The 71,313-nt window shown below is 42.5% G+C and overlaps 7 protein-coding genes across 9 annotated transcripts; 4 read left to right on the forward strand and 3 right to left on the reverse strand.

Annotated features, from left to right (window-relative positions):
- Positions 1-5,146: 5,146 nt before the first annotated feature.
- LOC147868807 (pyridoxal reductase, chloroplastic-like) lies at positions 5,147-6,778 on the forward strand. The gene has a single exon (XM_087323598.1). It carries the CDS (start codon positions 5,202-5,204, stop codon positions 6,384-6,386), a length of 1,185 nt encoding a protein of 394 aa, XP_087179724.1. The 5' UTR covers positions 5,147-5,201; the 3' UTR covers positions 6,387-6,778.
- Positions 6,779-8,866: 2,088 nt separating this feature from the next.
- LPPBETA (Phosphatidic acid phosphatase (PAP2) family protein) lies at positions 8,867-10,706 on the reverse strand. Its single transcript, XM_087323587.1, has one exon. The coding sequence runs from the start codon at positions 9,696-9,698 to the stop codon at positions 9,015-9,017; it is 684 nt and encodes a 227-aa protein (XP_087179713.1). The 5' UTR covers positions 9,699-10,706; the 3' UTR covers positions 8,867-9,014.
- Positions 10,707-14,713: 4,007 nt separating this feature from the next.
- On the forward strand, positions 14,714-17,279 carry LOC147868809 (cysteine proteinase COT44-like). Of its 2 annotated transcripts, none has more exons than XM_087323617.1 (5): positions 14,714-15,227; positions 16,117-16,364; positions 16,471-16,614; positions 16,730-16,942; positions 17,053-17,279. In XM_087323617.1, the coding sequence occupies exons 1-5, from the start codon at positions 14,729-14,731 to the stop codon at positions 17,086-17,088; spliced, it is 1,140 nt and encodes a 379-aa protein (XP_087179743.1). In that variant the 5' UTR covers positions 14,714-14,728; the 3' UTR covers positions 17,089-17,279. The 2 variants fall into 2 exon arrangements, with proteins under 2 accessions (XP_087179743.1, XP_087179736.1); XM_087323610.1 differs by having other exon boundaries at positions 16,730-16,929; positions 17,037-17,279.
- Positions 17,280-19,542: 2,263 nt separating this feature from the next.
- On the forward strand, positions 19,543-30,929 carry LOC147868810 (vesicle docking protein). 2 transcript variants are annotated; one of them, XM_087323630.1, is made up of 9 exons: positions 19,543-19,645; positions 19,815-19,967; positions 20,825-20,977; positions 21,098-21,556; positions 22,157-23,668; positions 23,736-23,804; positions 24,281-24,549; positions 30,165-30,329; positions 30,499-30,929. In XM_087323630.1, exons 1-7 carry the CDS (start codon positions 19,598-19,600, stop codon positions 24,410-24,412), a joined length of 2,526 nt encoding a protein of 841 aa, XP_087179756.1. In that variant the 5' UTR covers positions 19,543-19,597; the 3' UTR covers positions 24,413-24,549; positions 30,165-30,329; positions 30,499-30,929. The 2 variants fall into 2 exon arrangements, with proteins under 2 accessions (XP_087179756.1, XP_087179763.1); XM_087323637.1 differs by lacking the exon at positions 30,165-30,329.
- A 1,615-nt stretch (positions 30,930-32,544) lies between these two features.
- Positions 32,545-33,953, reverse strand: LOC147868811 (uncharacterized). Its single transcript, XM_087323646.1, has one exon. The coding sequence runs from the start codon at positions 33,847-33,849 to the stop codon at positions 33,076-33,078; it is 774 nt and encodes a 257-aa protein (XP_087179772.1). The 5' UTR covers positions 33,850-33,953; the 3' UTR covers positions 32,545-33,075.
- Positions 33,954-36,346: 2,393 nt separating this feature from the next.
- Positions 36,347-38,453, forward strand: LOC147868812 (pentatricopeptide repeat-containing protein At4g33990-like). The gene is made up of 2 exons (XM_087339572.1): positions 36,347-38,217; positions 38,297-38,453. Exons 1-2 carry the CDS (start codon positions 36,347-36,349, stop codon positions 38,451-38,453), a joined length of 2,028 nt encoding a protein of 675 aa, XP_087195698.1.
- Positions 38,454-39,540: 1,087 nt separating this feature from the next.
- LOC147868813 (two-pore potassium channel 5-like) lies at positions 39,541-44,776 on the reverse strand. Its single transcript, XM_087323654.1, has 4 exons — positions 44,655-44,776; positions 43,038-44,479; positions 40,246-40,404; positions 39,541-40,135 (listed from the first exon to the last, which is right to left on the reverse strand). The coding sequence occupies exons 2-4, from the start codon at positions 44,477-44,479 to the stop codon at positions 40,123-40,125; spliced, it is 1,614 nt and encodes a 537-aa protein (XP_087179780.1). The 5' UTR covers positions 44,655-44,776; the 3' UTR covers positions 39,541-40,122.
- Between the last annotated feature and the right edge of the window lie 26,537 nt (positions 44,777-71,313).

Raw genomic sequence — 71,313 nt, forward strand, 5'->3', positions numbered from 1 at the left:
TAACGCGTAGATTCCGCAACCACGCAACAAAGCCACGAAGAAAGACGCAAGCCGAAGCACAAACTTCGCAACTACGCACACAAGCTGAAGCACAGACTTCGCAACTACGCACGCAAGCCGAAGCACAGACTTCGTAACTACGCACAACGCAAGCTGGAGCACGGATTCTGCAACTTCGCATGCATGCGAGTCGACACGAGTCGACGTGGACTCCAGAACGCGAGTTGAAGCGGATTTCGGATACCGTCTGAAACCGACCCGACTTGAGCTTGAGGGGGCGTGTTGAGAATCAAGCTCAACTTGGTCTAGTGTGTGAACTCACCTTGAGAGGGAAGAGACACTCCAACAGTCAAGAGTCACCATTATGTCACCACTTTGTATTCTAGCATTTAGTATGAGTCATAGAATCATATTCTATGACACATAACTTATGAGCTTTCACATTCCCCATGCTCCATGAGTCTTGTAGGTAATGAAGAGAGAGGGTGACTACATAAAGCACCCTCCTCCCACCTTGTAAAACGTTGGGTCTTTCTCCTTTGTGAATATACTTTAACCTTGCATATACTCTATCTATCTCTCTCTCTCTCTCTCTCTCTCTCTTACACACACACATAACTCACATCTCTTCCGCTGTCGTGCCTTTCGGCTCCGGATCGTTGCGTGAGTCGGGTGGGAACCACAGAGGTCTTGGACTAGGAGAAAGAAGTTCGTGAGATAGAGATTAATTATGAGTAAATAGCAAAGACAAAGATAAGAAACTCGTGAATCACACGAGCATACTATATTAATTGGTACTTAGGGTGTTAAAAGAGAAGTAGATGTATAAATCGTGAATCCCACGAATAATTTTTGTATTGGTTAATACTTAATCCAAATAATCAACAACCATATACATATTTCTCTCCTCCTTATATAAGGAAGGAAGAGCTAAGCATGGCTTCATGCTTCTTTTTTTTTACAAAAAGTGTTCATGTCCACTAAATGTGCATGTGATGCTTTTTTTATTTCCTAAGTATAGGGCTCATGCACGCTAGATGTGCATGAGTTATTTTTAGTGTCTCGTGTTTTTCTTTTCTTTTCTTTTTTCATATATTAAAAAATACACGATTTACCTTTTAATAAAGGTATGCATAAATAAAGGTCTTATACCTATGAAATCTATATTTAAAACACTTAAGATAAGTTAATGTAATGGTAAGGTTGGGGTTTGTCAACGTGGAGGTGCAGAGTTCGAATCACGCCCTGCGCAGTATTGAGTATTTCCTTTTTTTTTTTTTTACGTTTATGTCTCTTTATCCGGCTCTTCCTTGCCGGTATGCCGTTTTCTTCCTTGCCGGTATACCGTTTTTCCTCCTTGCCGGTATGCCGTTTTTTCCTCCGGTTCTCACCGAGCACTCCATTCTCTATCCGGAGGGACAAAAATATAATTTCCACATAGTGTGCAACCTACACTACGACACCGCTTCACAAGAATCCATCTCTTGATTCTTTACAGTTAGTTAAGAGGAAGTGATTTGCATGTCAAAGGAGATATTATATATGACCTTCAAAGACTAGAAAAAGCAAAGAATATTGTTTGCAAGTTTAATGCACATCGCTACGTATGGCACACTTGTGCATCTAACGAATATTGTTCATGGATGACCGTTTGAAACTAATGGATGAGTGATCATGTACCAAATGTCATCAGATAGTTGATATTGTCTAAAGAATACAAGACGCATTTGTTGTTCAAATGTTACCTAGTTTTATGTGTTGGTTATCAAAAACACATTGATTTTTTATTTCCCAAAACAAATACTACATTAGTATTAGAAAACACCATAAGGCTAAACATACAATATATACCACTGATCCCCTATGTTTTTCTAAATCCTAACCATCGGCTTAAATAAATATTTTGGTGTTGAGTGGAACCATTCCACCTTATCAAAACGCCATCTATAAAATATACCTATGTCCCAAATGGCATGAAACTCCAAACGCTTAAGCTCTGCTTGATACGTATTACCTTTTATACTATCCAAAAACCCTTTGAGATTATGCACAATCTCTATCCAAATTCCTGAATTTATTTGGGCAGGTCTTTAAGTCACATTTTGAAATACCTTCAAACATCGAGCCTTCCAAATATACCAAATTGTAATACTACATACCAATTGCCATATTTGAGGTTTATTGGTTTGTATTTGTGGATTCAGAGGGATCAAAAATTTTCCCATCAAACCATGTCTCATCACAATAGCATCTACAACCTCCTCATGTTCATATACCATAGGTTTATCATGTACCACCGCTCATAATACTGCACCCCAATGTATACATTGCTCTAGGATATATATACTAGAGTTAATAATTTTATGATTCGTTTCCATATGTCCAAAGCAAAACCACAACTCCACAAACAATGTTTAGCAGTCTCTATTACATATGTACAGAAAGGGCACATCTTGTCTACATTTCCTTTTCGCCACCCATTAGTTGGTATAACATTATGAACCAACAACCATCAAAAACAAATAATTTTCCTACTCATCTTTATACCCCATAGCCATTTCCCAATTTGTTTGAGATGTTGTGGAGAAAGTCCATTTTGTCTCCAAACAACATTTGCATTTGGTTCTTTCCATGATCTAGCACCTAATATTTTCCTACCAATCTTCACAAAATACTGAAAGAACGGTACGTATTTGATGTGATCTTGCACCCACACCTTCCAATACAGTTCTCTAGGATCCCAAGTTAATCTAGATATTGGTCTCATTTCCATAATCCAAATCCTCCAAAAATAATTCACCTTTTGAGGATCCGGGTCTAAGACCCAATTTGATCCATCATTTGCAATCACCCTCGCTTCTTTACGCAAACAAAACCTAAACAAATCATTTTCCTTAGGTGTAAAGATGAACCTAAACACATTGAATATTTTAAACCACAGAATGAATGCAACATGACATCCTTGGCATGATAGAAATCACAAGGGACCTGGCGCATACAATTATTTCATTTAAAATGATTTGTGCATTGCAATTGCAAAGAGAAAGTAACATTATTTGGTGACTAGGATTGGTAGGGAACTTGGTGACCCAAATAGGTAGATTATTTGCTAAACTTGGGGCACAAAAAATTCTTATTCTCTTTTAAAAAATAAATTCTCGTTACAAAGAGTTATAAAGCAACTCTCTTTTTTTTCTTATAATTAGCTTACTCTAGTGGTAAGTTGTTAACACTACAAGCATTGCGTCTTGGGTTCAAAACCCAACTTTTTCACTTCTCTCTATTATATACTTCATATATATCTCTTAATTCACTAGATGCCAATGTAGAATGTAGGGGTTGAACCCATGACCACTTGGTTTCCATTGGGCAACCTTACTAACTGAGTTACAAAGCAACTCTCTCTTATATAAAGCCAAGATTATATTTCCAAATAATAGAATAATTCTGTTGACTATATCTGCAATGAGAGTTACAAACCAACTCTCTTATAGAAGGCCAAGATTATGTTTCCAAATTGAAATAATAGAGCAGTTCTACAAGTACTATCTCCTCAATGAGAGCATCAATATAAGGATTTTATACACTACAAGTACAAAAAATAATAAAAAAATATAGACGGCTCTTCTTAGTTTATTAGTTTATCTCCTAGAAGAGGAAGATGAAACAAAATGGAGAAGTCTTTAGCAAAGCCCGTGATGGAAAAAAATCTATAGCACTGAAAATTTGAAAGAGAAGTGGAAGGGGAACAAGGAAGTCAAAAGAGAAGTTATCAAAAGGAGAAGACAACAACATTGAACCCTAAAACCCTAAACCGTATGCTAGGGTTCAATTTGCGAAGTTTGTCTTCTTTGTTTTCCCGCCCTCACTCACCACAAAAAAAAAAATTCAAAATTCTCCTCTCACACCACACTTTATATATATGTGTATGAAGGGTGTGAGTAGGGCGACTTCCGTGGTGCAGGGTGTCTAAAGGGTGTGAGTAGGGCATCTTTCGCAGAACTGGGTGTTTGGAAGGGTGTCAGTAAGGCATCCTCCGCGGATCAAGGTGTCTGGAAATTTGTGAGTAGGGCGCCTTCTTAATGTGAGTAGGGAGTCTAGATATTGAATGATAAGGTCAAAGTAGGGCGCTTTTTTTATTGGAGCACTTTTCTTTATCTAGATTAGCCAGTGCAGATCGCACGCGCCCTCAGCTAAGTGTCGTGCACCGTCTGTGACCGCTATTCCATCGCGAACCCTCTTTATGATTTGGTAGCAATTAGACATGTTCATTTGATTCCCCTTAATGCGGACCCAAGGAAACCACCAGGGCAACATTGAGAAATGCATTTTAGGATAATTTGACATAGGATATAGTTGATAAATGGCAAGAAGTTCCAAATGATGAAGGGATGTGTGGAAGAACTAACTACATGGTAGATGAGTTTCTGGGTAAATGGTCCTAATGATGAAGCAGGTGTGGAAGAAGTGACTACATAGTTGATAGGTTTATGGGTAAATGCAAAAAAAACACATTTGGTGTGACTAAATGCTTAGGTATGCACAAAAGACTCCACATTTTAGCATTCGAATAGATTGAAGTAGGCTATGAATTTGTATATTGTCTAGGCTTAAAATCGGAGTTGGCACAAAAGACTCCACATTGTAAGCATTCGAATAGATTGAAGTAGACTATGAATTTGTATATAGTCTAGGCTTAAAATTGGAGTTGGCATACGATTGTGAAGTTTTGTCACTTCTACTTAATTTGGGTGGGATTTCGAACCCGCTAATTAGTATATGGAATATAGCAACAACACACGTATACATTGTGAACCATGACAAAACGTCAATGAGGGTTGGTTTCTTTGTAATCGAGATAATGCGAGCAATCTAATAATCGCTATAACGATATAAACCTGAGAGAAATTCCGAATCTTATATCAATTGAACTCATGTATCCACTATTGCTGAATTACAACCTTTCAATGTTCATGTTGAGGTCTTAATTAAGCCTTAATCTCATGTGGTTTGTAAGCCTAATCCAATGCTAAGTAGAGCTTAAGCTAATATTAATGAAGGCCTACTTAATCATATATCCTCTAATGGCAAGAAACCCAAGCTTCTCCAAGGAAGGGGGTTTAAGCTAGCAGAGAAACCTTATCTCTGTTTCCGTCCAAAAAACTCTCTCCCCCCTTCATCTGTTCATCTCCTTGCCAACCATGGTTGCATCTTCTTCTGTAATGGCTTGCTTCCCCTTCCCTTTCAGCACAATCACCATATCTCAAAACCCCTCTCCTCCCTTGTGCACATCACCTGCAAGAAAAGTCTCAATTAGGGTATCTTCTTCTTATATTTCTTCTTCTTGGGCACCGCCGAGAGTTGAACCCATCCGCTTCAATGATTCTTCAGCGACAGAGTTCTCTCCTTTGATATGTGGTTGTTATTCTCTCGCAGGAGGACATGGCTATATCTATGAGAGAGATTTTCTCGATGCTATGGAGCTTTATGCCCGGGCCGGATTCTCGACCTTTGACACAGCAGACATCTATGGACCCAGTGAAGCCACATGTGGTAAGTTCCTCCTAAATTGGTCCAAAATCAGAGCAGAATGTGGTAATGGCAATATCAACAACAATAATAGCTATCTTCCTGATGTGAAGATCTTTACAAAATTTGTGCCTAATTTATTCAGTAACAAGCCCACCTTTTCATTTGTTGAGCAAAGCATACAAAAGTCTATGAAGGCCATCGGAGTCCCTAAACTTGACCTTGTCCAACTCCATTGGTGGGATTATTCTATGAAAGGCATGGTTGATGTGGCTCTGTCCATGGCTGAACTTAGAGAAAAAGGCTTAATAAGTAGCATTGGAACGACTAATATGAGCACAGAAGCCCTTGCTAAGATTATTGATGCAGGTGTTCCCGTGGTTTCAAATCAAGTCCAATGTTCGTTACTTGACAGAAGACCACTTGGGTCCATGCTGGATTATTGCAAAGAGAGAGATATCAAGATATTTGCCTATGGGTCTCTCACCGGAGGTGTTCTCACAAATCGATACCTTGGTGATCGGAAACTTGTGCTTAAGACGTCAAGCTTGAGAATGTATTCTCGAATTCTCAAGGAGGCTGGAGGTGAGAAGTATTGGAGGAAATTGCTCACTGTTTTATTAGAGATTTCCACTCGGAAATCCGTCGGCATTGCCACTATAGCTCTCCGATGGGTTATGCAACAAGGACCCATTTACCCTATCGTTGGAATGACCAGTGGTGATCACTTCGAGGAGAATCTGAAGGCTTTTTGTATCTCATTGGATGACAATGATCTGGCTCAAATCGACGAGATCCTTCGAGAAAGCTCTGGCCCTCGGGGTGATTGCTATGAATTGGAAAGAAATATCTTCTGAATCAGAAATGGTTATGTGACAAAATTGCTATGTAGTGGAAAGAAATGTCTTCTGAATAAACGGTGGCAGCAATAGTCTGGTACGAATCGGAAAGAAAGACCATCTGAATCAGAAGTGGTGAGAGTGGCCATGTACGATGCTCGTCTTTTCAGGTGCTATGGAGATGTTAACACAGAACACTTATGGTTATAGTAATAGCATGTATGATCGGTCGATATGTGAATGGCATTTTTGGGTCAATGTTCCAATGTGGCATTCACCTCTTTGGTATGCTATGGAGATGTGTGCATATAACAGACTAATAGTTCTTGTAATAGAATGGTGATTAATTCTTCTCTGCATCCATGTTCCAAATGTTGTGGTCAGCCTGGTTCTATGTGATGGAGATGTTTAACATTCATCTGTCAACTCGTAGTGATATTACCGAAGAGAACCAACCACCTCTATTTTTAATAATTCTCATTTTTAAGAAGAGGAAGTAGAAGAGGAAGGAGACAAGATCCAGACCATCTTTCTATCGTTCACTCACACTATAATCTCCCTCTCCCTCTCTCGCTCATGACTCATTGCCAATAGCCATGTTTGAATTTTAGTCTCCGTTCTAATGAATTCAAGCTTTCAGCATAAATTTGCCGAAATCCCTAGTGCAATATAATGTGCCATCTATATGTGAGTATTTGGAGCATCTCAATTATTGAATGTCGCTCGAAGTTCCTTCGTATGCTATGGAGACAATTCCTTGTGATGCTATGGAGATTTGTATGTGAAGCACTGAACCCATTGATCATTCTTGGAGAATAACATATATGGTTTGGTTGATATGCAAACGATTATTTACACTAGTAATGCACAAGTATGGCTTTTAGTTGTTTTTTATTCTTTGGAGATGCATGTAGGTATCACTTAAAACACATTGGTGGTGTTTGCGTAGCATTTATGATTAATCTATATACGGATGGCCCTTCTTTATCTATGCCGTCCCTAACAATGCTGATTATTGTAGGTGGAAATAGCGGCTCTGGCATATATGCATCTATTTGAAACTGAGTAGATGTGGAGGTTGAAGAATCAGGGATGATGCATTGATAGGAATGATGCTCATAACTATGTTGTGTCATCTTGTGATGCACTTGAACTAGGTTTTAAGAAACGAGCCTTGTTTTTGTAACGTGCGTGTTTTGGTCCTTGCAACATAATGTGATTTAATATATTAAAAGTTTTTTATATAAATTCAAACAGCTCTCATGTATACATACATGATACTACTTTTCAAATACTTATTTCTAACAAATTGTGGAATACCTTGTTTGAAGCACCCTTCTATGCACCAACGGAAGAACAAGAAATAATAAGATAAATAAATAATAATGCTTATATCTAGAATGAGGGTACCAATTTCCCAACTATTTAACTCCCCATTCCAAATTCCAACACCATATAAAGCATTAATTCCATACTATATTGACAAACCAAAGCTCAAATCTCCTAACATTTTCTCAATAACACCTCCATTGACCAACTTTACAAGGTTAAGCCAAGACAACAATTCCTGCCCACATCACCTCCAAGATGAAAAGAATGCTAAAGGGAACGAGTATTGATAAGAAGATACAAGAGGAGATGTTCAATGTCTTTATAACCAAGTGATTCACAAAAAGTAGGAAGGAAGCAATAAACTATGAGGAAATTGGAGATTGAAGGGTAGGCAATACAATCAACGAATCTATGAGAAGGACGAACTTCCTCAAATTTGACATAAGAATTTTATGTGGTAACCCCATGGTTTCTTTGGTTTATAAACAAAAATTGACCTTTTGGCTAATCCCGAACTCCATCGAGTTTGTCCGTTTGGTGCTTCAAATTCGGCTAGTTCCAACCAAATTACTCTAGAGTTATAAAGAAACCAAAAAGCTTGATAAAGACACATTTGAGAGTGAGCATGAATAATAGATAGAACTAAACTGGAGATATTGTTGGTGAATGAAGACATTTACTCACCAACAATAAGCTGTTTTCAGCAATGACAAGACAAAGAGGCATTCTAGATATCCCATGTCTATCTCACTGCAATCAGGAATATTTTACCTTCAAAGGGAACTCCATTAGTAGGAACCTTATAGGAATTGGATCATCTGCTGACATTAGGTATAGTCACAAGTTCCTCCTTTCCACTGTTCCCACAAACAAACCACCAATTTTTTCTCTATTGATGGTGCAGCAAGCAGTATGACCTCTCCAAAGCTTACCCTAAAAGTTTCGTTCATCTCCAAATATAATTGATACTTACACTAAAACAATAAGACTATTTGCAGAATTTATCAGGCCGAAGCTAAGTTGCATCACCCAACATAGCACAATCACATAGTGGTGGAATACGAGACCCCGCTAGTAACTCATAAACAAAATGTATACATATTGTCATGTGTATGCATGTGTAGAGACAAATAAGAAAGGATCACATTCAATTGTGTTCCTTATAATTGCGAAATAAATCGTGTTCTTTATAAAAATAGGAATCATTTTCAATAATGTTACAGTAAAATTGGCATAAAAAATGAGTACTTTTCAAGAGGCATTGCATTATATTCATGCAGATAAGATTTGAAGGTTCTCGTCACAACTCAAAATTCATTGAATTATCCTCGAAAGGGTTTCCTCCCAGAGGGAAAGGACATATTCAAATAACCAATTTTTCTGTGTGCCATTAATGATTGGAAGGTGGAGAACTCTGATAACAAAAAGAGCCTCCAACACACCTACAAGTGATCCCACCACCACATCCAGCACATAATGCCTGCCAAGAAGAACCCGTGAGCTTGCAGTTGCCATCACCCACACCACCACCAAGCATCCAAGAGCCCAATAGAGAAGCCTCTCATCAACATTAGGGTTGACATATGAGCTTATTTCTGACAGAATATCATCTTTCCATTGATAGGCATATTCAAATACAAAAACGAGGATAAGAAAGGCTCGTGAAGAGTGACCACTTGGAAAGGAATAGTGATCCACTGACACTACCAGATACATTCCTTTATTGTAGATTGGACGAGGTCTACGTACTATAAATTTCATCATGCCTATCAAACATAGATCAAATATAAATCCTACAAAGAGGCACCTGAAGAATGAGTGGACCAAAACAGTTGATGACCAACATAAGGCTGCAGTTACAGAAATCCAAAAAAGACCATCACCAGACCATTCCAGTGACCGCAAAATTACGTTGGGAATTCTTCGCCCCTTCTCATAAATCCAAAGAGACTGTTCGACATCCCAATTTTGTAAAGTCTCCAACGTAGAAGCAAACATTTTCTTTATCTAATCATCCTGCAAGATCAATCTCTCTCTTTCTCTCTCTCTCCGGGTTTATCCTAATGGCAAGTCAATTTTTTTACTAACCCATGCACTCAGGTTCATATCTTGCTATAAACTACTTTATTTGATGCCACAATAGAATGCATGGGTTAAATGCATGGCCCTTTCATTTCTGCCAGAAAACCTTACCAACTGAGCTACAACCATCTGGGCTCTTTATCTCTGACTTGGAATTTTTCAACACATTATTGTTGCATAACAGCATGCAGCCACTGCTTAATCCATGAGATCAAGGGAATTCAAAGCAGTGAAGAACAATACCTCTTTCATGAAAAGAACACATTACAAACTGAGCTACAACCATCTGAGCTCTTTGTCTCTGACAAGGAAATTTTAAACACATAATTTTTGCATAACGACATGCAGCCACTGCTTAATCTATGAGATCAAGGGAAGTCAAAGCAGTGAAGAACAATACCTCTTTCATGAAAAGAAGCAAAGAACTTCAAAACTTTCTTGGTCTCCACATTCATATCAAAAGCATCCTCTTTATCATGTTATAATAATGCAGTTGCATATCAAAGAAAGAATGAATGCATTAACTTCATTTGGACCTAAGTAAAACCACTTACGAAAAATATATGGATATTTATATTGTAAGTTTGAGATTTTGAATATGGATAAAATGCTTAAACTATGTGTTTCTTTTGTATTGTATTGCTGGAGAATAGTGAAGCTTTGGTGACAAAAAAAGACACATGCTGTAATGTGAATGAGTAGAGTATTAATGAATTTGTGAGATTGGTGTCTACTTCCCAGGTCTATAAATCTTGTTCAATAGTATTGTAACAATGCAATTCATTAACATAGGGTTAATACACAAAATAACAATGGGACATTAAGTTCAATATAATGCAACTTAATACATGTAAATTGTGTTATAAGGATACCAATAAAAGGGAATGACAGTTCCATGCTCATGAGCACAAGCAATAATGATTCAGAATATGTGCTGCCTATTAATATCCTTCAGTATAGATTTCACAACCGCTTCTCGTCAAGGCCAGATAAGAGATGACTATCAACATTGCTACCTTTTGGACAGCAAATTCTCCTTTATCGTTGTCTTTTATCATCTTTGGATTTATAGAATCATAAGAATGTTCATTGCCTGATTAAAAATTTTGTATTTGTTCAAACTCATCCTACTCGTTTAATGGTACATGGGTTATATCACACTATTGAGAGGAAACTGTTCAAATATCATTGCATGGTAGTCTCAACAAGTTAAATCCCTTCCTATAAGCACTACAGGTGAGTGTATTTGGTTTTGATGATAGACATATACACTAAATTACTCATATAATAACAATTTCCTGAAGTAGTCTATAAAAGCCAAATAGAACAGGAGACAAGGGGTGTCCTTGCTTTACCCCGAGATTGCTTCCAAACTTGTCGGCATTGTTTTTTTTACCGGCATCATACTTGTTTATAAAGTTGTGCTACTGTAGTATCGCGTTTATTGGGTATACCAAGTGCATGCCAAAAAAGTATTGAAAGCTGCAGTAGTAAGCATGGATAGCATTACATGACTGCCTCAACAAATCGAATCCCAAGTACTAGGCACCTTATCCTTCACGTATTGAATGCCTCATGTAATACTTTTTTCACCTAATTTCATCTTTGATAGACATCACACAATCGTCTCCCCTATTGGGGATCAATTTATATTGCAATTTCAATATAAAGCCCCTACTAGCAGTATTTACGTGACTTTCCATAAAAAGTTTTCCTAATTTTGGTGAAAAGATTGGGATCTAACAATAAGATAGGCGAGAATTTACTGAAAGTTAGATGTTGATTTATTTGTCATGATCTAGCTTATCAAAACAATATTTCAGAAAGTATATCTATGAATTTTGTTGTTAGTCTACCTCAAACACAAAGAAGCCATGAAGTTATACAAAGGGTGTTGATCACAAACAAAATTGGCCACATTTAAACCAATTAGGCTAGAAACTACTTTGAGCATAAGTTTCTCAGCTAATCCTTAATGTGATTGTCAAATTGAACAAGTCATTGAGGATATACAAGTCTATTTGGCGAAAAAGCCTACAAAATGGTACCAATATTTCTTCTTATGAGAATTTGCTTATAATAGGTTTCAACATACATCAATTGGATATGGTCCTTTTATGTTGATGGTAGGCTTTCAGCCATCAGCCCCTATCGATGCTAATTTTCAAAGAGATAAATTAGAGAGCACACTAAATTTTCTAAGGTGCATGCAATAAATGTTGCATATTGCTCAAAATAATAGTAGGATTGCTCAAGATAAAGCACATTCTTATGCCAATCATAATTGGCATTGTTGTGTTCTTACCCTGCTAAAATCGTCTTTTTGCGTGTACCTCAAAATTTCAAAACTTTATCTACAAGTAACTGTGCTAAATTAGCTCCCCGCTATTGTGGTAGGATAAAATTCATTTCTTTTATTTTAAATTTTACATTGGACTCAAATTCAAGGAAAGGAGTATTAACCATTCGAGATGTTTTTTTGGAAAAAAGTCTTGAAACAAGAAACATCAATAGAAATATTTCTGTTGAGGTTAGATCTCATGCATCATTTAGATCGTTGCAAGTGAGGAATAAGGAATGCGAACAAACAAGGCAGGCATTTTCAATAAGGGTTTCATTTGAAAGAACAATATGGAAAAATGTCTCACATTCGGAAAGGAAAGGAGAGTGAATAGGAGGATAAAGTGGTAGGGAAAATACCTTGATTTCTTGCCGGTGCAGGAGAGTAAGCCGAACAGAAGTCGCGGTACGCAAAGAAGAAGAAAGACTGTTTTTCTTTGTTGTTGTTAATAAATCCTTCGATGTCTTAAGGAGACATATTTTATTTTGGTCTTTCTCTGTTTGTGTCCTGTCGATGAGCCCCTCTCCTTTTTCTTTCATTCATTTTTTCTCTTTTATTTTCCGGAGAGAAGTCTAGAGTGGTGATGGTTGTGTTGGTGGTCACCGGTGAGTGTATTCAATATGTATGTATGTAATTCCTCCTCGCGATGGATGAATAGGAGGCGCGACCAATCCCGTCTACCGAGTCGGGTATCATAACTTCCTCGCCACGACTTCCAACCATGAACCCACTTTCATTTTGTTGGGAAATTATTTGTCAGTTTTACTAGCTCTCCTCTAGCTTTCTGATTATAGATAGATAGGTAGGTAAATAGATAGACCTTAGCATTACCACGTTTTAACTTTACACGTTGTGTTCTATTGTGGTGAGACATGGCCATTGGAGTAGCTAATTTTGCCCTTGGACACCCCCCTTCGATCATTGTTAGCAACGTCACCTTTTCCCAATTCATTGGATAATTATTTGAAGATGGAAGGAAAACATTCAATTTTTATGACTCAATTGTGAGCTAGTATAACTTCGACAACTTGCTTTTTTGGTTATACTTTACGCTATTTGTGAGAACCCCCGATTCACAATGAATAAAGAGAAACGTATGAAATGCTAATAACATGTTGAGGTTATAGCACATCAATATCTAGCCTTAAGGAGTAACCTAACCAATGCATTAACTTCTCAACCACACTCCCCACTATATGTGGTCAAAGGTTTGGTTGATAGTTGTACACGCATGAAGAGATGTCATTTGTTGTTTGATCGAGCACTCCGATTTCTTATTTAATCATCGTTGCCTTGTTTTGAACTAGCTCCCCGAAAGTTGTGTCAACACAAGTGCAAATTTGATGCACCTCCTCGCAAATTTGTGGAAAATATAGAGGTTCAAGACAATTGACATTGAAAGATACAATGGACCGAGATTGCATATCATGATCTAACAAAGTTGTACGTGCTTATGTGATCCCAAGCAAGCTATTTCAAATACTACTCAATGGCTTTACCAATCAACCTTAGCCCTCCTAAGTTTGCTTTAGTTCATGAAGCCATCCAAACTTGTTTGCTATCTCGCATTAACTTCAAAATCTCGAGACAATATGCAAAGTGTTAGGGTCTCAAACCAAATTTAGAAAAACATTTTTTATTTTATGTATTGAGCCCAATGTCAACGGCTCAATATTTGAACTCGCAACTACAATGCCGCAAAACGCAAAGCCTTTAACATTAAGTGAATCATATCTATATTTACAGAGCACACATAAGTAATGCCTATCACAACGACTTTGTTTTATCTAATGGCATATAGTAAAAGTTCTAGAGGGAAGATAAGGTTCTGGGCGCACCACAAGCAATTATTATTGACGAGTATGCCAAAAGGGGAGGTTGGAGGTTCTCATTGAGAGCACGTAACATGAGGATACGTGTGTTGTGGGGGGGAGTGGTGATGGGGTTTTCATTGAAGGTGGTGTTGGACACGGAACAAGAATGCATAACACTCTCTCTCTCTCTCTACACCTTTGTAATTTTGTGGGGGTTTTTGTTTTGTTCTTTTGTTAAGTAAGAAGAGGCAAATGTATAATGCATCTTTGAAGAAGGGGGGGGGGGGGGACAATGGGCTAGGTGGGTGGTTATAGCCAGCCATATAGTGATAAGGGTATCCAATTGGAGGAGGAAGATCAAGAGAGAGAGAGAGAGAGAGAGAGGGCCAAAAGAAAGAAGAAGACAAAAAAGAAAAAAAGTGCCCGTCCAAAAAGCAAGAAAGACAAAAGAAAAAGTGAAAAAGAGAAAAGAAGAAAAAGTATAAGGAGAAAAAGAGGAGATGCCCGCCCGGCCATAAAGGTAAGGGGGGTGGGGGGAGGGGGGCCTACCCAATTATAAATAAATAAATAAAAATTAATTAAAACGAATTAAAATTTAATAGATAATAAGAAAAAAGAAGCACCAGAGAGTCTTTTTTTTTTTTCTCAATAAAAAGCCGAGCAAAAAGCAGGGGCCTCTCCTCCAATCCCTTATCTCTTCTTTCTTTCTTCTTCTTCTTCTTCTTCTTCTTCTTCTTCTTTCTTCTTCTTTCTTCTTTCTTCTGTTCCTGCTTCTTGCTTCCCCTCCGGCTATGGCGTCCTTCACCCCTCTGCCTGCCTTCTTCTTGTTCGCCCTCTCCCTCGCCTTCCTTCTCTTCTTCTCCTCCTCCTCCTCCTCTTCCTCCGCCATCGCTACTCCGCACCTTGATCATCACCCCTCCCACCCCTTGGGCCTCCTCAGCCTCTTCGACTCCTGGAACGCTAAACATGGCAAGCACTACTCCCCATCCCAGAGCGCAGAGAAGCTCAAGCGCTTCCATATCTTCAGGGAGAACCTCGTCCGCATCCAGTCTCACAACTCCAAGCCTTCCACCCTTTTCAAGGTTGGACTCAATCGATTCGCAGACCTGACCAATGCGGAGTTCGTTGAAAGCCGCCGCCTTGGACTCAAGAGAAGACCTCTCACCAGGAAACCATTATCATCATCATCATCATCTGATCAGGCCAAGGAGATTAAGATTTCTCTTCCAGCTTCGGTCGATTGGAGAAGCCTTGGTGCTGTCACCTCTGTTAAAGACCAGGGAATGTGCGGTATGTGCAATTAATTCTGATTCGATTACTCTTTTGGCTTGCTTTTTATTACGTTTTTCCTGCAGCAAGTCTATGCTTCCCATCTCCCCCCCTGTCCTTGAAATATCGAGTCTTTCTGTTTTTCAATTCACGAATTTCAAGCTCAAATCTATGGAAAGAAGCCCATATAATTAGGATAGGGAAAAAAGAAGCTTCTGATTTATTTGCTGTTGGGGTAGGGAAAAAGAAGCCCAAATAATTAGGGGAAATGAGAGATTAATTACCGAAAGTCATAGAATTTGATAACCTCTGTTGCTATTAGCCTTATATGCAGAAGTTCAGGCTTGTACTATCGTGCTTTCTGTTGTTATTCTTGTATCCGAACTAAAAGAAGACCAGATCTAAGAATTTGAAACAAGGGGAAGCCTCCTTCATCTATTGTATGGGTCGCCTGTTGCACCAAAGCAACAGGGTAGCCATAGATAAGGCTAGGGCTTGAAGTTTTTCGCACTTTTTTTGGCCTGTGAAACCCTAGATTTTTCTATATATCATAGCGCAGGTATGTATGTTTTCGGCTGAAACCTGCAAATCTAACCTTACTGGCCTTGTTCCGACAAAAAAAAAGTGCATGAGTAATTCTTTCTGATTGCAGATTTTAGAGGAAGAGATAGATAGGTAGGCAATGAATGGCATCTTCCTCTGAGATGCTAATCTTCTGCCAATGTTGTGTTATGTGTCTGAGAGCCATTGCCTTTTTATCTTTGTGTGAAAAGCTACTTGTACCTACATATAATACAGCAGCTCTTTACTTTAAAATTTCCATTGCATTTTCTTGCCCAACAATGCTAGTCATGAACGAGTCTTTGGTGCTTTCCTTTAATGTGGTACCTTGGGCATGGTGTGTTTGAAGGGAGCTGCTGGGCTTTCTCGGCCACGGGAGCCATCGAGGGGGCCAATGCGGTGGCCACAGGAAACTTGGTGAGCGTCTCGGAGCAAGAACTCGTGACATGTGATATCGGAGGTGAAAGCGAAGGATGCAACGGAGGTCTCATGGATGATGCCTTCTCATGGGTCATTGCCAATGGCGGAATCGCATCGGAAGAGACCTACCCCTATGAGAGCTACTTTGGAAATGCTGGAGTATGCGACACCAAGCTTGTAAATCTCTCTCATTATCCTACCCTCGCTAATTATTGTGTACTTTATGTTCATTATCCTACCATCGCTTGGTTTTATATGGCTTAATTATGTTTCTACAAAACAGGAACTAGAAGAAAAGGCGGTGACCATAGATGGATATGCAGATGTTGAGCCATACAATGAAGAGGCTCTCATGGAAGCTGTAGCAAAACAACCCATCAGTGTCGCCATTGAGGCTTCGGCATGGGATTTCCAGCTCTATGAAGGGGTAAGTAAAAAAAAAAACTTCCTACTTCTTACAGGAAAACGTTGAATTATGGTATAATAATCATAGCAATCCAGGATTATTAGAGTTATTAACAATGGCTAATATATATTTGCAGGGAGTGTACGACGGTAGTTGCTCAAGTGACCCCCAGGATGTCAACCACGGAGTTCTTGTTGTTGGTTATGGCTCGGAGAATGGTGTGGACTATTGGATTGTGAAGAACTCTTGGGGAGAATCGTGGGGAGATGGTGGATTTATCAAAATGATACGCAACGGGAGCCAATCGGGAATCTGTGCCATTTACGCAATGTCATCCTATCCTATCAAGGTAAACACAGTAGTTGTAGAGATAAATCTATGTTGCTTGAAATGTGTAGTAGTAGTAGAATATAATTTTGATTGTAATCTTTCTTGATGGTCACTTTTGGTTTTGTGCAGAATGCATCGGATAGTGCTTTGATTGCTGAATCTTAGAGTGGAAAACAAAATATCCTCCTCTGATTTGTATATAAAGGACAATATTGATTTGCTTCCATCTCATCTTAGTTTTTGTACATATATTTATGTTCCTATAGCTGCTATCTCCCCATGCAACGATCAATTCACAAAGATATTTTATGTATGGTTATTTTGATTAATGAATGGATGGAAATTGTATGTAGAAATAGCATTGTGTGATAGTAGAGTAGCCATGCATTGATATTTACCATCAGTTACAAGTTTCCAAATAATTCCTGCATTTCTTCTTCAGATAAAACGATGCACCCCTAGTTGGGCCCCCCACATTAGTCAATCATGAACATTGATAAACTATCCACACCCTGCCAAAATATCGTGCTTAATTGTTAATTGAACCACTATTTATGCTTTTTCCTTTAATGGCTGTCATCTTGAAGACGCCTAAATTTGGATAATTACCACTTTTGTTAGATAATCATGTATTGAGCCAATTTGTTAGACTTTTGCTCTATTATGAAGCCCAAATTGGAACGAGTATCGAGTAGAATATGCAAGCTCACACCTTTTATTGAATGAATCCATAGATGATGGAGCTGATTTGCAAACTCACATCTTTTGTTCGATCATCAAAATGCAAAACAATTGTTTTGAGTGTGACTTACATTGTTGAACCAATGATTGTTGTTTCTTGTAGCAAGTAGAGCCCACAATATGGTTTCATGGGATTATTTGATAATCACATTGTGTAAAATTGTCACAATATGCTTTTAAGTGTTCTATCAAAGATGATTGTTTCTTATGCTAAGCAAAGTCCTACTTTGTATAAACGGGATTGGTAAGTTCAATGATTTGATGAACAAGCAAGAAGTTTAAAAAGCTCACATTTTTACAGACATTATTGGTTGGAGTGATTTTATGACTAAAAAACATAGCATAGAAGGCAATGATGCATATCATGTTTGAAAAACATGTTGCATACTTAATATAAATATCATATATATGATTGTATTTTGATAACCATAAATTTGATTATTATGCTAGTTTTTGTTAACAATTAAGTGGATAAAAGAGTATCTCACAAACAATCAATAATATAGAGTTACAATGGAAAAACATAATATTATGTATTAAGTAGAGCATCTAGGTAGCTACAACACATGGATGATATAATGAAGCTATATGCTTGACATGTGAACCTAAGAAACTATAAGGTTGACTCAATGGCTTGAATTGATGAACCAAAACTTAGCTCTCTTAGCAAGGTTACTACACTATATTATGTTGCTAACCTCAGCAAGTAACCCGTCTGTTGCACTAATTTCTCAGTCACTCTTGGGTACTAACAAAATTGTATGTCCTCAAACTTCTCATATTTTAACTTGTGGTTGATCCTCCACTTTATCCAACCAAAATTAACTTAAGAATTATCTCTATCTCCTCATCTTTTGTTTTGATGTAGAAGGCAACATCCGCAAGCATATCTTTAAACCACTTTTCATGTTGAATGCATTCACTCATTGAGGGTAGATCCTTAGTGCATATTGTATGCCAAGCAAAGCTTTTTGCAAACTCAAGATCCTTCGATCAAATTATTGTCTCTCAATGAATAGGAAAATGACTAACTACGTTAAAGAACTCCTAGAGTTTTGTTTGAGAGAAAAAGGTCACACTTACAAGTCCAATCAAGAGCTATCCTCTACGCTAAAGTCTTTCCAATGATAGGCATATGATATAGATTTGGCACCTTTTCTTTTATGGCACATCACTAGGCCACTTGTTGGTTCATCTCTTCTCATATACCGAAGCCCTACATTGTTCGGTTACACAAATTCTAATGTTAAGATTAAATAATGTAACCATGAGGGCACTTGTGGCACAACTTCAGAGTTTTTTGTAATAACAAGGACGAATGATCGTCGAACCATGCAACATGATTGAACCAACCAATCTTTTTCTCTCCAAGCTCAACATAAACAAGACAATAAATATCGATTATGTATATGGAGCACCCATGAGGACGGGGTCTTGTTTCTTGCCCTTCTCTCTTAGATGGTGAATATCAAATGAACCGTTACGATTCTCGAAAGGGAAGGTCATCGGGCATCTCGTTGAATTCTAAAACAATACTATGGGACGAATACAAAACAAGGGTTTTTTGATGATGAGTAATAGTTCTGGCGTGTATATGGTTATGGCTCAATTGCGGTGCTTGACAGAACGGACATAATTGATGAAGAACACACACACACACACACACACACACACACACACACACACACACATATATGTATATAAGTGTGTTGAGTTGAGTAGCTCGTGGGTAGCCAGCCAATAAATAAATAAGGTTGGTGATTCAATGCCCAGGCCAGGCCCACGGGACACGGGAGAGGGGTATTTCTGGAATTTCGAAAACCTACCTTTGCTTCTTGGGAGAAAGGGGGGGTATCTCGCGAAATTTCAGTTCTTCACTGTAGATCTCCCTCCTCCTCCTTCCATCGCCTCTACCAGCAGCCAGGCAGCAGCGATGGCGAGCATCGACCTGCGCAGATCCTGTGCGGATTGCCTTTTACAGGTCTGTCGCGTATATCCTCCGTACCCCCATCCAATTCGTGTGTATTTGCGTATCGTATCCTCTTACATGGAGATAGAGAGGTTGTCGATTTGTTCCATGAGTTGTTGGATACTGATTTTAGATTTGGATTTGGATTTGGATTTTTGGATGGTTGGCATTCCATACTTAGTTGGCCGGAGATTCGCTGAAGGATGCACTGCTGTACCTGGACGAGGGAGCTGGGGAAGCATTCCACTTCATGGGGGCTCTTGAGTCTCTTATCATGGCCGGTATGGTGCCCCGAGCTGTCTGCAGCCTCGAGAATGCGTCTTCCTTGGATGGGGTGGGTGGGTGGAATTCCAACTTGCATACAACATGCGTGTCTGTTATTTCGGTTGTGATTTTTTTCATATGCTTTGGGCTGTATCATCATCACCATTGTTCTCTTCTCTCTCTTAAAATTGTTGGATGCACATGCATGTGATAATAGGATTGGCATTTTAATCTACCTATCTAAAGGAGGGAGATTTCAACATGCTTACCCATTCTTAATTTTTTGCGCCCTCCAAATTTCAATATTTTACCCCTGTTTCAATTTAACCTGATTTAGGAATTTTTGGATATGATCTACTGCAATTTTTGGATAATTGGTCTTTGTAAAATAACCTGTTCCACTGGCTTTGCATTTCACATTATGCATACTTGATAGAGAATCAAGAAATGCTGTCACTTTGTACATTGATATCTCTCGTTGTACCTTGCATACTTGATAGAGAATTAAGAAACGAAGTGGAATATAATGGATAGTTGATATATCAGTTTTGTTACACAGATTAAGATATTAATATAAATTTGTTTATGTTTCTTTCTCACAAACCAACCTCAGAAACGAAGTCCAATCACCACTACTCAACTCGTACATATTAGTTATGCATTTCATGCTCATAAATCATCGCCAAAATCATTTCACTGTCAGCATTAATATCACAATCCTGGAGAATTAGGAAACCTAGAGATATTGTTTTTGTTTCAGCATGGATAACATGAATTCATCTATATTTCTAATCATGATTTGTCTCATAGCCAGATTTTGTGCCTCTAATAGATATTAATCTCTCTGTCTCTCCCCCCCCCCCCCAAAAGTCATCACCGTTGTTTGTTTTTTCTACACCTCTGAATGTGTTCTCTTGATGGTTTCAGGCAGTACCATTGAATGTGGCAAAAATCGAGCCCATTCAGAAGGTTGTCATAATAACAACTCGTCTCTTAAGTGATGCACATCGCTATGTATTAAGATGTTTACGAGTTCACAGCTTTGTGACCTCATGCACAGTCTTAACATCAATTTCAGAGGTACATTTTCTTAAATTGAGTTTCCATTTATAGGTCCTTGCAGGCACATTTTCTAAACTTCATTATACATATTCATGCCCTAATAAATAAGTTGTTGATTTATGAGTCAACTGATTTCAGGAGGCTCATTCGGCACATCCAGATACTCCATTAGGGTCTGATGCCTTCATGGAGTATACACGATTACTGTTAGAGGATATCCAAGACCTGGTGCAGCAGCCAAGGTCAGGAACAATGGGATGTGATGATGAGGCAGCATCCTTAAAACATATTTCTGAAGTGCATGGGCAGATAGAGTCAAAATTTCGAAACTCAAGCGACCATGCAGTTGCAACAACAGAAGAGTTTAAAGCTAATGTATTTGTAAACGTGAAGCACTTTCCTATGGTCATGTGTCCTCTTACATCGAGCATTTTTATATTCCCTGCAAAAGCTACATTGGCTAGGGCACCTTTGTCAAATAAGGAAGACCAAGCTCTAGGTAATGGTCTTCCACGTATTGATGACGGAAGCAGTGGTGATAATGTGCCAATTGGTGGAACCCTCCTTGCACATTTTCTGTACAGTCTTTCTGGGCAGGTAAGATTTTTCTTCTATTTTAATTGTCTTTAGGAGAGAGGTGCATCAGCATGGGTGTAGGCCAAGTTAATTATGGGTACAAAATTTGCTGGACCAACGAATAATGTATGGTGGAAAAGGTAATTAGTACTGGAAATGAATATTCTTTCATAAATGATTGCCTGAAGGGGTGGTGAGACTGAGTTTGCATGCCTACAAATGCATATCTATGGTGGTTTTTTGTGAGTTGTAGCCAGCTCTATTCAAGTTGTAGATTACCCTGTGTAGCAACAATAGCCGTTATTTGCTGGTGAGAAGGGTGATGAGGCAGTAGTCCAGATGGTTGTGGCCTATGTGCATAACACATTGCTATTGCCTGATATTTTTCACGTCCACAAGATACTGATTGTGATCTATGAGATGGGGCCTAGCATATGGTGACTTCAATGCTATGGTGTAAACCACCCACCGAGAGAGAAAGAAAGAAAGATATATTAACGTCTTTTAAGAGGCCAAAATGGCCTATAAGACCAAACAAGAGATTGCATCTTAAGTGTTGTCTCGTCTTTGAGAGAGAGAGAGAGAGAGAGAGAGAGCATATATATATTTTTGTAAAGACAGCTTGGATTAAAGTTCGATGTTTTCACATTGGGTCCTTTATCCCATGAAGTTGGAAAACTGTTCACTGAGCTTTCTGGCATAGCTGATGTCTCTGGGAGGGCAAGAAAACCTGCAGGGCTTTTGCTTATTGATCGTACTCTGGATCTTATCACACCATGTTGTCATGGTGATTCATTCATGGACAGATTTTTTGCTTCAATATCCAGACATAGTGATAACGAGTTGCGGAATGATGGGCTGAATGTACAGCGGAAGTCCCTTGATATCCGAATGATAGACAGAAAGGAAAGCAAGCAAGATGAGAGTGTACCTATTTTTCCAAGTAAAGATTTTTGTTCCCTGATGTCCAATTTTGAGGATAAACTTCAGGCCCAAAGTATGACAGAAGCTGGTAAAACAAGGGCTAAAGCTGATTTTGAACTTTCAAATGAAACAGATTCCAAGATTTGTACAAGTGGAATCACAATATTTGACTCAGCCAAAAATCATGAAAGTGGCCGAATAAGTTTGCTTTTTGAGAAACGACTTAAAGAGAGCATACTCAACATTAAGAGGTGGATTCAGGAAGCTCTGCATCGTGAAAAAATGAATCCTTCTGGACGAAGTAGATTGGGTACAATATCTGTCCAAGAGATTCATTCGTTGGCATCGCAATTATCCCAGAATTTAATTACTGCAGTTAGACATGCAGATCTTATCCAGATCTCAAAAGCAATGGAGTTGGCCCTAAGTTCTGATTTTGGTTCTAAATGGGAAGCCCTTGCTAGTGCTGAGAAAATATTATCATTAAGTGTTGGAGATTCAAGCCAGAGTGTTGCTTTTCAAATTCGTGATCTTGTGCATCAGAGCATTCAAACTGAAGATACTAAGGATGGACATAACTTGATTTCTCTCCGGGATGCACTGACTCTATCAATTGTTGGATATGCATTAGCTGGGGAAAGTTTCATGAACTCTGTTTCTGGTGGCCCTTTCTCTTGGGAAGAAGAAAGGGAGCTTAAACAAGCCTTCATGGATGCAATCCTTCAAGGGCCCAATTCAAGCCTTGGATTTCTTAGTGATTTAGGCAGGTCTCTTTTAACTGGGAAAGAACCCGGAGTCGCGGGTAATTCAGATGGGCACCAACCAGATGATGAACAAGATGCAGAAGTTGACTTAGATGAGGGATGGGGTACATGGGGTGATGAGAATTTAGTAGATAATCTCGATAATGATGGAAATGATATTGCTGGAAAGGAGTATGGGGAGATGCAACTTCAATTGGAAGTACGTGATAGAGTTGAAGAGATATTTAAACGGCTGCATCGAGTTTCTGTGGCAAGACAATGTCTAGTATTGAAAGACAAGGCGGATGAACACATCAGTTTGAACAGTCCATTAATGCAAAGAAGTCTTCTTTATAGAGTGCTGTCTTTGGTATTTGCAAAGGTTGATTTTCCAGGAATGCAGCACCATTCTTCTGCTGTTGGTCGTTTTTTCAAGAGTGGGCTGGGCAGATTTGGACTACGACAGGTGTGCTTTGAGTTTATGATGATGTCTGTTATGTTGTGTGTACTATTGCTGACATATTCCTTGACAGGCCAAAACTAAATTAGCTGACAACAAAGTGATATTGATATTCATCATTGGAGGTCTTAATGGTGTAGAGGTTTGTTTCTTATGTCCTCATATTTGTTTTGTGTATTTTTTATCATTCCTTTAAGGAAATTCATATCCATTTATTTTCTCTAATCCTGAGTCTGTGTTGTATCCTAAGGACTGATTTCAAAATTTTTAAGGTCAGTGCATGGCAACAAAATCACATATATCAAATGAGATCCAAAGTCCACATGTTACGATTTGTGTGCATGTGAGATGTGAATGCATGAGTGTGCAGATTTGTGAATGCTTTAGATTTTACAATAGTTAGATTTTACTGCATTGGTGCAATGCTTTAATAAAAGATGAACCATCATAATTTTCATAAGGTCTAATATGGAGGTTGTTGTCTTTTTCATATTTCCTTAGATAAGGCAGCGTGTGTTCAGGATTGCAGTTGTAGTTCGTTTTGATTTTATACCACTGTTAATATAGCAGAATAAAAATTAGTTCATAAAATCCTAATGTTTATCAAAATGATCACAGGTGATTGAAGCTAGGGAAGCACAAGCAGCCTACAAGATGACAGATGGGACTGATGTCCTAATTGGAGGAACAACATTTTTGACGCCAGATGATGTTTTCGATCTCGTATTTGGATCGCTGACCTGCTCCTGAATCTCTGTGTATTACCCTGGAAAGTTATTGCATTACTTACTAACATTGAGTACACTAGAACTTTGTTACTTCTGAGGTTCTATACGAAACTACTAAACCATGCACCCAAGCCACATCCAATCAAATTCATCCTTAAAGTGAGTAGTTATCACAAATTTTCTGATTGTTTTTAACTGCATTGTATGTGAAAGGGTCAGAAATTATGTCAATAGGTCTGAGGAACACTGAGGAGTCACTCAAGTATGGGCGCTTTAGGTGCAACAATAGAGCGATGGCTGAAAGATAGAGCGAGAGAGAGAGGCAGGTGGAGGAGCTCACCTTTGGTGTGAGATCCAAATATTTTAAACTTATGTTTTATATGAGCCATTTAGGGTCGGCCAAGTTCACATTGAACTTGGCCCAAAAATACCGAAAAAGTGATAAGTGACTTTTGGCCTTTATAAATAGGCGTATACACATATACACACTATAAGGGGGTTTTTTAGGGCCTTTACCCCAACAACCTCCCACTTAAAGGCATAAATGACGCCTTTAAGCTACGTAACTCTCACTATCTCCATCTGTATACATATCTGATGTTGTGCTTTGGGTAAGCACTTGGTGAATACATCTGTAGGGTTCTGTGATGTGTGGACCTTTATCAATGTGATAAGGCCATCCTCAAGCAGTTCTCGAATGAAGTGATATCGCACATCAATATGTTTTGTGCGTGCATGAAACATAGCATTCTTTGCCAATCAGATGGCACTCTGACTATCACAACCAAGCATAGGCGCATTTTCAGGCAAAGCAAACTCACTGCAAAGATGTGCTAACCATATCGCTTCTTTGGAAGCCTCAGTGGCTGAAATATATTCAGCCTCGGTAGTGGACAAAGCAACAACCTTTTGATACAGCACCACTTGCAAGTGTGAATACATAGGTGTGGATTTCTGTGTATCCACATCACCTGCCATGTCAGAGTCACAGAAACCTGTCAACTCTAATGGTTCTTTTCCATAACAAAGGCATTTGTTTTTAGTTCCTTTTAAGTACCTCATAATGGACTTTACTGCAGTCCAATGTGCCTTTCCCGGATTAGCCATGAATCGGCTTACAATTCCCACTGCATAGGCAATATCAGGTCGAGTAGCAACCATAACATACATAAGTGAACCACAAGCTGAAGCATAAGGTACACCTTGCATGTCATTGATTGCTTCTTGTGTCTTAGGACAATCTTCCTTAGAGATTCTATCATATGGCTGTAATGGCACTCCAAGAGGCTTTGCATCAGCCAGACAAAATCTATCCAGCACCTTTTCAATGTATTTTTCCTGAGATAAATACAATGTGTGCTGCCCCCTTTGTCTCCTAATTCTTATTCCAAGTACATGTTCAGCTCCCCCAAGGTCTTTCATTGAAAATGCAGATTTCAGCTGCCTTTTAAGGACATCAACAGTGCATCTTTTCTTGGCAGCAATGAGCATATCATCTACATATAGTACAAAAATGATTGGGCTGCTGTTTTCATCTCTTTTAGAGTACAAACAATGATTAGCATGGCTTCTTTTGTACCCATGTTTGAGCATAAAAACATCAAACTTTTTGTACCATTATCTAGAAGCTTGTTTCAGCCCATACAAGCTTCTTCTATTCAGCTTACATACAAATGTTCCTTTCCAAGAATAACAAAGCCCTCGGGCTGTTTCATGTAAAACTCTTCATCAATGTCACCATGCAAAAAGGCTGTATGTACATCCATTTGGTCTAATTCCAAATCAAGTGCAGCCAATATAGCAAATAGCACTCGCAAAGTGGTCATTTTTTCCACAGGAGAAAACACATCTTGAAAATCTATGCCCTTAGTTTGAGCACATCCTTTATACTTGGGTTTGTCATCAACAGTCTTGATTTTATATACCCATTTTTTAGGAATAGCTTTCCTTTCTTTGGGCAGTTCAACCAAGTCCCAAGTATTATTTGAATGCAAAGCCTTAATCTCTTCCTGCATAGCAAGCTCCCACTTATTGCTGTGCTTACATGCCTTTTGCCTCTTTATATATGTACTAATACGAGGGGTCAAATCTGCTCACATTTCATCTAATACGAGTAGAACGTCTCATCCAATGATCCACATTGTTAGGAAATCATCATTATTAGGCTGCTGTTGATTATTTTCAGCACCATTTTCAGCATTATTATTTGGCTGCATATTCCCCTCAGGATCCTCATCTTGGTGTCCAACATCTTCCAGCTCCAAAACCACTAGATCATCAATATTTTCGGTCATCAATATTTCTGGTGCATTCTGAGGGGCAAAACTGGCTCTAATAGGTGGCTGATCATGCTGAAATCTAACCCTTTTATGGTCATCTTTTGAGGCACAATTGTTTTGAAGCAGCCTTGCCTCATTGAAAACAACATCCCGGCTGTTTATAACCTTCTTGAGCTGGGGTATCCAAATCTTGTAACCCATTTCGCCTTCTTCACTATATCCCATGAAGAGGCCCTTAATGGACTTGGCATCAAGTTTGTTTCTCAGCTCAGGCCTTATATGTACAAAAGACTTGCCAAAGACATGTAAGTGATCATATGAAGCAGGTTTGCCAAACCAAACCTCTTCAGGTATGTCACCTTTTAAAGACGTGTGAGGGGATCTATTGCATACATGTACCGCAGTTTTGAGTGCCTCTCCCCAAAATCCATGAGGGAGATCAGCAGTGGACAGCATGCATCTCACCCTCTCACAAAGTTTCCTATTATATTGTTCAACCACATCATTAGAAGAGGGGCTCTATGGAACAGTAAACTGCCTCTTAATACCCAAAATTTCACAAAATTTCTTGAATTTAGTAGTTGTATATTCACCACCATTATCTGTACGCAAACACAAATGCAACAAAGGCTTCATCCTTGGATTTAAGCAATTGAACCCAAATTTTCTAGAGAAATCATCAACAAATAAAATAGAATACATAGCACCACCCCATAGATTTGGTGGGCATGCTACACACATCAGAATGGACAAGATCAAGTACACAAGACTTACGAGACACACCAGAGTAAAAGGAACGCTTCACTTGCTTTCCATATTGGCATTCATTACAAAAGTCAACCTTTCGACCTTTAGCATCAAGCTTCTTTAGATTACAAAGCCTAGTGAGACCCTTTTGGCTCATATGGCCAAGTCTCTTATGCCATAACTCCATATGGGATATAACATTTCCATGTAAGCAATTAAGAGTTCCCTTCTTTGTGCCTTTCACAATCAGCATTGAACCTTTTGTCATTTTCCATGATCCTCTCTGAAAGAGAATGCTATAACCATGCATATCCATTTGGCCCACAGAAAGCATGGTATTCTTGATCCGTGGTACATAATTTACATTATGCAAAACCAACTCATTAGTGCCATTTGTAGAAAAATGCACTGTGCCAATACCCTCAGTGGAACATGCATGATTGTTTCCAAGGTATACATGGCCATGGTTGCCTGCAGTAAAAGTAGAAAAACACTCCTAGATAGGAGTCACATGAAATGAAGCACGAATGTCAACTATCCATGTTTGGGCCAATGAATCATTGATAGTCAGCAAAGCATCAATAAGATCATTCTTAATGATGCACATGTCTTGTGAACGAACATTTAGAGAGGCGTCATATGCATAAGTATCATCAGCTGAAAAAAGTAGCACATAAAATATCCTCAACATCCGACAACTCCTCTATGACTACATTAGAAGCCAAATTGGCCTTCTCTTTGTCCTTTTGGCTGTCTTGTGCATCAGTCTTGTCCTTTTTCTTATCTCCAGAATTCTTCTTTCTTTCAAGTTTTTCTTTGTAATAGCGGCAATTAGGTTTCTTGTGGCCTTTCTTGCCACACTGATGTCATTGCTTTTACCTTGGCTGCTCTTTCCCCTTTCCATGCTTTTACTTTTGTTCATATGTGCATAGTTACTTCTTATAGCTGTCCTACTGCTAACCATGTTGGCTGAGCTGGCACCTTCCCCACTTGCTTTTCTCTTGATCTCTTCATTGAGTGTGGAACCCCTAACACCATCAAAGGTCAAGTTGGGGTTACTAGATAATGAGACTACCAATGTCTCCCATGAGTTAGGCACTGTCCTAAGCAAGAAAATGTCTTTGAGCTTGTCATCAAAAGGAGCCATTCCTTGCATTCTCTCCCTCCACAAGTTGAAACCTGTTCCCTCAAAATGTCGAATCTCAAAAAGATACTTCACATCTGAGGAGGAAGACGCCATAGCTGCACAATGAAGAGGTCCAAACACCTTTTCTTTGTTGTACAGCACTTGCACAAAAGTAAGTTCAGAAACCCTAAATCTCATCTGATACCAGTTGGAAGGGTCAGAAATGATGTCAATAGGGCTGAGGAACACTCTAGAGTCAACCAACTATGGGCACTTTAGGTGCAACAATAGAGAGATGGTTGAAAGATAGAGAGAGAGAGGCAGTTGGAGGAGCTCACCTTTGATGTGAGATCCAAAAGTTTTAAACTTATGTTTTATATGAGCCATTTAGGGTCGGCCAAGTTCACATTGAATTTGGCCCAAAAGTAACGAAAAATTGATAAGTGACTTTTGGCCTTTATAAATAGGCCTATTAAGGGGGTCATTTAGGGCCTTTACCCCAACACTACGCTTATACAGATAGTATACAATGGAAATTGAAGATTTATTTAACCAATGACTCAGAAAATAGAAGTGTTTATGCATAACATGATTAAGCCATGTAGAAAACCTTGCATTTAGGGAACGGATCTGACATAGAATGCTCGATATATCAGTATGAACGATATTGATGAAGGCACAGGACTTGTGGGTATATGTAGGGTTCCTTTTGGTTACTCACTGATAATTCTAAAGTTAGGGTGTCACTCTCCTTGTATGTGTGTAAAAAAATGCATACACAGCTTGATTCTGTGGAAGTCTCACTCTCCTTGTATTTGTGTGTAAGAAAATTCATGCACGACTTGATTCTGTGGAATAATGGTAAAACAAAAACCCTGGGGTGTGGGATCAGTTGGTATACACATTACTATGTTAAATTCTCTCAACAAACTATGGGTTTGTATATGGTTTCACTGCTTTTCAAAATGATCAATTTTAATTATGGAGCTATAGAATCAGGTTCATTCCAAATCACAAGCGGAAAACCTTCAAGCTGTAGGATAATACCATGAATAAGATGGACATGGAAGGAACAATAGGACATAAAAATATTAAAGAAATTAGAATGCAATAAACTAACTAGATGATGAATAAGATGTAAAATATCAGGAAACAACTTGCACCATGAATGAGGTGTAGATAGAAACAGAGGGTAGGCTCCTAGATGAGGTTGTTGATTACTAGCTCATTTCATGTGCGGATTACTTTTAATCACGCGAAACTTAACAAGACAGTGTGGAGCAGAGAAATTTACAGATGGTTTCCATTGTCATTATTCATTGGATAGCCTTATGTCGAATGTTACTTACCCAAGGCATTAGCAAATTGAATAATGATCTTTAATTAAACCAAATTCACTCATTGTCTCTATATATATCTATTAGCGAATTTTTGTGGGTCCTTTATAAATATTTATATTTAAATATGTAAATTGCATAAATAAATGGGAAAATAAATACAGATATTTATGAACGAATATGCAATGATATACATTGCTTATGCTATCCATATAATTTACGTTTCAAGTGCATTTGCAATTGAAGTCTTTCCTATATTCTTAACATATTCATATTTGTATGCAGGTACAATGTAGCATATTTGCATGAATAGGTATGTCCCTGTGAAAATCCATATAATGAGCTTGAAAACAAGGGAATCAACTTTGGAAATAGAAAACCAATAATGGACAATGATTTATGTTATGATGCTGTTGTCAGACCATAAAACTTATAAAGATGGAATGAGAGGTACTTTTGCTCATGTCCCTATCTCTATCATGAATATAAATAAGTGCTTTATCTATATGTACATAATACTCATGGCATACACATGATGGAGGTAGGGAGAGTTCTATTAATGTCCAGAGGAGGCCAAACTCGACCTATGGGACTCATTGAGTACAATGTTTGTTTGCAGTCCACTTCGAGTATCTGCCATTGCTGTTAACATGGGGAAAAGAAAAGAAAAGAAAAAGCTCTTAACATACTAGAGGAAAAATGGATTTGAGTTGTAGATACATAGAATATGATGTCCTGGGAGACCAAATATCTACAGAACTGAAAGAGGGGCATGGCAATCCATGGCATCATGTATATGAAGATGAGTGTTTCTTATTCCAAGAGAACTAGTAGTATACAATGAAAGTAGGGCTGAATATACAGCATGCATCGATGTCCAGTGAAATAAATGTTCAGAGTGGCTGAATTGTGTTTCATGGCGAATCTGGATCTGTGCAGACATTATTCAATGGAAATATGCTGAAGTATTTGCACATTCATGTGAATGATATATGTTGCATGATGTATCTCCCCATTTATCTTGCTGGAGGGGATGAGCACATTCTTATATACATTCTTATATTTTGGCGATAGTAGAGTTGTTTGCTTTTCTGGTTCTTTCTCTTGTTTTTAATGCCTCTGATGGTGGCGTTTTTCCATAGATATAGCAGAGTTTCTACTGCATTTACCATTCCACTCTTTCTTTTGAACCTCCCCGATGGCCCACTCTACATTGTAAGAGAGCTAGGATTGCATGTCTTTAAAAACCATTTTGTAATGGCTTTTCATTCCTTTGTAGACAGAGAGCAGAGACCAGCTGTTTTGCTACTGATTTCTTTGTTTTTGTTTATTAGGTGTTGTGTGACCTAGTGCTTTAGAGCGTTATGATGTGAAATCAAGATGAAAATACACTCACGGTCTGGAGAACATGACTGAAAAGACTGCCTGTCATATGCGTTAGTATCATTCTGGAATTGCCATTTTTTTGAGAGTATGGCGTTGGGATGGTTCATTATCCTGGAGTAATAGAATCTGCCTCTTTTAGCAAAACCAAGTTACTGTTTTAGAAATGGGTCATTTTCTTGGTATGCTATATAGACCACTTTGCCAAAAGGTTTCTTGTAATCGCTAGTGTAAATTCCGGTATCACTAGTTCAGTCCATTCTCTTAACTTAGGCCACGAATGAGCCAAAAGGTCCACTTCAGTATGGAAAGATCTTAATCTGGATATATTGTCCTTGATTACTATATTCTTCTATATTTATTCAGGTTGTCGAAACACTGTGCACAGTATGAGCGATCTAATAAATTGCACACCTATAATAATTTAATAAATATCTAGCTGTACTCTAGGTATTTGTTGTAATCTAAACAACCTTGTTATTTGAAGGGCACCAAAAACTACACCAACATTGTAATCCTACCGAATGATGAGGTTTAAATGTGTTCTGTTAAACACCCTTTACATAGATTGTTTGTTGACTGCATTTGAAATGATTGCTATACTCCTCATGTTCTAAGTTAATATGGATGTTAATTTGGAAAAAGGTTTGTGGATGTTAATGTGCTTATTAAGCAATCTATTAATAATGGGAAGTTCAAGACATTTTTTACAAGCCATGATTGCAATTGGTCCTCTATTCATCAATGTTTTACATATTCATGTTTGCAATTAGAATGTTTTACCTTGAACATGGAGTACCACAACGTAAACATAGAATAAATGGTCCTATGTGTTAGATAAAAGGTAGTCAGTGGTCACCTTTATATCTTAGGGTATAAGCTCAATGTATTGGAATGGGGTTGATAAGAGGTTTTTGTATTGCCATGCACCAACTTGAGCAATTGGTATATCATCTCTGTATACATTGGTATCTGAACGTACACCATAATGCACAGTTTACTCATTGAAAAGACACTACATATATGAGCCAAAGGGTAAACAGTTGTATGCCAGCCACGTTATCAGACAAAGCAATACTAATCCTATGATTTTCATTTAGCATCATTATTCATAACACAAACCATACAACAAACTCTGGATCGTGCATCATATCAATCAATGATAAGGCAAATTTGGGGACATGCCACTGCCAGCATTTTGGGGATTGGATCATATGAATAATCTGGGCTCACATCTAACAAGGAAAGACCATTCTTTTCCATCAAATGTTATAGTCTAGAAATCTATTATAATTGTGTAAGCAATGAAATGAACCCAAACCATTGGTGCCACAAGACGCTTCTAACTAAACATATCAGGAACAAAAGCAGATGCAAAAACAAAGAGAAGCGAGCAAAGATCGTGGTTTGGTTTCCAGTAATTATGAACTTGAATGTTGTGCACCGAATGAACAACGAAGCAAGAATTATACCCATTCACTGTTTCTGACTGATTTGACACACACAAAAATGGGCAGACGCCTATACGCGTATATGATGTATAGTGGGTGAAATTGCCGATATACATATCAAGCAATCCACAAACACACAGGTGCACCTCATTGGTATATAAATCTTCCCATTCATGGAAGATCTCCATGGTTGCATAACCTGATCTGAGGGTGGATTGTGAGACAATTAGATCATCATCCGAACCAAGAGATCTTCCATTGCGAATTGAGATGGAGGGGCTCGTTAGGATGCAATCCTCCTCATGATGTTCGCCAGTAGTTCTGGAAAACGATGATGAACTGTGTTTGCTGTCGGAAATCTCTCACCTGTAGTTATGTCCATGTAGAGGATGGCGTGCCAGTGGAATGAGCTCGGAGAGAGGGGTAGAGACAGGGGTGGGCATGGGGGAGGTGGACCTGCACATGGGGCACGACGCGTGCAGCCGCAGCCACGCATCGACGCAGGTGGCATGGAAGCTATGGCGGCAGTCCGGAAGCATCCGGAGAACCTCGCCATCGCAGTACTCCGCAAGGCAGATGGAGCACAGGGTATCGTCGTCACCGCCAGTCGAGTAGAGCTTCCCTGGCTGAAGAGCATAACAGAACTTGGGATAGGTCTCGAGCGTGGCATCGTCCAGGCCGGATCCGAGGCTCCAATCATGAATTCCTGCAGCCAATCCTCCTCCACCACTTCCAAATGCTGAGCCCTGCGCCATAGCCATAGCCATAGCCGTAGCCTGATCTTGTACTGCATCCGTCGCGCCGCCGCCGTCGTCCCTAATCCTGCCGCCGCTACTCTCCACAACCACCACCGCATCTAAAGCTGCAGCCGTCGCCGTTGAGTCCACTGCTCTCAGTACTCTTCCTCTTCCTCTTCCTCTCCCTGCACCCCCCTCTGTGGCTGAAGACGTTGGTGCTGCTCTTCCATGTACTCTCACGCAAACATAAGAAGCCAGCATGACGGTGGAAACCAGCACCAAGATGCCCACGGCTACAGCGATTCCATAGCCCAGCCCAGCAGTGCTCATCTTCTCCACCTCCATTAATGGAGATGCTGCTGCTGTTGCGGCGACAACCCCACTACCGCCACCGCTCATCAGGCCGTCTTGACCTAACCCTAAAGTAGGATTAAATCAAGAGAGCAGCATAATGTGAACAATTGGCTGGATTTGTTGGATGGAGCTGAAAGAAGACGGAATGGAATGGCAGCCCGACTGGTGTTAAGATTGAAAGGGGGGGGGGAAGGTTAGGTTGTGTATGATGGATGGGCCTACAGTAAATTAACTGAACTACGTATGCATACCAAAAAAAAACACAGAGAGAGAGAGAGAGAGAGAGATTGTGTGTGTGTGTGTTTAATCAAATCAGTATTAAGTCCAAGCGTGTGTGCTATTAATGCAGACAGTCACCCCTCACTCATTCATTCCATAAAGACAGACAGGACACAGACAAACAGACAGGCAGACAGAGAGAGAGAGAGAGAGAGAGAGAGAGTAGGCCAGGCTAGGCTATGGAGGAGGGAGGGAGCTTTAAAAGGAGGGGCCAGACAGACAAATGGCTAATATGCATTGAATGGTTAATTATGCAGTCCAGTGGCCTCCTCCCATTCTCTCTCTCTCTCTCCTCTCTCTCTCTCTTCATCTCTGCATTCATTGAATGGCTAATTATGCAGTTATTGAATGGTGTGGATATACATACATACATAATACATACAGAGATGATAGAACGCAAACAAACAGTGGAAGAAGAAGAAAGACATGTTTCATTTGAGTTTTGAGACACCAACCATTCATCCACAGCTAGTGAGTTAGGCATGTATATATGTATTTTATATGTTGTACATATGTACATAGTTAGTTCCTTACTTTGTCCATGATGCATGGGCCATCCCCATTACTCCATATTTTGGAGTGAGGCCTTGTCAGTAGTAAGGAAAGAGACCCATGTTGAGCTCGTTAAATGCAATAAGAAAGACACCCTAGGCACGACACGTCTTGTCTAATTACAAGAATATATATGGATCACTCTGACGCCCCCCCTCCGCTCACAATTTCAATTGGGATAGGAAGAGGTCTTAGTTTCAAGTGTGATCAACAAGGATATGGGATAGGAAGAGGTCTTAGTTTCAAGTGTGATCAACAAGGAGAGAAAGGAATTGACTAGAAAGAAGTCCATAATAGTTGAAATGTCGACTTCATTGCTAGAATTTGAGAGTACATTACAAGTACTCACGAAAAGCATCATTGAATTGATGAGAGTGGAGGGTTTTTAAAAACAGTTTTATAGTGAAACAAAACCAGTACCATGCTCATCATGTTAACACTCCAAACTTTTAGATGATTCCTTAATGAATTCCATTTTCAAAACCCGTTCCCAAATCAACATTTTTATTGGGCCACTACCCGTCTCAAACGCATTCAAGCTTTGACATGCATCTTGCTAAGACAAATAGTGCGCACTATCAATGTCAAAGAGGTGATGAAGCACAACAAATCTTCTTAGTGAAAGTCAAGATGATCCAAGCAAAACAAAGTGGGATTGTGATTGAGATGCTAAAACATAGAAAACTATGCATCATCTTCATCGTAGGGATTGATATAACTTGCCACCTATGATGATGATTCATGTGTCTTAGCTTCTTGGTGGATGTGAAGCGCTTATATTATGTAGGATTTACACATGATATTATCTCTATGAGATTCTTTGCCCTTTTCGGTGTAATCGTAGATGTTGTGGGATTATACAAAAGGATCTCACGAAGGCAGTTAATGCATCGGTGTTTGCTTCCTTTTAGTGTACTCCGAGATGTCAACTTCAAGAGTTGGACATGGGCATGAATCATCCGAGGTTCCTCCCAAGGAAGGAACATGGGTCTAGTTAATGAAACGTGTATTCGTGTTTGCATTATTCGTTCAGCCCGAATGCAGGGTGAAATAGAACGTGCATTTGTGGTTGCTGTCCCGTTCCTTCGTTGAAACCGTCATCGCCTTGTCGAGGGAGACCCAAAGGAAAGAAGTCTTGGACGGACATGAAAAAGCAGGGGAGGGTGTCACATCTTTGAATGGAATGAATGAATATGTATGTGCCTATCCAAAGGAAAGATGTCTGAACCAGACATGAAAAAACAGGGGAGGGAGTAACATCTTGAATGGAATGGAATGAATGTACATATGTATATATGTGTCTATCCACAGAAAGAAGGTTGAAGCGGAGATGAAAAAACAGGGGAGGGAGTCACATCTTGAATGGAATGGAATGGAATGAATATGTATGTATGTATGTGCCTATCCACAGGAAAGAAAGCTGAAGCAAACATGAAAAAACAGGGGAGGGAGTAACATCTTGAATGGAATGGAATGAATGAATATGTATGTGCCTATCTATCTATGCCTTGCAAATCGCTCCAGAAGGTAAGGCAACCCTCTGTTTCCCTCACTACAATCCTCTCTTTCACCACACCCTGCAACAGAACATGCCCCAATCGTTGTCATCATGGTCATGACTCATAGCTACAAAATAAAACATGGGCACCAATTTGGCATGAAGTTGTAGAAGAAGACCCCCTCCACCCACCGAAGTCTGATCCACGTCTTCATGCTTTGTTCGTTAGGTACTTGCAACAGCAAAGAACTGCAAGTAGTGAAAGGTGACTCCCCTGCAGCTCTTGTTGCTCTTCTCAAGGCTTCCTCCAAGCAGAGAGATCTGTCTGCTTCAAGCAGACTACATGCATATATTGTAAGGGCCCGCTTGCTGGGGAACATTCATGTGGGCAGCGCTCTCATTAATGCTTATGCCAGGTGTGGTGCACTCAGGAAAGCTGAACAAGTACTTAGCAATCTTCCTGAACGCACCCTCGTCGCCTGGACTGCTCTCATTGCCGGATATGCTCGATATGGTCCGTACAGAAGAGCACTGGATTGTGTTGAAGCGATGGAGCATATGGATGGATTCTCACCAGATTCGGTCACACTTGTTTGTGTCTTGAAGGCCTGTGGCAGCTTGAGAGACTTGGTGAGGGGCCAAATTTTTCATGCTGACATTATCAGGGATGGAACTTTTGGGGGTCACATCTTTGTTAGCAATGCCTTGGTGGATATGTATGCCAAATGTGGTGCACTGGGAAATGCACGAGAAGTCTTTGATGAATTACGTCTCCGAGATCTAAGTTCTTGGAATGTAATGATCGGTGCATATTCTCAATATGACCATGCTTATGATAGTGGTGATGATGAAGCAGCACTGAATTGTTTTTACAGAATGCAATCAGAGGGGTTTGCTGCAGATTTAATCACCTTTGTTGGCATTCTAAAAGCATGTGGCAGCTCAAGAAGGATACAACAGGGTCAAGAAATACATGCTAGGTTTGTTGCGGATATGTTGATGGAGAAACACATTTCTGCTGGCAATGCCTTGATGGATATGTATGCCAAATGTGGCATGATTTCAGAAGCGCAGAGGATCTTTGATGATCTTCCTGTTCGAGACTTGATCTCATGGAATGTGCTAATTGGAGCGTATGTCCAACAAGGATATGGTAAAGAAGCTATACGTATTTTTGAACAAATGCAATGGGAGGGCTACACTCCAGATGCTATCACATTTATTAGCGCATTAAAAGCTTGTGGAATAGTAGGAGCAGTTGATAAGGGTCAGGAAATACAGGCTGAGATTCTGAAGGGAGGGTGGATAAATAAGCATGCTTTGGTTGGCAATGCTTTAGTCGACATGTTTTCCAAGAGTGGCGCAATTCAAAAAGCTCAAGAAGTGTTCAACGAACTTCCATATCGAAATGTGGCCTCATGGAACACCCTTATTTCTGGATATTTGCAGCATGATCATGCTGAAACAGCATTTCGCTGTTTTGAAGACATGAGATCTGCTGGTTTTTCTCCTGATATTGTTACATTTGTGTGCATTTTGAAAGTCTGTGCGAAAGTAGGAACCATGGAGAAAGGCCAATGGGTACATGCTGAGATTGTATCAGAAGGATTGTTTCCACACATTTTAGTTGGACGTGAACTCGTAGATATGTATGCGAAATGTGGTGCAATTACAGAGGCGCAAGAAGTGTTTGATGAGCTTGCACTTCAGGATGTTGTCTCCTGGAATTCCCTACTTGCGGGATATGCACAACTGGGCAAAGACGGCAGTGTATTTGAGTTATTCAATAAAATGACTATGCATGGTGTTGAGCCAGATTTCATCACATTCCTTATTGTGCTTTATGCATGCAACCACTTAGGTTTACTTCTAACTGGCCAAGTATACTTTAACACCATGAGCAAAGATTATGGGATCATCCCAACTTTACAGCACTTTAATTGTATGATCGATCTTTTTGCTCGTGCTGGTCATTTCGATAGGGTGATGGTAATCATTGAGGAGATGCCTTTTTCTGCCAATCTGATTGTATGGCATGCTGTTTTGAGTGGTTGTCAAAGAAGGGACAATGAAAAACTTGGAAGGTTGGCCTTTGAACATGCATTGCAAATAGATGGAATGGATCATGCAGCTTACCTCATCTTGAGTAATATATATATGCAGCAAGTTGTGTGTGCAAGAGGATGCAGAAAATAGTAATAATGCTAATGATCAGAAGGAAGGAGGGCAAAAAGAATCCAAGACAGGCATTTATTTATTACTCGTGGAAGGCTGCAATGTTGCTCGATATAGGCCTGATACTGTAGAGGATGCGTCCTGATAACATTTCAGATATGCAGGTTACATGATGAATGAGCAAGTAAGTCTGAATCCAAATTATTTCGTGAGTATCACGTATGTTGATCATTTGCTACATCAGCTGTGCGGAACAACATATGACCTTGAAATATTTGGAACATAAAATCACTCATATTATCTGTGAACACTTGACTTTGGTGAGATGGAACATCATCAACTACCAAATAGTTAATCCACCATCTGTAGCAAATACGAATTGACCAATGATCCAAACAAAACTTGGAGGCACCATAATAATGTTGAGACATGTTGGTCACATGACATACCAATTATTTATTGAGGCTCACATATGTTGGTCATTTGGAACATAAAATGCGTTATGTTATAATCCAACACCCAAATAGCTAACCCACCATCTTCAGTAAATCAAAGTAGTCCAATGATCCAAACAAAACTGGTAGCTACATGAAGTCATGATGCTAAAAATAAAATTCGTAGCTAAAGACTGATACCACTGATGGTTTTGGACGCAGTACAAAAGGATTTTTTAAGACATCGACAAAGGGAACCATATAATTTCCCTGACATGAAAACTGGAACAACAAAGCCATTAAACCATATAACTATGCTGTTATCTAATGCATACAAAGTAATTCTCTATATTGACACAATATTCGAGATTTAACACAAGGGTGTTGGGCTAACATAATTATTTAATTGAAGGTTGTCATCACAATACATACCACAAATATTAACAGAAATGTCATAAATACAATGTCATCAGAACCCTGTTTTTGTTCATCAACTTGCCGCCCAAAATGCAAATTCAAAATACACAGATAATGGGGAATTCTAGAACGTTGTTCTTTCCATTTTAAATAAGTGAAAAAGGAGAAATATCAACCAGGGATATCTGACAATGTTTAAAAAAATTGCAAAGGATATAACCAATATCACCCATCATACGAGGGGTATATATTGGATCTTTCTTCTTGTTTCCATCAATAAAACTGAAATTAAAAAATATGACATTATGGTCAATTAATGTAAAAATCATGAAGGCACAATCTTGGGTTTCTTTCATATTTTTAATATACTACTATCATATACACCAGTAACAATAATTTTTCTATTTCCAAAGTTTACATAAAAGAGCTTGATGATTTGATACAACGGCTTCTTTACTATCCATTTTCAATATTCATTCTAAAATGCTGATTAAATGAAGAAACAATGGATACAATGAAGGGGTATAATAAACTTATATTGGATCGAAACTAAACATGACCCGAGCATTGGTTTTCTGGCATTGAAAACTATACATGACCCAACCATTTGTTTTCTGGCATTTTGATATTTATTCTTTGGGATATTAGTTTCAGGCATGATTAATCAGAGAGGCAATGCTCACACATGTATGACCCTTGTCACACCTTTTCTCATAGCCATAGCATGTTATATTACGCCTAAATGTGAGGTGGAACTGACCAAAGAATGTTTCTATATTGTACCAGAAACATTTGAAAAATAGGTTTGATTGATGCTTCTCTATTATGTTTGCAGGAATAGCAACCATATAAAGATCTGATGAGTGAAAATCTGAAAGTCTGAAATGTGTCAAAAGTAGACTGACTGACAAGTACAGTCATAAGAATCAGGCTGCTTGGCAATTACAATGGTTTTTGGCACTGTTATGATACAACCCTGTTTTTCAAAAAGAAAAAAAACAGGTTCACATGCACAAGTCACACATACTTTTAAAATGATCAGAACTAAGGTAGTTCAAAGAATGATATATCTATAATACACATTAGGTTGATGATGGGGCTGTGTGCAGATCAAGAAAGCATGACAAAGTTATCTTTCCAGAATTATCTGTGTCCAGTCGGCTGAATTGTTGACATACTTCTCTTATGTCTTTGTCCTCAATTTTACCCATCTGTTTTAATTTGTACACCACAAAGTCTGATTTGCTGCATAAACCAAAGTTTGTTTATTTAGTTTCCAAATTACTGCTTTCTTTTATTATGGCTTTCTTTGGCACAGTGCACACTATCACACGCTTCACACAAACTGTTCACATACTTTCTTATAGTTTGTTCAGGCAAAGATTTATTAGCAATTTTTGAGAAAACTACAGTGAATGTATTTAACAAGAGTTGGGCATGGGTAACATCAGAACTGGAATTCTTATTGGGAGTGAAAAAGTGCCATACGCACAATCCTGCACATACCTAGGAATGACATTCAAAGGGTCTCTGTTTTCCATACGAAGGTTGCCTATGATCAACTATCTCGTGGATATTCAGCCCTTGATGCCTTTGCAAAACGATATGAACAGATACAATACAAAGAACCTGGGAGAAAATTTGTGGTTGTTAATGGACTTCTAACACAATCCCTACAAAATCTCAATGGTAAAATTTAGGCTGCAATTGGCACAATCCCTATAAATTCTCGATGTGCTATTCTGATCAGTGATTTCATCCAAACAGGTTTGGGAGCTCCCATCATGAAAATACTTATGATTACATAAATCATCAAAACTGCAAAACAGACTCCTTGTTGGTATGCTGAAATGCAGGAATGGTTCCAACATATTTCATATATATGAATGCGTTGCCCTCACATTCCAATATATCTTGGATTGTTCAAGTTGGACATAAACAAATTGGACAAGAATAGAGTGAGCCAAGCTGACATATAATTAAATTGGATAACAGAAGGACGTGAATGAACTCCACAATGTTGTTTGGTAGGAAGATAGCTTGATTAATTGATTATATGTATTTTTCTTGATGCCTTGATGATTTGATACTTTCTCCTTAAATAGGTGTTCGAATAAGAGTGCATGTGATGAATGTGATGTGTGATCACCACTTGCCGCACATGTGTGATGCATGACAAGCATGTTGCTCATCTAAGTGACCATGTATGTAATATTGCATAAGATATAATGATGAGCATATAAACTCAGAGAGAAAGTTCTAATGGTTCCATTAAGAACTTGTAATAACAAATGGGGGAAGGTTACAATAGTAGCAACCTCAAATGCTAATCGACTATAGAATCAACAACTCAACATGTAATCAACCACATATACAAGAGGGGGGCTTGGTTTATGTAGCTCCACTTTCTCACTACTTAATAAATACCTTCTCAACATGCCAACATGGTTGAGGAAATATTACAAAAGGGAATGTTCCAAATGGTGCAACACTTGAAAGCAAATGGGAAGCTTTCAAGAAGTTCATTAGCACATGCCTTGCAAAGGCACTACTAAATGTAGCTCAAAGAAAAAAATGGTTTAAAAATGCATTTCACGCAGCTTGGAAGTACTTTATGAGTTTAGGCATAGTCAAAGATAAGGAAAGCTGGCAAATGTGTATCTACACGCATACAAAAAACTTATTTATCAAAAGAAAAGAATATGGAAAGCTAATCAACAATTCCTCCACACCAAGAGACATCAGATGGATGTGGTAAATCTTGGGCTCGTGTTGAGAGTTATGGTAACTAAACCCTGCATGCATTGTAAGAACTCATATGCACAATCCAATGTACAAAAGAGGATGTGTTATAGCTATATCTCATATATGTCTTTCTTCTTTATTATTGAGGATGCATGCACGAGGCTGAAGAAATTGGCCACATACAAGTCAGGAGATCTTTAAGGTATCACGACTGATGCTCAAATGGACAAGAAAGTAAGCACATGATTGGAAAAGTGATACAATTAATTGTGCATTGCAACATGGCATAGCCTATGATTACATGCCTCATGAGCATCTTTGAAGACACATGGATGAACCCCAAGACCAAGGGAATATATGCTTGCAATTTCCTCAAATCTTTGAGAGGCTGATATGTCATTTTTGTATATGAGATGGAATTTCAGATTTTGTTTATTAGCACTATGCTAAGCAAGGACGCCCACCTCACCAACTCTCATTGGATTATGCACTGATGAATTGGAGCACATAGTTGACAAGTTTGAAAAGCAAAAAGGGATTGAAAAAGTTGCTGTTGAGAAGAACCTGGTCCCTAGGATAGCTTGGCTTTACTAAAGTAGAAAAAACCGAAGGGAAAAAGAAAATATGGGCGATTGGTAGGAGTTAAATGACTGTAATTGGGATACTTCCCTAGGTCAAAGAAAAGAATAATGGGTTCATTTTAGATGAGACTCTGTAAGTTATAAAACAAGCTCATTCGGATCCCTTAGGTATCCAGTAAACTAGTTTAGAAAGAGATTTTCAGCGAGCGTGTATCTAGATGGCCATCTAGACTCCAATTATGCATTGACTTGAGCGTGTATCTAGATGGCCTCCTATGTTCCTCCTCGGCGAGAAGAGTTTTTTGCTCACCAAATCGCTATGTAGTCTTTTTTCACTTTGTAAAATATAATGACTATTAAGGAGATATCTTACTCCTGGTCACTGAACCATAGATTTATTCCAGATTACATAGAACCTTTATATGTTGACAGTACCTTTATATGGCCAATCAAAAAGAGAGATGTACTGCTTATAAAGGAAATCACTATACCAACACTTACATATTCATAAATAAGATGCATCGAGAGAAAGCATTGATGGTATAGAAATACCTAACATGGCCATCATTATCGAGATCAGCTGCAACCAAATCTCCGAATGTCATGTCCTTCTCTAAGACACGCCTTGCTAGCAGCCGATGGCGCTTCTCAATTCGTGCTTCAGCAAGGTATAGAAATGATCTGGCCACTGCAAGAGTACTTACTAATAGCCATATGGAAGCAAAGATCCTTCCTGAGGTGGTCTTGAAAGCGTGATCCCCATACCCCACTGTTGTAACAGACATACAAGAAAGGTAAAAAGAATCCAGCCACCCCAAGTTTTCGGTAAAATGCATGAATAATGTTCCCACGCCTATGCACATGGTAACGGCACCAAAAGCAATTACTACTTTCAACCGAATTCGCATCCTCCCTTTCTTTACATCTACCAGGTAATTTCGGGCAGCTCGATATTGTCCTGTGTATAAAACCGAATTTAGGAGTTCCTCTTCTTGTCGATCTAAAATATAGTTCACCACTCCAGTTAGAAGAATATCAATAAGTCCAAACCCCACTAGCACAAATACACACGCGAAAAGTTTAGATAGGGATGTAGCTGGAGTAATGTCTCCGTATCCAATGGTGCACATTGTGACAATGCAGAAATAGATTGCATCGACAAAGCTGTTAGTTGATGTTCCGGAAAAGTCATCCTCCTTCCACATATAGATACCTACACCGAACACAAGGTAGGCTATTAAGCATATAAAAGCCTGTGATATAAGAGGTGATGATGATGAATATGAATCCTGTTTTGCATGTGGCTTTCCCAAGTCTGCCATCACAGCCATTGCTGGAGCTGTTCTTGACCTATGTAGCTGTTTCTTAATGTGGGCAGGCCTTGAGACATATTGCTGTGCTGCTGCTGCGGACACTGGTGTTGCTGTTGCTGACAGTGGTGGTGGTGGTGGTGCTGCTGCTGCTGGAGACCACGTCTCTCTCCTCACATCAGAATCACGAGCCTTTGGGCTTCTTATATCAAGAAGATCCATCCTTGTGAGGTCAGCAAGGTAGGTTTGGTGGCCACTTCCATGACCACCTACAACTATATTGTCCAGAAAAGAATCATCAAAAACACTGTTATCTGATTCAGACACAAATCCATCAGCCACACTGCCACCACATGTGCATGGACACATGCAGTTTCCGTGAGTACGGCTACTGCTGCCCCTGCCTCTGCCCCTGCCTCTGTGTGGAGAGGGTGTTTCGGACTGCACTTCTTCTTCAAAAACCGGTTTTTTCAAGGCATAATCCAACCAAACAAAAGATCCCGGGCTAGAATCAGGGCCATAAATGAGCCTATCCTTGATCAATGCTGCCGGGGAGGCTGGGGAGGGGATAGCTCGCCTCCTGTTCAGTTGTGCTTCCTGGTCTTCTGCCCCGGCAGAGATCGACACATCCTCCAGAATTTTATAGAGGCTGGAATGGCGCACCAGAAGAGGCTCTTCTTCCATCTGAGTAATGATAACAGATGGAAACTATAATCACAATACATGGAGGCAAAGGGAGGGCTGCTTTGCAGGGCCTATACGATTAAGCACGCACACACACACCCCTATGTGCATGTGTGTATTCCGTACTTCAGATTTTCTTGGTTGTCTTCAGAGAAATGAAGGAAAGGGGAAATACCTGAGAGGTTAGAGGCGCGTAATCGAAGCTTCTTCCTTGGCGTACGTCATTTGCAGAGCACGATGAAGGAGGAACAGAGGAGGAGCAGAGGAGCAGAGGAAGGGGCAGGGGAAGCAGGAAGCCTTCATAATAAGAAGATTGGTTGATTGTCTATGTATGTATGTACATATTGTAGTTATGTATATATGTATGTATGGAATCTGGATATATGGATATATGTATGTATGTATGTGTGTGTATGTGTGTATGTGTGTATGTGTGTATGTGTGTATGTGTGTATGTGTGTGTATGTATGTATGTATGTATGTATGTGTGTGTATGTATGTATGTATGTATCTATCTATCTATCTATCTATCTATCTATCTATCTATCTATGGATGGATGGATGTATGTATGTATGTGTGTGTGTTGTGTGTATGTATGTATGTATGTATGTATCTATCTATCTATCTAAGTATGTACGTATGTACGTATGTATGTGTGTATCTATTGTATGTATGCATGTATGTATGTATACAAAGGCTTTCACTTGAAGTAGGGGCTCTCTTACTCAGCTCCCCCAAGGCAAAGAAGAGAACTCGGGGATATTTTGTTAGGCATGCTTGTCTCTGCCCTTGTGCGATTTGACCTACAACGATTGCGAGCAATTTTCATCATACCTGTATGAATTGCCAAAGGATAAATGCCCCCACCAAATCACCGGTTTGGTTACTGCAACAAGGTACGCAACTGATTCAGTTCAAGGTTTCCATTTGAATGATAACACCTTTTGGCTAACTTGACGGTGCATTGCCAACATTGGGTAGTCGTCAAACATGACACATGTTGCTCAATCATTGGGTGTGTTGCCCACTACTTTGAAAGTCATAAATAGGATACAATGTTAAGGCAAGGCAAAACATGAAAAACGAGTCATTTGGGTCTTCATTTTTTCGAGTGTGACATAGTTGATGAGGAGCATTCAATACTCCCCCCAAAACCATTCTAGGTTACCTTATGCAAAATAAAAAATGAAGAGTTGTCACTAATATTACTCAATGGTGTATCCAACCCTCCCCTTAAGTCACCTTTTGAAATTTTCAAATGAACTCGACTGAAACCCCCTCACACATTGTTTGAATTCGATTTATCCCAAATTGGGCATTGTTTACTATTGAAGATTTAGGTTTCTACAATGTCTGATAATACCTCAAACCCCTTAAGAACTTCCAAATTCCAATTATACATCGCTTTGTTTTGAAGGCATATCACCCTCACCAAATGATAACAATTATAAGATTTCTTATTGTATTATTACATCATACAATATTAAACTTTAGTTTTTTCGTGCAGTTATCTTTAAATTGCTTCATAATATTTATATGTACATATACAAATATGTATGGCATATACGTATACATATACCAAAAAGAGAACATAAGAAGACAAATAAAACGTGACCTAAATAAACAATCATTTTCAAAAATCTTAGTATATATACAGATTTTACTCACTTTATAGCATATGACGTGAACATGGAAAAGTGATCAATTAATTATAATCATCTAATAAATCATTCAACCACATCTACGAAGCTCTTGTATATTCTACGTACACTTTGCTCCGAACACATTTTGTTAAAATAAATTTAAAATGGTGTCTTCTTAAATTACGCATCTATTGTTATAGGGCAAAGGAAATGGATGTCGACATTTATGGTAACCAATTCGTTAGACTTTATAAGTATATGTATTTGTCAAACTTCCATTAAAATTTGTGTGTATGACTTTATTGTTTAGATTGTTTTCTATCTCTTGTTCACTTTATTGGTGTTTCTTCAAATTACTATACTTTCAACAAATGATAATGCTAGTTACAATTATTACTTGAGTGTATTCAATCTATTGAATGCTCCTTGAGTCTTCAGAGTTTTTAGAAAGGTGTGTTATCTTGTTCACTTTAACTTTGTATACAAACAACATTTGTTTGAAGTCGAGATTTTGTCAAAACCTTGTCATATTCTATATCCTTGGGCTTTGCTCGATGAATAGATTACAAATATCATGTCAATGCATGGATCTCTATGCTACTCAAGACACAAAAGTTATTTGCCCTAAAAATCCAGAAAACAAAAATGACATCATAACTAAATTTGGACTCAAATTTGGGGCCTTTAAAGCATCTAGAATATTCCCATAAAATGCTTTCTCAAAATTATGGGAAGTTGCTTTCATTAGGGAGCTTTTACGCCACACACTCCAATTTGAACAATCTTTCAATTTTACGGTATTCTATATGATATGCCTTTGGTAATATATACTTCAACATGCCCCAGTTATGAGTCCAAATATTGCCTTGTTGAACTTTCGCTAAATTATAAGCATAGTCATTCCAATGTCTCAAAGTCACAATATTTTACTCATCGATCAAAGTTTCACCGCACTTAAAAGTTGATTAGATTACCCATTCCTAAAGTGAGTATAGGGAACTTCAAATCCTAATTAGGGTCTTTTAGAGATAACTATACAACTTTGGCATTCCAATGTCTCATTGACGTCTTCTACATTCTTCAACATTGTCACCAAAACCATGTCATTAATATATGGACAAGCCTAAAGTTATAGATGAAGAACAATTGAAATGAAACATTATAACTATGTTGATTTCCACAAGCCAATTTGTTCTCGTCCAAATTCAATTGAGAATGTTACTTACATACAATAACAAATATGTATGTATGGTCTTAATCTATTTGATGTATCCAATGAAACTTTGTTATCTAAAGAAGGAGATATAATTTTCTTTTAAACATTATATCTAAACTTTGCAATCTAAGACGTGTTTTTTTAATGTTTTCTTGAAGGTATATGTTATTGTGATATATAATGGAGACATTGTTTTTTTTATAGTCCTATTTTAAAGAATTAGCACACAAAAAACCCATATAAGAAGATTCCCCATCAATTAATATGCGATGATTTGGGAAGTTCTTTTATTATTGCCATGATAGGTTTGAGGAATCTATGCTGTGTCTGTCCAACTTGCAAAGCAATATACCTCTTCGAGATCTATACATGTGAGGTTATCATTGTGATATGTTAAAGTCTACAAATACGAGAACCCATTGCAGTTGCACGTTTCACTCCTTCAAACATATTCAATCTTCTCCTTCCACATGTATGTACATATAATTTGGAATGGATGCTATCATCGAGATATTTCCTTGAAATTTTATTGGCTTCCAGTCGCACAAATGGCCCACATGTTGTTTGTCGTAAATTATGGGCGGTCTATTAAATCAAGCTGCACATTTTGGCTTAACATCATATCTCAAATATATAAAAAACAAGCAAATGTCTATTTTGGAGATCGTTGTGGATTTTTCACATCAACACTAATTAGTGGCCTTCATATCGAGAAGAAGTTAACATGATAGAAACAAAATGGTATGGTTCTTGTTGATGTGGTATGGTTTTTACAACTCATGAGACATCATGCAAATGTAAATGAGTGAAATTGAATATATACTTCAACATTAATCACCACTTGAAACTAAAATAAAACAAATCCATAAAGATGATAATTGATGAGAATGAATGCGATCTACTCTACTTATACCATAAATGATAATCACTTTATAATTCATCTATTTCTCTTTATTGATGACAAACAAAATATTCAAACTATACTTACAAGACCTCATTTGTCATATTTTGCAATATATTGTTTGCATTATTTAAAGACGATATCCACTTATTAATTGCATGGATAAGTTGATTTAGTCATTTGGATCATTGCTCATCATATATCTATAAGAACGCTAAGGCCATGTTCATTATCGTCGGAATTTCATGATTAGCTAATGTATGAATAAAATAAAAAATTATCAACTTGTGCCACAAACCCATGATGGTCATCACATCATGCATACATTAATCCTTTTAAAATACATATAAGTTTAACAACCTATCAATTCATTGCCAACTCATAACTCGACACATCAAGGTTCCTCTCACTCCCCGGTCCATGTCAATACAAAGTCATATAAAACGTGATTGAATATAATACATTTGCGTTCACAACACAAGTTGATGCATTGCCTCTTATTTTTATGAGCGCATTGTTATACAACTAAATTAAAATGGGTGAACTTTGTTTATTTTTAAAATCAAAACATCATAATAAAAACTATCCATTTACTTCAATGAAACACAATCATTTTCCGTAAAATAAAATATTTCCCAAAACATAGATGATCCCCAAAAGGAAACATTTAAAATGTATTGAATATTAACATAAGATGCACAAGCTATTAAATAAAGGATGGTAATGTATGTTGGCTCAATCAAGTGGGGGAATGTATGTTGGCTATCATGGCAGGCCCTAGTTGACAGATATGAGAATCAGGAAGGGGGGATGACTTTAGTTATAAGCACAAGAGGTTTTTTTCTCCACCATCGACAATGTCCACTCAACTCCTATCAATGCCAAATCTCAAGTTGTGTTGGAATTGGTCAGCCATATAACTCTTTGGATTCTATGGAAACAACGGTGTAGACGGGTCTTCTCCAACCAAACCGTGCAACCAATAGTGTTAATGCAAGAGATATGGAGTGAAGTGGTAGTCACTCTAAAGAGCCAATATGATGGCCTCAAGGGTGACTCCGATGGAGTTGAAAGACAACGACTGTCATGATATGGCAAGACTTGAACCCATGACCTTAGGTTATATGGGTCGAGCTCTTGACCATTAAATCATCTATTGTAATACGTAGGATATTATTTTCATTTACATTTTATTATAGGAAATTAGTGTATATTCCAGATTTCTCTGGAACATTCTAGAAGCTTCAGGATTACTCCTGAAAACACTATAAAAGAGGGCACTAGGCATTATGTTGAACCAAATTGGTTCAACGCCAGTCTTAAGCCTTTTAGCCACCATTGTATATTCTCTTCATATAATACATATCTTTCTTATCATCTCTCTCTCTCTCTCTCTCTCTCTCTCTCTCACTCACTTCTTCCTTCTCTCGAAGAAGTTCCACACCTCTCATAGTACTAATCCTTCGTTTAGTACTAATTCCTTCTCTATCTCAGTACTGTTCATGACAGTTTGAACCAAATTTCCCTACCTTCTGTCTCTCTCATTTCCTATTAATCTTTTATTCCTCTTTTCTTTCATCCCATGGCCACTGTTAGCGCTGAAGAATATCAATCTGTTTTCTCGGAATTTCAATGCTTGAAGGAGAAGTTCCATGCTTTGGAACAAGAAAACCAACGGTTGCTGGGGGATCTTCAGCAAATCTCCTTAGAAAAGCAGCAAACGCAACAACAACATGGGGAACTTGCGTTACGCGTGCAACAACTCGAAGCAACCATCATAGCGATGCAACAACAAGGGCCCGAAACACAAGGGATTCATAAAGAACCCAAGATTGGCCTTCCCATGAAGTTCGATGGAACGCGATCGCAGTTTAGAGGGTTCCTTAACCAGGTACGATTAGTTATTCAAATGCATCCTTCCCGATATCCCACCGATGCATCACGAGTGGGTTTAGTAGGCACTTTGTTAAGTGGCTCAGCGTTGTCATGGTTCGCTCCACTATTAGAAAAGGAATCTCTGTTACTCAACAATTTTGAAGAGTTTCTAGGTGAGTTTAAAGCATGTTTCGGAGATACTGACAGCATCAGGACCACAATCAACAAAATCCGGCGATTACGCCAAGGTGACCGTCCAGCCTCCGCATACGCTGCTGATTTTCGCCTACTCGCCGCCGATATCCCTTGGGATGATCAAGCGTTGATGGAGCAATTCCGTTATGGTTTACGCAACGACGTCAAGGATTTACTATTGACCTTCCCCGAAGAGCCAAAGTCCTTAACAGAAGCAATCAGTCGTGCGGTGAGATGTGACAACCGCCTCTTTGAGCGACGTTCGGAACGACAGCTACATATGCCGAGGGCAAGATCAGAGCCCACCTACGCCTCAGTGGTAGCAAGACCTTTTCCGAGGGAGTCATATAATGCGCCTCCAGCGAATACTCCGACTCCGATGGAGATTGACACTACACGTCGTCGAGGGCCATTATCCGAAGAAGAAAAGCAGCGACGCCGTACAAATCGACTATGTCTTTACTGCGGTGGACCAGGACATATCGCAATAAATTGCCCCCATAGGCCAAGAAGACAGTTAAACCAAATAGTCGCTAGTTCTAATTGTACTAAATCCGAGCCTATTTCAGTAGGGATATCTGATAGTCCTAATAGTACTAATAGTACTAATATCCCAGATCTAGCAAACAAATTTGATGTCCTTAGTCAATTAGAAGAAGAGTTAAACGACTAAGTCCAGCCAAAATAGGAGCCGTTTGGTTGGACAACCCTAGATCTGTGCAGCCCATTAGTGGTTCCATTACCTCTAAGCAAGTTAGTGATGTGTTCGTAGCCCAAGTAATAGTTAGTACTAAAAGTACCCCTCCAGTACATGTCCTAGCACTCCTAGATTCTGGAGCTAACTCTTGCTTTATGGATAAGAAATTTGCTCAAGCTCATAAGATATCCCTAAGAAAACTCCAGTGTCCAGCCTCTGTAGTAGTCATTGATGGACGTCCCATTGCTTCCGGAAATATCATAGAAGAGTAAGAGACCATTAATATTGTCCTAGATAACTTAGAATGTGTAATATCATTTAATATTATTAGTATCCCAGAACATCCTATAGTTTTAGGATTACCGTGGTTCGAGTTACATAACCCAGACATAGATTGGAGAACAAGAGAAATCCGGTGTCGACAAACCCAAGGGTCAACTCAGAAGATGCCAACCATTTCGCTATGTCAGTTGCGTAAAGAAGGGCGCAAGGAGGAAATGTTCCTCTTTGCAATATCAGTAAACCCCTCCAGCACCACTAAAGAAGAATCCACCGTTCAACTTCCCGAGAAGTATCGTCATTACGCCGATGTGTTCGATAAAGTACAAGCCAACACACTTCCTCATCATCGACTGTACGATTGCCCCATCGATTTACAACCGGGAAAAGAGCCGCCATGGGGACTGATCTACAATTTGTCACCAACCGAGCTAGAAGTCCTTCAGACCTATATAGAGGAGAATTTGGAAAATGGTTTCATTCGGCATTCGAAATCTCTAGCCGGCGCGCCCATTTTCTTTGTCAAAAAAAAAGATGGATCGCTTCGTCTCGTTGTAGATTACCGTGGCTTGAATAAGGTTACAATCAAGAATAGGTATGCTCTTCCCCTTATCTCAAGTCTTTTAGAACGGATCAATGGTGCCGGGTTCTTCACGAAGATCGACCTACGGGGAGCATATAACCTCGTACGGATCCGACCAGGAGACGAATGGAAGACCGCGTTTCGCACCAGATATGGGCACTTCGAGTATACGGTCATGCCATTTGGCCTCACTAATGCGCCGACAGTCTTCCAACACATGGCTAATGATATATTCCGAGATCTATTGGATGATTGTTTGATCATCTATTTGGATGATCTACTGGTTTATTCAAAGACCCAAGAAGAACATGATTCTCATGTACTATTAGTACTAAAACGACTTCGAGAACATGGTCTGTATGCAAAGTTGGAAAAATGTAGTTTCGGGTGCAACCAAGTGGAATTTCTCGGCTACATCATTTCGTCAGAAGGCATCTCCATGGACCCAGCTAAGATCAAAACGGTGGTAGAATGGTAGACTCCGCGTTCGGTGCGGGATGTGTAATGCTTCTTAGGCTTTGCCAATTTTTACCGGAAGTTCATACAAGATTACTCAAAGATTGTTCTACCTCTCACACAACATACCAGGAAGGGACAACCGTTCATCTGGTTTGAAGAAACGGACATGGCTTTCGAGAGTCTTAAAAAGGCATTTACATCGGCTCCAATTCTAGCTCATGTCGATCCGGAAAAACCATTCATTATCGAAGTTGACACATCGGATTTTGCATTGGGGAGCATTCTGTCACAACAAGGGAATGATGAGAAGCTACATCCTGTGGCTTTTCACTCACGCAAGTTTGACGCCGCCGAAATCAACTACGAAATTCATGATAAGGAGCTATTGGCAATAGTGGATTCTTTTATGCAATGGAGGCATTTTCTGGAGGGATCCTCTCATCCAGTCACCGTATTTAGTGACCACAAGAATCTTGCCTACTTTCAGGATGCTCGTGTGTTGAATCGACGTCAAGCTCGGTGGGCCCACTTCCTCACGCGTTTCGACTTCAAAATTACATATCGTCCGGGGAGGCACCAAGGGAAGGCAGATGCATTATCACGACGTTCGTATCTAGCACCCCGTCCCGGCGAGCCAACTTTTGATAACCAAAAACAAGTCATCTTGGGACCGGCACGACTACAAGCAACACAGATCTTTGACATGCCTATGGATTCCCGCGTTATCGATACCATACGTGAAGACTTGAAGACAGATGCGTTCGCCCAAGCTATACTAGCACAAATTGATCCCTCTCGAGCGTCATGTTCACAGTCGCAACCACCAGGTACGGACTATCGGCAATTCAAATACCATGATGGATTACTCTTCTTTAAAGAACTTTTGTATGTTCCTAATGGTTCTTGCCGCCTTCGAGTAGTACAAAACTGTCATGACACATATACAGCTGGGCATTTTGTATGCGACAATTTGTCGAGGATTTTGTTCGGACTTGTGATACATGTTGCAGAGCGAAAATGCCAAGGCATCATCCATATGGTTTATTAGAACCATTACCAATTCCAAGCAAGCCGTGGCAATCCATTGCTCTAGACTTCATCACAGATCTTCCAGTCTCTAAGGGGTTCAATGCGATTCTAACGGTGGTCGATCAATATACGAAGATGGCTCATTTCTTGCCATGTACTAAGGAGATCTCCAGTGAAGACACTGCCAAAATTGTCATGCGTGAAGTATGTCGGCATCATGGACTTCCCGATAGTATCATCAACGATTGTGGACCCCAGTTCGTGTCAAAATTCTAGAAGCACCTTTTTAACATGCTCAAGGTCACTTGTAACCTCTCCGCCGGCTACCACCCACAAACCGACGGCCAAGCTGAACGAACAAATCAAACGTTGGAGCAGTATCTACGGTGCTTTCTCAGCTATCATCAAGATGACTGGGCAGATATTCTCCACTTCGCCGAATTTGCCTATAACAACTCTATCCACGCATCCACTAAAGTTACGCCATTTTATGCTTATACGGGATGTCACCCCTGGTGTAGTGTACTTGAAACCCTAGAGGTGTCCACAAATCCGTGCGCGGAGGATCGTTTGGAGCAGTTACGCAAGATACAAGCGGATTTATCTACTCATCTCCAACAAGCTCAACAAACACACAAGGTCTACGCGGATCGTCATCGACTTCCATCCAGTTTTAATATTGGAGATCAGGTGTGGCTGCTACGACGACACATCAAGACTACTCGTCCATGTGAGAAGTTAGATTATCGGCGATTAGGTCCTTTCCGTATTATTGGACAAATTAATGATGTCACTTTTCGTCTCGATCTACCTCCTCAACTTCGGATACATCCGGTGTTTCATAGTTCTCTCCTCGAACCCTACCATGAGAGCACCATCCCAGGACGTCTTATCCAACCTCCACCCCTGATCGAGCTTGAAGATGGGCCGGAGTACGAGGTTGCCGCCATCCTTGATTCCAAGATTGTTCGCAACAAGCTCTACTATCTAGTTGATTGGCTAGGCTATAGCCCCAACGAACGTACTTGGGAACCGATCGAGAATGTGACCAATGCTCGTGCTCTTCTTGAAGACTTCCATCGTCAATATCCACACAAACTAGGTCCTCAATCCAAGACGACTCGTGACACTCGTCGTTTTAAAGGGGGGATAGTGTCATGATATGGCAAGACTCGAACCCATGACCTTAGGTTATATGGGTCGAGCTCTTGACCATTAGATCATCTATTGTAATACGTAGGGTTTCATTTACATTTTATTATACGTAGATTTCTCTGGAACATTCTAGAAGCTTCAGGATTACTCCTGAAAACACTATAAAAGAGGGCACTAGGCATTATGTTGAACCAAATTGGTTTAACGCTAGTCTTAAGCCTTTTAGCCACCATTGTATATTCTCTTCATATAATACATATCTTTCTTATCATCACACACACTCTCTCTCTCTCTCAATCTCTCTCTCTCTCTCTCTTTGTCTCAGTACTGTTCATGACAACGACTAGCCTTCATCCAACAATGGTCCTCCTCCTCCTTTATTGAGTCGGTGGGCATCCACATAAGATGGACCTATCATGTCCCTACAGGGATTTGTATATACTAATCTCATCTGTAAAATTTTATAACTAATGGAAGGAGTTTTTTTTTGGAAAAAAAAGAAAAAAGAAAAAAGAAAAAAGAGAGGATGATAATGTATGTGTATACATATACCTTATGTACAGACATTGAGGATGACACTATTTAGCAAACTCATAATACCTTTACTAGATTGAATACAAAACACATGGTTGTACTATGTATATACCTAGCCAATCTTTTTATCTATCAACAATGGTGAATCATAATGTGTGGCCTTAAGTTTTTGAACATGAAAGTTGATGCCCTGAAAATAGGTAAGGCATTTCGCTATCAAAATTATTTGGGTTCCACATCACCTTTAAGCCATGAGGTTTTTTATAGTTCTCACTCCTTGATGGTGTCTGAAGTCCTTTCGAAATTAACTCACTAAGTGACACTATAATAATTCCTTTACAGGGCATTCATTTATGCATGGTTATAGAAAAAACATAATGGAATTTGTGTGGTCAACTATATGTTTTATCTAGAGATTATCATAAATCACAAATTGAATCAATCTCAAATGTATGGGGAAATTTGAACCATAGTCCAGGACATGTATTAGTAACCATTCGGTTAAGTGTGTGCCTACTTAAGTGCACCATTCTATTAAGTGCGGATTTTATAGAGGTCAAAATCCAGATAAAAAAATTTACAATGTTTCATGATGAAATTACATCAAACCAAATTGGAAGTATGTTCCAGACACCCGAAAAAAACAAAATGAGTTTCGGGATTTATTTTTTTTAAAGAATTTGTTACACATGGTGGGTGGGGTCAATTGAAAATGAAGAGAGAAATGCAATGTAAAAACAAATGCAAATTCAGAAGCGGTCTCTAGTTGCAACGTCAATGTGTATGTTTGTGTGTCACGTGTTCTATATGTGTCTACGAGTTTGTGTTTTTTATTCTCAGTTAAAGAAAATAAACTTTCTACTAACCTAATTATCAATTTCCTTTTCCTTGCGTTCAAAGTGCGCACTTAACCGAATGGAAATAAACCTTATGTCCATGGACTTCTACAAAAAGGGGTGTGAACGTAAGTGTTTGCGGAAGCGTAAAACAGAGAACAACAGAGAGAGAGAGAGAGACAGAGAGACAGAGAGAGCAGAACGCAATTTCAAAATTATATCAAAAACTCTCTATACACACTATGCTAAGTAGCACTATTTATACAAGTCCTCTTGGGACTGACAGAAGTACCATGTACTTCAATGCTCACACGAGCATCTAACACTTACTACGAGACTATAGCTACCTAGTAGTCTATCCTATACTAGGCTTCCGATTGGACTTCCGGTTACGGATTGCACCCGGCCTCCATTGCTTGCCGGTTCGGTTGCTCACCGTCATGCCGATCTGTTTCGCCCGATCCGTCTCACTTACCGGCTCCGGCTTATTCAGCCGATCCGGCTCCGGTTGAGCTTGCCGCTCAACACTCCCCCTCAAGCTCAACCTGAGGTGGGGTCGTAGTGTCGACCTCTATGGCTGTCGGTTCTTCCAACCGACTTCTCTTGGCGTCACTCCGCCTTGCTCGCGCTCCTCGTCCGGTCTGGTCCCGTTTGCCGCGACCCCTTTGGTTCTGCACGCCTCGACCCTCTCGGTCGGCATGTCTGCTTAATAGGCCCATCTCAGCACTCACGTTGCTGTGACTCCGGCGCTTGCCGATCCGTCGGTTCTCCCACGATGGCATCGACTTCCGCTGTGTCCGTGTCCCCTTGGCCTTCAGTTGATCCGACTCATCCGGATCCATCTGTTGATCCGAGTCAGCTGTCTCCGACTCGTTCCAGCTCTTGTCTGAATCGGTACACTCCGATTCGACTTCCAGCTTCAGGCCTCTCACCACATCGGACCACTTCCGAGTCTTGGCCTTCTCCACTTCCGAAATCGAATTCTTCATTCGACTCTGTATCATGGTCAGTACCGTCGTGATGACCTCCGCACAGCATGCACTTCTCTTCCTGAGTGCACAACTCTTCTTCACAGCCGCTTGCTCCGACCTGTTCGGATATGTCGACTTCCTTCGTCGACTCGGCTTCCTTCATCTTCTTGTCTCCTATTCTTCCAGCTCTCCTCTTACCGACGGGTTCAACAGTTTTTTGGCCTTTGCCCGTTTCGATAGAGACTTTGCCCTTGCTTCTCCCCCTCAAGTGCGGCACGTCGAGATGCTGAATACCAAGCATGTCGGTAAAGTGCTGCAACTTGTCCGATCCGAGCGGCTTGGTGAAGATGTCGGCAACTTGCCGATACGTATGAACATACCGTAGGTCAACTTCACCGCTCAGGACCCGCTCACGCACGAAGTGGTAGTGCACCTCGATGTGCTTTGTGCGAGCATGGAACACAGGGTTCCTGGCGAGCTGCAGGCTGCTCATGTTATCGCAGTAAATCGGGATCGGGGCCGATACCTCGATCCGCAAGTCTCGCAGCAAGCGCCGAAGCCAGATGGCTTCACAAGTGGCAACGGTAGCGGCCCGGTACTCAGCCTCAGTGCTTGACAAAGCCACTGTGGGCTGCTTCTTGCTGCTCCAACGGCCGCGCTACCTATGGAGAACATGTATCCGGAAGTGGAGCGGCGATCAGACGCATCGTCGGCCCAGTCAGCATCTGTGTAACCGACAAGCTCTTCGGGTATACCTCGCCGGTATAGCAGTCCCCGATCCTTAGTGCCGCTGACATACCGTAATATTCGTTGCGCGCACTGAAGGTGCTCCACGGTCGGCTTCTGCATGAACTGACTTACCATCCCGACCGGATAGCTGATGTCGGGTCGGGTGATGGTTAAGTAGATCAGGCTTCCGACAACCTGTTGGAACCGTTTCTCATTGCAGGCCAGTCCGGAGTTGGGACGAAGCTTCTGGTTTCGGTCCAGGGGTGTCGAGACAGGTCGGCAATCCGTCATGCCGAACTTATACAGCATATTCAACACGTAATGTCGTTGTGAGAGCAATATGCCGTCGGGGGTCCGGATCACTTCGATCCCAAGAAAATAATGAAGGTCCCCTAGGTCCTTCATTTTGAATGCGTCCGACAACTGGGACTTGATGCGGTTAATTTCGGGAAGACCCGGTCCGGTGATGACTAAATCATCCACATACAAGAGTATACATACCGGACCGTCAGAGCCTTGCCGGATGAACAATGAAGAGTCCGACTTAGAGACAGCAAACCCTAGCTTACGCAACCGGTGCGTGATCTTCGCGTTCCAAGCTCGGGGGGCTTGCTTCAAGCCGTAAAGCGACTTCTTCAGTCGGCAGACCGCTGATTGGTTCATCTCCGATTGAAATCCGGGGGGTTGAGTCATAAAGACTTCTTCTTCAAGCTCTCCTTGAAGGAAGGCGTTCTTCACATCCATCTGGTGAAGATGCCACCCCCTTGCCACAACAACTGCCAGTACCACACGAACCGTCGTCATCTTCGCCACAGGAGCGAAGGTCTCGTCGTAGTCGATTCCGTGGGTCTGCGCGTATCCCTTCGTCACTAACCGGGCTTTGTACCGGTTAACAGAACCGTCGGCGTTGTACTTGACCTTGTACACCCACTTGCATCCGATCGGTTTACAGTGACGGGGAGGATCAACTAGGTCCCAAGTTTCGTTGGCATCGAGTGCCCGCATTTCTTCGTCCATAGCGGCACGCCAATTTGCGTCCTTTGCTGCTTCTGCGTAGCTCCCCGGCTCATGCACTTCTGTCACCATAGTCATGTATGCATAATGATGCGCCATGTATTCATTGTACCCGTACCGCATGACGGGATCCTTCTGGCGGGTTGATCGGCGCAACGCACCGTCACCTGATTTGAGGCCCTTCTTGGCCAGTTCGGTCTTCGTTGCCGAAGATCCGCCTTTCTCCTTTCCGGAGTCGGATACGCACCGATCCGACTCATCGTTGCCGGTTTCGAATTCCGGCATCTTCCTCTTCCCCTTCTCTTTGCGCGTGAACCGTTTCCTTGGTGCCTTGCACGGGGAGAGAATGATAGAGTCTCCACCACTTGCCGTCTCTTCATCCGACTGGTCCAACCGACTCAGTCGCTCGTTCGGTCCACTCAACCGTAACGATTCCGGACTCTCATCTTGAGTCCCAGCTTCATCATCCTCTGCCAGGGCTGATTCAGGCTCACTGGCCTGATCTTCCGGCATTGGGTCGGGATCGGAAGTCGGAGTCGGTACAGAGTACCAAGATGCCAATTCATCGAACTCGACATCCCGGCTAACTCAGACTTCCTTCGTCCGGGGGTTATAGCACTTATACCCCTTTTGCTCTTGAGCATAGCCGACTAGGATGCATTTTTCCGATTTTGCATCCAGCTTTCTCCGCTTCTGATCCGGCACATGCACGTACGCTATGCTGCCGAATATCCGAAGGTGTCTTAAGTTCGGCTTGCGCCCGAAATACAGCTCATGAGCTGACACCTTGTCACCAATGCGGTTTTGTATGTAGACGGCTGTCTGGACCGCCTCCGCCCAGTAGAACCAGGGCATGCTCTTCTCCTCCAGCATTTTCCTTGCCGCTTCGACGAGTGTCCGGTTCTTCCTTTCGGCCACACCATTTTGCTCCGGTGTGTATCTGCAGCTGAACTCTCGCCGAATTCCCTTTTGCTGCAGATAACTAGTGAATTGGCCGGAAAAATATTCCTTTCCGCCATCCGACCGAAGGCATTTGATCTTCCTCTCCGATTCCCGTTCCACCATCTTCTGGAGGCTCCGGAAACAGTCGAAGACTTTGCTCTTCCGCTCAATGAGGTAGATCCAAGTATGTCGAGTATAGTCGTCGATGAAGGAGACGAAGTACCGACTCCCGCCAAGGCTTACACTTTGTGCCGGTCCCCACACATTCGAATGGATGAGATCGAGCTTGTTATGGCTTCGGTTCCGTTCGGTGGGGAATGGAAGCCGGTGTTGCTTCCCAAGTTGGCAGGCTTCACAAATTTCGGCTCTCCGGCCGCTGAACTTTGGCAAACCGAAAACGACTTGTTTCGTTTGCAGGTCTTGAAGCCTCCGGTAGTTGATGTGGCCTATCCGCTTGTGCCATAGGTCGATGTCCGACTCGACCTTCTGTCGTTTCGCGAACAGAGCGGTGCCAATGTCATTGGTGTTGAGGATAAACATCCTCCCGTCTCTGCGCCCTTGCGCAATGACTTCGCCCTCATCCTCAATGAAGCACCCGAGGTGCGTAAACCGCACCTGCATCCCCTGGTCGACAATCTGACCGACGGACACCAGGTTCTTCGTGATCGTCGGAACGTGTAATACGTTCATAAGCTTCCCTTTCTGTTCGACATGGCTTAGAGGGACTTCCCCGACGTGCACGATTGGGTGTGGAGTGTCGTCTCCGGTTTCGACTACTCCTGGTTGATCCGGTTTCTCCAGAAAGGAGAACCACTCTTTGTGGCTCGTCATGTGGTTCGACGCGCCGGAATCAACATACCACACTTCCTCCGTTTTGGAAGTGGTCCTCTTCATTGAGTTTGCCTTGTGATTCATCACCAAGGCTGGCCCCTTACCGGCCTTTCCGGTTCCGGATCCTCCTGATCCGTTTGCGTAGTGCGAGTTTTGCCGGCCATCCTTACCGGTCTTGCCGGATCCGGATTTGTCCGAATCGGCACGCTTTCTCCAGCACTCGCTTTCCCTGTGGCCTTTTTTGCCATAGTACCAGCATTCCGTAGCGGATTTGTCTTGCCGGCCTCCGGCACCGCCTTGACTCCCCCTGCTTGTGGAAGTCCCGGAACTGCTGTCGGCACACTCATAGTGCCTCCGTTCCTGCTCTTGCCGGCCGCCTCCATTGCGTGCCGACCCTCCTCTTCCACCACGCCCACGGAACCGATCCGTTCCCGTGTACAACATTCGGCTGTCCGGGGATGCACTGGTAGATGCACCAGCGTGGTTCTCCTCTACAAGGAGCATCGACTGTAAGTCGAAGAATGAGGGGGTATTCTCCCTTGGACACACCGCAGTCCGGAACGCTCCGAACTTGGACCCCAGGCCTCTGAGACATACCTGCACCATCTCGTCTTCCTCTACGGTAACATTGATAGAGGCGAGTGAGTCGCAAATCTCCTTTATTCGGCCCGTGTAGTCTGCCACAGACATGTTCTTCTGTCGAACATTGCTCAACTCCTGTTTGAGTTGCAGCTTCCGGGCAGTGGTGCTTGCGGCGAAAACCTTTTTCAGGTTCCCCCAAGCATCCTTCGGTGTCTTGGCGTCACGGATGTGGCTGAGCAGCTGATCGCCGACACTGGAAGCGAAGCAGTACATCACCCTGCTTGCCGCCTGTTCCCATACCGGGAAGTCCTTGTGTGTCGAGTCTGGCGCCGCATCATTCGCTCCTTCGACATAACTCCAGTACCCGTGTCCAAGCAGGTACTGGTGCATCTTGTAAGACCAGGATGCGTAGTTGCTCCTGTCGAGCTTTTCCACCGGGAGCGACGTAGCCATGCCTCTATCCATGTCTTCTACTGTGTCTGTTTTCGACCTGTTAGGGTTTTCTTCTCAAGAGTAAATGTCTGCGGTAGAGGTTCTCAACCCTCGCGCTCTGATACCATGTGAACGTAAGTGTTTGGGGAAGCGTAAAACAGAGAACAACAGAGAGACAGAGAGAGCAGAACGCAATTTCAAAATTATATCAAAAACTCTCTATACACTGTGCTAAGTAGCACTATTTATACAAGTGGGACTGACAGAAGTACCATGTACTTCAATGCTCACACGAGCATCTAACACTTACTACGAGACTATAGCTACCTAGTAGTCTATCCTATACTAGGCTTCCGATTGGACTTCCGGTTACAGATTGCACCCGGCCTGCATTGCTTGCCGGTTCGGTTGCTCACCGTCATGCCGATCTGTTTCGCCCGATCCGTCTCACTTACCGGCTCCGGCTCAACAAGGGGAAATGGCCAATCAACACTAAGCATGGGTGGAAGATACGGGCGGCGACGCGCGCCACCGAGGAACTACACGAGGCCTGCCCAAACGTACGAGTCAAGATCGGCGACGTCGAAATATACCAACACTTCTTTGTGCAAGAAACGTCCTCGCACCCGGTCATTCTAGGGGAACTGTACATTATGGCGGCGCGAATGGAGACCAAGGTGCTGGACAACGGGTCGGCTTACGCGAGGGTCAAGAGCCAAGACAGGCGTCATTTAGTCCAGTTCCTGATGGTACAACCCAACCACGAGCGAAACCGCGAGTCCCTCGGTGGCGAGAACCGAGAGGATTTTTAGAGAGGGTTGCCAAGGCGTGGGGCCGCGACAGTCCGGACACTCCAGGAAAACCCCACAAATGTACGATAAAAGCGAAACCAAAGAATCCTTGTACCATAAGTAGGAAGTTTTGTTTCTCCAACAACGGGGGGTGTACGATAGTCAGCGTCGTAGGTCGAGAAAAGACAAGGGCGGAAGAGCGACTTCGGGCGTGCGGAGTTCTCGGGCCCAACGAGGAAATCGACGGAGCCGTGGAGGCGGTCTCCTTCGACGATACCTTGGGAATACTGCGAGAGGTGGTCGGAGAGGGCCTTAAAGAGGACCGGACGATACCGGTTTGTTCAGAAGAGATGTATGGAGTCATCGCGGGCTTCAGTCGGGGGCTCGAGTCGGATCGGACGGCCCGGGTTAACATGAAGTACAAGACTGTGGACCGGAAGGTAAGGCTAGTCGCGGCACCCTTACTGGAGGGCAGCGAGTTGCGAATCGAAGGGGTCGCGTCGGACCCCAGTTTACGTGATCCAGCCTGCATAGGACACACCTTCACCGACAAAACGCTACGGGAGCTCAAAATCGGTGGGGGCGGGTTCCTACTGCCGGCGGAAGAAGACCGGTTTCGGAGAATGCTCGGAAGGCACGGTGTCAAGGTATTCCTCGCGGATGCGTGGAGTGAGGCGGGACCTCGGGGGTCCTGTACCGAAGAGTAAGAGAGAGAGAGAGAGAGAGAGAGAGAGAGAGACCCACTACGTGCGAGCGTAGATTCACAGGGACACGGCCCTTCGACGCAAAGACGCGAATGGGACAATGACACAGAAAACCACGAAAGTATGTATGTATTGACAAGACAAACAACAAGAACACGAGGACAACAAAACATGACGCCGGTTACAACCGAACAGGCCGACGGACAGATACCGATACCTGTTCGTAAACGCACAGAAAGACAGGAACAGGTTGGAGGTGCTGCCGGAAGCACTCGGGCATTCCTTAGAGCAGCGCGGGCCTCCCGAAACCTGCACAGAAGGAAGCTATGGCGTTTGCAACCAGAAAGAGAGAGAGAAGCCTTCGCACGCAAACCGACAGCACTTCGTCCTCGACTCTCCGCGATCCTTCTACCCTCCTCGTCTCCCTCCTTTTATAGGCAAGGAAGGAGCCGTTTCCGCTTTACTCCCTACCTACCGAATCTACCTAGGATCTCCTATGTACAACTTAAGGCGCACGTGCATGAAGAGTCGGTTTCTACGCTCCGGTACACCGATTCCGCTTGTGGACGGTTTTCTTCACGACATCCGCCCCCACCTAACCGCGCATCCACCGGCATGCGCCAAATTGTGTTTGGACGGAGAAAACCCGTCCAGCCATCATTCCCCGCCCGTCGGCTCTTCCTCGGTTTCGGATCGCTCGTCGTCGCGGTCCAAGTCATCCTGATCCGGCTCGTCGTCGTGACGCTTCTTGAACGTCTTGATCCGCTTTCCAGCTACCGGTATCGTTATTCTCGTACCGTCGAGTTCCGCCAGATGGTACGTCCCGTTGTCGTTGGTGCTTTGTACCACGTAAGGCCCGAACCACCTTCTTGCGAACTTCCGTGTCGCTCGGTGCTGGTTGTCGAGGCTGCTGTCGTAGACTAGCACCCAGTCGCCTTCCTCGATCTTCTTCGGTCGGAGCCGGTGCGTCCGGTCGAACCGGGCTTTGTTCCTCGTCCTGGCCACCCCAAGCTTTTCCGCAGCCCGCTCCACGTCCTCCGGTCTCCGCTCGAGCTGTCATATGCGCGCCGTCAGCAGTTCCTCCCGTTCTTCCTTCATCGCCACCACCCGGAGCGGAGCGCCGTACCTCTTCTTCGGGTGCTTCCATAAGTATCCGTCCCGGAGAAAGAATCGGTAAGCTTTCTTCCGGATCCGGTTGGCCTCGCCCTTCGTCCATGACGCATCCGGCGTCATTGTCCTCAAAAATCCACCGATTTGGAGCCACTCGCCGTCGTACTTGCTCTCGTCGAAGTCGTTAAGTGCCGGAGTGCTCGTCCCATCGGTCGTCACGTATGCCGCCTTGAAGAAGTCCACGCCGACTTCTTCGTCCTCCGAAACCATGCCGCCCTCGTCATCAAACCTCGCCCTTGAAAGCATGTCGGCTATGGCGTTGTCCTTTCCGGAAATGTGTCGTATCTCTGGGTCCAGGGACTTGATGTACGCTATCCACCTGAGCATCGCCAGGTCCGGTGTCGCGCATCCGGAGACCATGCCAAGAATCGGCAGGCAATCCGTCTCGATAATCACTTCTGTCCCGATCAGGTAGTCTTTGTCGGCCTTTACTGCCGAAACGATACCGCAGAGTTCACGTTTAACCTGGGCGTACCCTCGCTGTCGCTCATTGAGGACCTTCGCGCCGCATCGGATCGGGAACCGAATGCCGTCCTCGTCTTCTTGGTTGACGACCCATCCAATCCCGGTCGGACTCGTATCCACCGTTATGTATACCGGGGTACCCTTCTCGTAGACAGCCTTCCGGAGCGCCGGTGTTGCCATAAGAGCTTCCTTCAGCTTCCGGACCGACCCCGTGTGCTCGTCTCGCCACTCGAATTTTCGCCCTTTCTTCAGCAACCCGTATAGCGGCTCCGCAACGTGGGCGTAATGCGGGATCCATATGTGGTAGAATGCGCATGCCCCCAGGAACCTCCGAACTTCCGTAACCGAGCTACAGTCGGTCTTCATCGCGGAGATGGCTTCTACCTTTGCCGAAGACGGCTTCCGACCATAAGGTCCACATAGGTGTCCGACCACCAGGAGTTCTGATTGCCCGAAGGCCGATTTCTCCCCGGAGAAGGTGAGCCTAGCATCCTCTAGCCTTTGTAGCACCTTCTCGCAGTCGTCGATGTGTTTCTCTACGAATCGCCGGCATCCGTCCGGCTCGACTGTCTCGTCCTTCTCCTCCACCGGGCACCCCTTTATCGGGATGTCGTCCAGAAATGGCATGGTGATGTCGGGGATGCAATCCCTCAGTACCTTGTTCATTGCATTTACCATGTGAGCCACCGAGTTAGTCCCTCCTTGTGGCAGGGTACACATTCGCACTAGGCCGAGGGGAGTTCGCATTGTCGTAATGTCTCTGCTCTCCACGGCTAGCTGGAACTGGTCGTACCCCGAGTACAAATCACCGACCGAGTAAATCGACCTTCTGGCGAAGGCCTCCGCGAACTCGTCTATGGTCGGTCCGATTCCTGCGTTCCGGATGGTCACTCTGTTGACCGGCTGCAGGTCCTGAATGAAGCGCAATGTTCCGTTTTTCTTTGGTACGGTAAACCATCGGTTCGAGTATGGGGCACTCGACGGTTCGAGAATGCCCATATCTACTTTCTGCCTCAGTAGCTCCATCAACTTCGGGATGTGAGCTCTCGGTACTGGGATCGGCTTGAGATTCCACGGTACATGCGGTACCGTGAATATCACCATCGGCTGCACGATCGTCGGGTCTACGCACCCGATCTCTCCCGGTGAGAATGCGAAGGCTTTCCCGTGCCTTCCGAGCATCCTCCGAAACCGGTCTTCCTCCGCCAGCAGTAGGAACCCGCCCCCACCGATTTTGAGCTCCCGGAGCGTCCCGTCGGTGAAGGTGTGTCCTATGCAGGCCGGATCTCGTAAACTGGGGTCCGACGCAACCCCTCTAATCCGGGACTCGCTGCCCTCCGGTAAGGGTGCCGCGACTGGCCTTACCTTCCGGTCCACAGTCTTGTACTTTGTGCTAACTCGGGCTGTCCGATCCGACCCGAGCCCCCGACTGAAGTTCACGATGACTTCGTACATCTTTTCGGAACATACCGGTATCGTCCGGTCTTCGTTAAGGTCTTCTCCGGCAACCTTCCTCAGCATCCCTAAGGTGTCGTCGAAGGAGACCGCCTCCACGGCTCCGCTGATTTCCTCGTCCGGGCCAAGAACTCCGCACGCTCGAAGTCGCTCTTCCGCCCTTGTCTTTTCTCGGCCAACGATGCCGACCATCATACACCCTCCGTTGTCGGAGAAGCAAAATCCCCTACCTATCGTACAGTCATGGGGTCTTTTCCGAGTGTCCGGGCTGTCTCGGCCCCACGCCTTGGCAGCCCTCTCTAAAAATCCTCCCGGCTCTCGCCACCGAGAGATTCACGGTTTCTCTCGTGGTTCGGCCGCACCGTCAAAAATTGCACCGAATGGCGCCCGTCCTGGCTTTTGACCCTCGCGTAGGCCGAACCGTTGTCCAGCACCTTGGTCTCCATTCTCGCCGCCGTGATGTATGGTTCGCCTAAAATGACCGGATGCGAGGATGTCTCCTGTACGAAGAAGTGCTGGTCAATCTCGACGTCGCCGATCTTCACTTGCACATTCGGGCAGGCCCCGTGCAGTTCCTCGGTGGCGCGCGTCGCCGCCCGTATCTTCCACCCGTGCTTGGTGTTGATCGGCCACTTCCCCTTCTTATAGAAGTCCATGGACATTAGGTTTATTTCCGAACCGTGGTCCACCAACGCTACCACCGGTTCCTTAACACCTCCGATTTTTACCGGGGTCTCCGTGGTCGCTCGGGCCCAGTGTGGCCTCGAATAGTGGCTCTCCGCCCACTCATTTGCCAGCGCCAAGTCGTCGATGTGCGTCGTCCGCACCTCTACCGGTCTTTCCGGATCCGTCTCCGTTGACAGCCTCTTCCGTTTCACCAGGTCCACAATGGAGTCGTGGAATTCCTTCTTGGCGATCCCTAGCACCTCTCGCAATGACAGCTCCACTTTGCTGTCGAGGATCCGTTCCTCTAGGACCTTCCGTAGGTCCGTAGTCCTTTCTATTTCTGTCCCCAGTTGGTACCGGCCCTTCCTGGGGTTATCTTGCGGGCTGGACCCGCCGGCATCGTTCCGTCGTTGCCCGAATCGGGTCTCGTACCGTTGTGAGGGCCCGGCCGCTCCGGCTTTCCCTACTCGCTTATCTTCTACCAGAGCCTCGTAGTTCCGGCAAGCGGATTCTACGAAGCCCGTCTTCTCCTCGACCGGATCGCTCCACCCGGTTATTTCCCGGACCCGTCTCTCAGCGCGGTCCGTTTCATCTTTCCTCAGCTGCGCGCCGGCGAGGCCTTCCAGCATTGCCGACCAGGAACCGTCTTTAATCGCCCGCGTCAACTCCTCTAGCGCTGCTCCTCCGGACGAGCCATTGACCATGCTGGTTGAAGCTGAACCGGTTTCGAGCCATTCCTGGGTTTCTTCCCTTCGCACTTGCGGCGCCGGTTCAAGCCTCCTTGCTGTAACAGAGCCCGCACCGGCCGCCCCGTTGTCAGCCCATTCTCGCCGTTTGTCGAAACGGCCACAGACTCTCTTAACCGCAGCCCAGTCGGTCGTCAACCCGTCTTCAGTTTCCAGCAAGGAGCCGACTTGATCCCGGTCCCGCTCGTCCACCGACTTGACGAACAGTAGGACCCGGCTCGTATCCAGGATAGTTCGGTCAAGCGCCGAAAGGCGCGCAAAGCGTTCTTCGAACTCCCGGAGGAGTGCCAACGCGTTTCTTCCTTTGCCGGGGGACTCCACCCATTCCATGAAGTCCCGTTTCGAAAGCCGGAGCGCGTCGTCCAACCCGTATTTCTCTAGGAGTCGGCCTTCGAACTCCTCCCAGGTACGGCTCTCCGCCCGTACCTCGAGCACCTCCGCATGGATGCTCGGCATCGCCACTCGAGGGAACCCGGCAAGACGCCTCTCTTCCGGAATGTCCCGCATCAGCATTTCCACCCCGTAGGACGCCAAATACTTCGTAGCATCCTTTCCGCTGAAACGGCCGATCGTACCGATGACCGCCTCAATGGCTCTGTCGAGGGCGCCGGTGCCCTCGCGTGTGCTCAATATCCGATCCACGGCCGAAGCCATGGCCTCTGCAAGATCCTGTTGGGAACTCGACGTTCCTTATGTCCGACGCTCGGCCACAACCGAGATTCTTTTCATACACAGAAAAACAGGTAATAAAACGCGACACAAAAGAGGAGAAGAAGAGGAGAAATGGTACACAGGAGGTATACGTGGAAAACCCCAAAATAGGGGAAAAACCACGGCAGCCCACAAGCTGCAAACTGTCACTATGCAGAAATATACAACAGTGAGATCACTGAGGCAACGACCTCGTGTTCTCAGATCTTCGCCACAGGCGGCGGTTACAACAGAGGCAACGACCTCGTCTCTCTCTCTCTCTCTCTATACAGTTGCGCGCTCTGATTTCTCCTTGCACCAACAAGAAAGAATAATCACAAGAATGACAACAACTAACTACTCACTAAAAGTTTGCCCTAAGTCATATTTATACTAATATGACTTTTCGGCTATTTACGAATGTAGCCTTCATGGGCTTCATCCGGCTCTGCGCAGTCGGGTACTCTCCATCCGGCTCTGCGCAGTCGGGTACTCCTCATCCGGCTTCCCGCAGTCGGGCCTACACCATCCGACTCTCCGCAGTCGGGTACTCCTCATCCGGTTTATACCGTTTCCCATCCGGAGTTTGTTCGTCGGCACTGTTCTTCTCCCTTCCCATCCGGAGGGACCTGTCTACCAACAGATCCTACCCCCTCATCTTCTGCTCTTCTGCCGCCTCTTTCATGTCGGGTTCACCAAATATGTCAAGGTATTCCTCGCGGATGCGTGGAGTGAGGCGGGACCTCGGGGGTCCTGTACCGAAGAGTGAGAGAGAGAGAGAGAGAGAGAGAGAGAGAGAGAGAGAGAGACCCACTACGTGCGAGCGTAGATTCACAGGGACACGGCCCTTCGACGCAAAGACGCGAATGGGACAGCGACACAGAAAACCACGAAAGTATGTATGTATTGACAAGACAAACAACAAGAACACGAGGACAACAAAACACGAAGCCGGTTACAACCGAACAGGCCGGCGGACAGATGCCGATACCTGTTCGTAAACGCACAGAAAGACGGGAACAGGTTGGAGGTGCTGCCGGAAGCACTCGGGCATTCCTTAGAGCAGCGCGGGCCTCCCGAAACCTGCACAGAAGGAAGCTATGGCGTTTGCAACCAGAAAGAGAGAGAGAAGCCTTCGCACGCAAACCGACAGCACTTCGTCCTCGACTCTCCGCGATCCTTCTACCCTCCTCGTCTCCCTCCTTTTATAGGCAAAGAAGGAGTCGTTTCCCCTTTACTCCCTACCTACCGAATCTACCTAGGATCTCCTATGTACAACTTAAGGCGCACGTGCATGAAGAGTCGGTTTCTACGCTCCGGTACACCGATTCCGCTTGTGGACGGTTTTCTTCACGACAACGGGAAAGCCTTCACATTCTCGCCGGAAGAAATCGGGTGCGTAGACCCGACAGTCGTGAAGCCGATGGTGATATTCACGGTACCGCATGTACCATGGAATCTGAAGCCAATTTCAGTACCAAGAGCTCACATCCTGGAGCTGATGTAGCTATTGAGGTAGAAAGTCGATATGGGCATCCTCGAACCGTCGAGTGCCCCGTACTCGAACCGGTGGTTTACTGTACCGAAGAAGAACGGGACGTTGCGCTTCATTCAAGACCTGCAGCCGGTCAACAGAGTGACCATTCAGAACGCAGGAATCGGACCAACGATAGACGAGTTCGCGGAGGCCTTCGCCGGAAGGTTGATCTACTCGGTCGGTGATCTATACTCGGGGTACGATCAGTTCCAACTAGCAGTAGAGAGCAGAGACATTATGACGATGCGGACTCCTCTCGGCCTAGTACGGATGTGCACCCTGCCGCAAGGAGGGACGAACTCGGTGGCCCACATGGTGAATGCGATGAACAAGGTGCTGAGGGATTGTATCCCGGACGTCACCATGCCATTCTTGGACGACATCCCGATCAAGGCATGTCCGGTGGAGGAAAGGCACGAAACGATCGGACCGGACGGATGCCGGAAATTCGTGACGACACACATTGACGACTGCGAGAGGGTGCTGCAGAGGCTAGAGGACGCGAGGCTCACCTTCTCCGGGGAAAAATCGGCCTTCGGGCAATCAAAGATCATGGTCGTCGGACATCTATGCGGACCGTATGGCCGGAAACCGTCTCCAGCAAAGGTGGAAGCCATCTCCGCAATGAGGCCCGACTGTAACTCGGTCACGGAGGTATGGAGGTTCTTGGAAGCATGCGTGTTCTACCACATATGGATCCCACATTACGCCCACGTTGCCGAGCCGCTATACGGGTTGCTAAAAAAGGGGCGAAAATTCGAGTGGCGAGACGAGCATACAGAGACAGTGCGAAAGATGAAGGAGGCTCTTGCTGAAAGGCACCTTGGAAGGCTGTCTATGAGAAAGGCACTCCCGTCTACATAACGATAGATACGAGTCCGACCGGGATCGGATGGGTCGTCAACCAAGAAGACGAGGACGACATCCGGTTCCCAATCCGGTTTGGCGCGAAGGTCCTCAGCGAGCGACAACGAGGATACGCCCAGGTTAAACGCGAACTCTAGGGTATTGTTTTGGCGGTAAAGGCCGATAAAGACTATCTGATTGGGACAGAGGTGATTATCGAGACGGACTGCCTGCCGATTCTCGGCATGGTTTCCGGATGCGCAACCCCGGACCTGGCAATGCTCAAGTGGATAGCGTACATCAAGTCCCTGGATCCGGAAATACGACACATTTCCGGGAAAGACAATGCCATGGCTGACATGCTTTCGAGGGCGCGATTCAACGACAAGGGCGGCATGGTTTCGGAGGACGAGGAAGTCGGCGTAGACTTCTTCGAGGCGGCTTACGTGACAACCGAGGGGGGAAGCACTCTGGCGCTCAACGATTTCAACGAGAGCAAGTACGACGGGGAGTGGCTGCAGATTGGGGGATTCTTAAGGACAATGATGTCGGGCGCATCGTGGACAAGGGACGAGGCCAACCGTATCCGGAAGAAAGCGTACAGGTTCTTTCTCCGGGACGGATACTTGTGGAAGCACCCGAAGAAGAGGGACGACATCCCGCTCTGAGTAGTGGCGATGAGGGAGGAACAAGAGGAATTGCTGAAAGCCTACCACGACAGCCCCTGGGCTGAACACCGAGGGACGTGGGCCACGTTTGAGAAACTAAAGGGGAAGTACTGGTGGCCAGGACTGTACCAGGACGTGCATCGGTTCGTGACAACTTGTGAGAGCTATCAGATGCACTCCATAGTCAGACAT

This window comes from Azolla caroliniana, unplaced genomic scaffold (assembly GCF_043228905.1).
Source record: "Azolla caroliniana isolate FFs.n. ecotype wild unplaced genomic scaffold, voAzoCaro1.0.p SCAF_1, whole genome shotgun sequence".
Taxonomy (NCBI): domain Eukaryota; kingdom Viridiplantae; phylum Streptophyta; class Polypodiopsida; order Salviniales; family Salviniaceae; genus Azolla; species Azolla caroliniana.

Bases quoted from the DNA above. Each gene is read 5' to 3' on its own strand.
- LOC147868810 (XM_087323630.1), top strand. From the start codon at position 19,598: ATGGCGAGCATCGACCTGCGCAGATCCTGTGCGGATTGCCTTTTACAG. The intron at 21,557-22,156 runs GTAAGATTTTTC...TTGTAAAGACAG, and splicing joins TGTACAGTCTTTCTGGGCAG to CTTGGATTAAAGTTCGATGT. The intron at 23,669-23,735 runs GTGTGCTTTGAG...ATTCCTTGACAG, and splicing joins GCAGATTTGGACTACGACAG to GCCAAAACTAAATTAGCTGA.
- LOC147868811 (XM_087323646.1), bottom strand. From the start codon at position 33,849: ATGAGCGGTGGCGGTAGTGGGGTTGTCGCCGCAACAGCAGCAGCATCT.
- LPPBETA (XM_087323587.1), bottom strand. From the start codon at position 9,698: ATGTTTGCTTCTACGTTGGAGACTTTACAAAATTGGGATGTCGAACAG.
- LOC147868809 (XM_087323610.1), top strand. From the start codon at position 14,729: ATGGCGTCCTTCACCCCTCTGCCTGCCTTCTTCTTGTTCGCCCTCTCC. The intron at 15,228-16,116 runs GTATGTGCAATT...GTGTGTTTGAAG, and splicing joins TAAAGACCAGGGAATGTGCG to GGAGCTGCTGGGCTTTCTCG. The intron at 16,365-16,470 runs GTAAATCTCTCT...TCTACAAAACAG, and splicing joins GAGTATGCGACACCAAGCTT to GAACTAGAAGAAAAGGCGGT.
- LOC147868812 (XM_087339572.1), top strand. From the start codon at position 36,347: ATGCTTTGTTCGTTAGGTACTTGCAACAGCAAAGAACTGCAAGTAGTG. The intron at 38,218-38,296 runs GTTGGCCTTTGA...ATATATATGCAG, and splicing joins GACAATGAAAAACTTGGAAG to CAAGTTGTGTGTGCAAGAGG.
- LOC147868807 (XM_087323598.1), top strand. From the start codon at position 5,202: ATGGTTGCATCTTCTTCTGTAATGGCTTGCTTCCCCTTCCCTTTCAGC.
- LOC147868813 (XM_087323654.1), bottom strand. From the start codon at position 44,479: ATGGAAGAAGAGCCTCTTCTGGTGCGCCATTCCAGCCTCTATAAAATT. The intron at 40,405-43,037 runs GTATTTCTATAC...TGGTTTATGCAG, and splicing joins GATAATGATGGCCATGTTAG to CAAATCAGACTTTGTGGTGT.